Source organism: Lactuca saligna, chromosome 4 (genome assembly GCF_052625555.1).
Source record: "Lactuca saligna cultivar CGN05327 chromosome 4, ASM5262555v1, whole genome shotgun sequence".
In the NCBI taxonomy this organism is placed as follows: domain Eukaryota; kingdom Viridiplantae; phylum Streptophyta; class Magnoliopsida; order Asterales; family Asteraceae; genus Lactuca; species Lactuca saligna.
Window position 1 is genome coordinate 168,642,325 of NC_136420.1, and position 72,089 is coordinate 168,714,413.

At 38.1% G+C, this 72,089-nt stretch overlaps 2 protein-coding genes and 2 long non-coding RNA genes across 5 annotated transcripts; 3 read left to right on the top strand and 1 right to left on the bottom strand.

Annotated features, from left to right (window-relative positions):
* The first annotated feature begins 13,241 nt into the window (after window positions 1-13,241).
* LOC145038915 (uncharacterized) lies at window positions 13,242-14,035 on the top strand. Its single transcript, XR_013679630.1, has 3 exons — window positions 13,242-13,514; window positions 13,621-13,855; window positions 13,947-14,035. It is a non-coding gene; the product is annotated as an uncharacterized LOC145038915 (long non-coding RNA).
* An 8,089-nt stretch (window positions 14,036-22,124) lies between these two features.
* Window positions 22,125-23,276, bottom strand: LOC145038916 (uncharacterized). Its single transcript, XR_013679631.1, has 4 exons — window positions 23,098-23,276; window positions 22,658-22,936; window positions 22,305-22,539; window positions 22,125-22,213 (listed from the first exon to the last, which is right to left on the bottom strand). It is a non-coding gene; the product is annotated as an uncharacterized LOC145038916 (long non-coding RNA).
* Window positions 23,277-56,324: 33,048 nt separating this feature from the next.
* On the top strand, window positions 56,325-58,183 carry LOC145043053 (Pentatricopeptide repeat (PPR) superfamily protein). The gene has a single exon (XM_078991590.1). The coding sequence runs from the start codon at window positions 56,330-56,332 to the stop codon at window positions 58,103-58,105; it is 1,776 nt and encodes a 591-aa protein (XP_078847716.1). The 5' UTR covers window positions 56,325-56,329; the 3' UTR covers window positions 58,106-58,183.
* A 10,582-nt stretch (window positions 58,184-68,765) lies between these two features.
* On the top strand, window positions 68,766-70,748 carry LOC145043054 (malate dehydrogenase, chloroplastic-like). Of its 2 annotated transcripts, none has more exons than XM_078991592.1 (2): window positions 68,766-68,974; window positions 69,326-70,748. In XM_078991592.1, the coding sequence occupies exon 2, from the start codon at window positions 69,347-69,349 to the stop codon at window positions 70,499-70,501; it is 1,155 nt and encodes a 384-aa protein (XP_078847718.1). In that variant the 5' UTR covers window positions 68,766-68,974; window positions 69,326-69,346; the 3' UTR covers window positions 70,502-70,748. The 2 variants fall into 2 exon arrangements, with proteins under 2 accessions (XP_078847718.1, XP_078847717.1); XM_078991591.1 differs by having other exon boundaries at window positions 68,769-68,974; window positions 69,339-70,748.
* Window positions 70,749-72,089: the final 1,341 nt, after the last annotated feature.

The window sequence follows — 72,089 nt, forward strand, 5'->3', positions numbered from 1 at the left end:
TCACTTAGAATCCCACAATGCACAAAGCAAGCAACATTCAGACAAGGGAAAATCTAACCATAACATACTTAATCAATCATATCCACATAGCAAGAATCTGAACTAGCATGCAACACAACTCATAAACTCAGGCATAACCTAATCAGGCTATCCTACTACTGACTATTAAGCACTGTCATGCAGATCAAAGGCACATATAACATGCACATAAGGCATCCTCCCTAGAGCCTTAGTCCTAATCTAGCATGCCGTTCTATTAACTGATAATCAAAACATAGACTTGTATGGGTATTTTGGGGTACCTACTTGAGCTCGGTTGATTGCATGCACCACACCTCTTATCTCTTTTCAAAGTTCTTTTCTTTCTGAATTCATTTTACTTTTCTAAAACCATTTTCTTTCTCGAAACTCTCTTTTTACAAAACTATCTTTTTGTTTTAAAAACTCCCATACCAAATCCTCGGCTTGAGTTCAGACACACCCGAGAGCATGTCCAAATCTCTCAAACCAAGGCTCTGATACCAACTTGTTGTTGGGTTATGAGCATTCTAACACTCCTAAGTGTACATGCAACCCTAAATACCTTGGATCTATGTTTTCTCTATTATACATGCAAATATGAACATCCAAGGTATTATCCTAATCTAGCATACAAAATAATGGATATAACAAGATAGAATACATACCTCTTTGATAGTGCTTGTCTTCATGAAGCTTGAGTGCCTAGTGCCCCAAGTGTGACACCTCAAATGGTTCACACAACACCATAAGCACTTGGAATAACTTAGAGAGAAATTAGAACACTTCATGAAATCGTCTAGCCCTCATACACACACATAGTACCGATTTCTTTAGCCATGGGTTTCTTTTATATGGTGGCTATTAGGGTTACACCATGTAACCCATGACTTTACCCATTCCTTATGGTCCATGGATTTTAACCTCCATGGAGTATCCATGGGTCACCCCATAGACTTAGTCCAACATAAGGAATCTTGGATCACAAGCCCACATATATAAGAATGAATGATTTACACAATCAACCCATATATTTAATTAGTCTTCTTTTGATCACTTAATTAATTCCAAATTAATTCTTGATCAATACTAATTAAATAACCTTATTAATATATTAGAACTTATAATATATTAACAAACCTTAAGTGTTATTTCTCTCATTTTAGTCTATCCAAGTGCATGATGCCATGCAACCCAAATGGACCATGTCGGGTCGGGTCAAGTCTTACCAATTATAGTTATGGACTTAGACATTAATCCAACAGTCTCCCACTTGGATAAGTCTAAAACTATTATTGCAAGTATGACTTCAAAACCCGACTAGCAATCGTAGCTCTCAAAAGCTTCTGTCGAACTCTGATCTTGTAGATGAACTCTGACCTTTGTCAATGACTTGTCCATTAGATAAGGGATCATATATTCCTCCATTCTAGATATCATATAGACTGAGACATGGATTATAATCATTCTCTCTGTCCATTTGTTGTTTCCCGATTTCCGATTTATGACGACTGACCAACTGAACAAATCAAATCAGTCCTAGCCCGGCCGAGCATTTCCATTTGTCATCATCAAATCATCGAGGGGCCCACAGATATCGCTTTTATCCCGAAGGTAAAAGGAATGGATAAACTTCGACTCATATGGCTTGTTCTACTACTTGTTGAATCATACACAAAGACACGTTTTATAACATCGAGTTACCAATGTGTTTCGTGTAATCAATGTACTATCAACTCATAGTAACAACTCATATCTCTAGGTTTGAAGAATATAAGATATTATCGTCTCATGATCACTCGTGATAAAATCCATGAAGTGATTCCAATGAGCGCGGGTTGAATCCAATACTCAGAACTTATGAGCACTCATGAGTGTTGTAGCCCTTTGTCCAACAACTTAGACCTCTACAAGCCAACCCATGACAGTCTTAATTCATATCTACTTCCAACATATGACCGACTGTGGATGGTTTGAATAACGTAGTCATTCCGGAAGAATAACCTAGTTTATTCGGGAAGTCAAAACATGCAAAGTGCAACACAATAATAATTGAATCCAATATGGTCTCAGAACTTATGAATATAAATAAAACACCTTTTATTTATCACCATATGATTACACATTATTCATTGTATACTGTTTCAGCTATCAACATTATTCTTGAATTTAAAACAATAGTTGTCCCATGCTCCAAGCATGCACACTATGTTTTCTAAACACTAGTCATGCCATACACCAAGTATGCATAATATGTTTGTCTATGATCTTTATTTTGTGAACTAGATCAAATGAACATAACTTCAATGATTCTCTTTTCACACTCCCAAATCCTTACTGCAAATGCAAGAATTCCAAATTCATGTCATTTACTGAAATCTGTTAGATTCTAAACTTATATGCATCGATCCTCTTGTAATGATTATGCACAAAGTCAAAAAGACTTAACAACAATCATTACAGAGCATTCCAAAGGAGATCAAGTCCTTGGAACCATCCTTCTTGCATTAAGTTTCCTTAATCTTACACAGATTGAAAAAATTCTAACTTTGAAACATTTCCAGATTCCATTTCGACTATCACTTCTGAACAAGAGTTGCCTCCTTACAGATTATGTCAATATGGTCCTTCCAGAATTATCACTATACTTCCAACTGTACTTGAGCAACCAATCTTTGGTAAACCTTAGATTTTCCTCGACAATTGTTTAATCCTTTTAGTCATATCCAGTTCTAAACCTTTTCCCTTCTTAATGCCCCAGGCATTTGGAAACTTTTAGAACGGATAACTATAGCACATGTAATCGATCCTATATCCGAAGCATATGGGACACGATTCATGATGTCTCACATAAAGACTAAACCAGTCTTTTGCTATAACATTTCCATTTCTATTTGCCAAGTTCTCATAATTCAAACTATGAAAAGGGATGCCGTAATCATAATCGAATTTAAGAACGCAAATAATGGACCCATATACAGAATTTCCTTATGTTGAGCCATTCCAACATGAAATTCATATATATCCTTGACTAAATGATTAAAACCTCACGATCTAAGCTTATAGATTTGAGATGAAGTATAATTTCCTCTCCCTTAATTATAGCAAAACAACTTTTTCCCAATTGAAACCTTTTGTTTTCTATAATTAACATTGCTAACTTGCAATCTTTATCATAATTATCATGCTCCCACTAACATGATGATTATTAGCATAACACTTATGCTCCCACTAGCTTTGACATATACTCAGAAAGCTCGACTTCTAGAAATCAATACTTTATTGACTTTCTTACCAAAGTTCAGATTTCTGATACTAGATTGTTTTGATAAGACTTTATCAAAAACATACACCTTCCCTTAGATAGCTCATGGGTGTGTCAAAACAATTTTAAGAACTATGAAAAGGGATGCCGTAATCATAGTCTTAATCATTTTGACCTTTGCCATTTCTCACAAGTCCAAGTTAGTGTGCCGGTAAACCACACACGCTCCACTAACGACTTTGAGAATGCAAACATCACAATTGCTATCTAGCTAAAATCTACTTAGTGAAAGTGTTTCCTCACCATCATTTTCATGAATCGGAGAGAAACCTTATGACACTTAGATTTATTGGTGTATGAGTTCCTACCCATATGAATTTGTCAAAACCATAATCACAAGACAAGGATAATGACAAATCCAAAACCATATGGATTGAACTCAATCTTAATTTCTTGCCACCTGGCAGCTCAAGGGCCTACCATTGCTTCCAAGTTGTTGTGCAACATATTGAGAACTCTAAGAACTCATATGCAAAGCCAACTTTAACTAGAATGAGCACATAATATGTCAACACGATAGGTTATAAACCTCAAGTCGTGTGCTAGTGAAGAACTTCAGGTTTCATTCTTGATTAGTTCTTGAGAATTTCAAGACCTTTAAGACTCCCACTGTCCTCTTGACCTATAAGAATTCCTTGTCAAACATCCAAGAGATAGTGTGGATTCTAATCAAGACAAACACTTCACACAATTGGCCTTAGTTGGTCTTTGTTTTATCCAAAACATCACAACTTACCAATTTCAAATGTACAAGAGTAGAAAACTTTTACTCTTACATTTGTCAAGTGTTTTAAACCTTCTTTAAGACATGTCACTCAAATTACAATCTTGGAGTATGACTCTAAGACTTGTGTTGAAACGAAGTATGACTCATCTTCTTGATTTAACCATTTCAACAATTCAAGATCCCTTCTTCTTAGTCATAAGAATGCACTAAGACTTCCTTAGAGAACTAATTTTGATATGGTTTCTTAATCATTAAGATGATCACAAAACTAATACTAAAGTACTCTCCCATCTTTTCAGATTTGAGAAACTTGTATCCTTCTGCCTAATTTGATTCTTCTTATCCGCTCTGCTATGCATTGGAACCTTTTCCAATGTCTCAGAGTTACACTTAAGCTTGTAAGTATAATCATATTTACTGAACTCTAGTAAAATATGACGAATAGCCTTATATCTTTTGTGGTGGACTTAATCAGTGCACATGACTATGTACTCGATCCCTTAGTCCATTACTTGACTCACACATCCATGTGAACAAGTAATTAATCTTAATTTTTCCAATACTTGAAAGTTCTCATTCATCATGCTATACAACTTGCACGATTCTAAGTTTCGGTCCAATTGAGACTTGGTGATGAGAATCTTTCCTTATTTGGTAAATTTAGACATTACCACAAATGAAGGAATCAATTTCGTATTTCCACTCTTGCTATTAATGGAATCATACAAGCAACAATTTTTTTTCCTCAAATACCATTGTAAGGATATTTTTAAAATAAATAAAATCAAAATTTTTCTTTTATTTTTAAAACTATGCGGAAAAACTTATCCTTACAATCCATATGAAAACTTCTTGTTATCTATTCCTTAGCAATATCTCATAACTCCTAAGAAGTAGCTCAAGAATCCGATTTTTCAAACTACGCGATAGAAATCCATCTATGTGATCAGATTCAGCATATTCTTTCTTTAAGCTCCTTTACTTTTCTTTGATTCTTAAAACATTACCATGTGACCCAGTCACATCATGCATCAAGAATCTCAGAATAGAAACTTAACAGAGTTAGAGTAGTGGATTTTACCTGAAGTAGAGTCAACCTTATTGACTTTAACATCCTTAGGTAAATTTGGCAGCTTCGCAAATAATGACCCTTTCTTTGGCAATATAAACATATGGACCCTTTGATAATGGTACACGGGACTATTACAGACTTAGTTTTTCTCTTTACCATTTGTTCAACCGAGTTGACTATGGCCGATCCCTTTCCATTGGGAAGAGAATGCTTTTTCTGGATTTCCTGTGTCACTATTGTCAATGTCCATAAAGTTTCAGGAAGTTGATCTTAGCAAATAGATAAGATCATTAAGGGTCTTGTCATAGTCTATTTCATAGGTGTTCCAAAAGAACTCACTATGTGACTTAGAAAGTAGTTGAGCCACTAACTTTCTCAAGACTTTGACACCCAACTCTCCCGGCTTGTCAATATGTGACTACATCTCCAAGATGTGATCACACCTAGACCTTGCCTTGCCACTAGGGCTTGAGTGATCTTAAACTTTTCAAGAACTTGTGGGTTAGGGAGAATAATTGGAGGAGGAGAAAGAAGTATGATATCCATGGGACATCATCTTCATTAGGAATGCTTGTTTCAAGAGATTTGGGAAGATCATAGATGTCTAAACCAGACATCTTTTGGGAGATATTCAAGATAGTTGATCTTTGAGTCCTTAATATGACACCCAATATGAAAATATTAAGGCTAGGACCCAACAAACTATTTTATAACTTAGAAGAGGTATGCCGTAATCCAAGCTATAAAACAATTTGAAGGTAGGTGAATGACGATTCACCAATTTCCACCAAGATAAACGAAATGTATTATTAGGTTTTAATTGGTTTTTGAAACTCCTAGATCTTTTGAGATTCATTGAACTGTTCAATGGCATGTTTCAATCTCGAGTGTGCCCTTCAGGTTTTGTGACTGGGATGCCGAGGATCACAAAGCAAGGTGTGAAGTAACCATGCAAATTACTTGGTACCCTTAATAAATTACCCCTCAATCGATGTGTCGGTTAACCACACACGCTCCATCGATACTATGATAAATATTAAGTTACCCTTTGCCTACCTTGTTAAATACGAGTTAGTGTGCTGGTTAACCACACACGCTCCACTAACCGACTTAAACAAAGTGCAAAGTGTAATTTCATGGGTTAGCACCTTATTCACATTTTCCTAAGTAACTAAGATTGGGAATTATTAAGAGTTTAGTTACTTAGTATTTATCATTAATACTTTTAATGAAGGGAGAATTATAGTCATGTCAAACCCGTTCGGCTAACGACCCTCCACCAGTCAAGCAAGCGGTGGGTGAGAGTGGACACCCATTAAGTTGCCATTTTATAGGCAACAACCTTATACCCACCTTATAGACCGACTTCGTGAATGAGGCGTACTAGCGGTAAGACCGACTTTACTCTTATACATATAAATATTATTAACTTATAATATTATAAAGTATAAGGGTTGAATTTTAACTTTTAAAATTCTAAGGGCTAACTTGGAATTAAAGTATTCATAAGAGAAAACTTTACAAATTCCAAAACTTGAGGGCAAGTTTTGAAACTATTCAAAACTAATTAATTCCATAAATTATATGTTTAAAGTAGTTTTAATCCAAAAACTCTTCAAGTTCCATTACTTGAGGACAAATTATGGAAGACTTTAAACTAATAAAGAATTAACTTTTTCTTTATTTTATAACTTATGGAATTAATTAAGGTTACATATTTTATTTATTTATTTATTAATGAAATGACTCTTGAACCTCCATAACTTAAGGACAAGACTCTTCATCTTTTGTAACCATTGCCAACTTTTATGAGTTTTTATGAAACTTAAATGTGACTTTTCATATAACTTGAGGACAAGTTACAAAAACACATTTTAGAATCAACTCTTAAACTAATTTGGATTGAAAACAACTATTTCATTCAACTTTTCTATTAATCTAAGCAACTCATAAGAACAAGATAATTCAAATCAAACTTTTTCATGTAATTAGTCTAACCTTTAAACTAATACAAAACATGAATCTATTGACAATTATCTTTGAAAATGGATTAGCATGAACATTACCACATTAAAAAACAAGTTTATAAGTTCAAAACAACTTAGGGTAATGTTCCTAGTCCATTTCTAGCCAAAAACCTCGAAGATATGCTGTCTGGGGTCCAACTCGTCGAGTGCATGAACACAACTCGGCGAGTTGGATGCATTTTGCCTTGGACTCGTCGAGTCCCTTCATGGACTCGGCGAGTCAGCTGGGCTGACAGCATCAAAACTCGATTTTTCAGCTTCTATTGCAGGTATAACAAGAAAACAAGCCTAGGCTCTGATACCACTGTTGGGTTATGAGCATTCTAACACTCCTAAGTGTACATGCAACCCTAAATACCTTGGATCTATGTTTTCTCTATTATACATGCAAATATGAACATCCAAGGTATTATCCTAATCTAGCATACAAAATAATGGATATAACAAGATAGAATACATACCTCTTTGATAGTGCTTGTCTTCATGAAGCTTGAGTGCCTAGTGCCCCAAGTGTGACACCTCAAATGGTTCACACAACACCATAAGCACTTGGAATAACTTAGAGAGAAATTAGAACACTTCATGAAATCGTCTAGCCCTCATACACACACATAGTACCGATTTCTTTAGCCATGGGTTTCTTTTATATGGTGGCTATTAGGGTTACACCATGTAACCCATGACTTTACCCATTCCTTATGGTCCATGGATTTTAACCTCCATGGAGTATCCATGGGTCACCCCATAGACTTAGTCCAACATAAGGAATCTTGGATCACAAGCCCACATATATAAGAATGAATGATTTACACAATCAACCCATATATTTAATTAGTCTTCTTTTGATCACTTAATTAATTCCAAATTAATTCTTGATCAATACTAATTAAATAACCTTATTAATATATTAGAACTTATAATATCTTAACAAACCTTAAGTGTTATTTCTCTCATTTTAGTCTGTCCAAGTGCATGATGCCATGCAACCCAAATGGACCATGCCGGGTCGGGTCAAGTCTTACCAATTATAGTTATGGACTTAGACATTAATCCAACACTTGTAACGACCCAAAATTTAAGACCAAAAATTTCTTTTAATAAATCATTACTTAAAGTAAAGTCATCATTCCAAAACATAATATGAGTATAAGTTTTCAAAACACATATTCATTGTCAGAGTAAACATTCCCAGGCTGTCTAATCTATGGTGTGTGCCATGCGATCACCCCGAGCTCTTCCCTCCGCTACCAGAAGTACCTGAAACCAAAACTAAAAACCATAAGCACGAAGCTTAGTGAGTTCCCCACCCTACCACATACCATGCATAACCACATATTGCACATACTAGGCCACGCCCGCTATCTTGGGCCTTGCCCGCTACAACGACCCCGCCGCTCCAGGCCCCGCCTGGCTTCGAGCCCCACTCAGATACATATCTGTTCTACTTTGGCCTCGCCTGTCACAGGGCCTCGCCCACCCAAAAATAATAACACATAAACATTTCACAACACATAACTAAACACATGCAACTGGTTCTGTCCTAAGGCCTCGCCTATCCTAGACCTTGCCCCTGTCCTGCTATTGATGAGTCATGGAACCCCATCCATGCTCCTAATGGTAGTGAGGTACGGGCCTAGCCCACTCTCACTCCTGTTCTAGTTTGGGCCTCGCCCATATTCTGCTACTAATGAGATATGGAACCCCATCCACACTCTACTATTGGTGAGATACGGGACCTCGCCCACACTCACCTCCCTACCAGGCACATACATGTATCACACAGACAACAAGTATAATCTAGCATACAAACGAATCCTTGGGTACCCGCCCGCTATTACTGGACCTCGTCCTGAATATCATACTAGCATACTGTGCCTACGGCTTACCCCCGGGTCTTCTACTTATAACTACATGGGCCGGCATTGTGGCCTTAAACCCATTCACACAAAGGGAAACTCACCTACACTGGCTGAACTTGCTCATGATCTCATTAGCTGCTGCCCGACAACTCACGGAACTCCTGCTCCCCTTGCTCCCCGAACTACCAATATCAATGCAACACTAAGTCTAACTGACCCCCGAAAGACAACCAAGTCAACCCTGGTCCAAGGTCAAAGTCCTGGTCAAATTCAACCTTCCAGGTCAACCCTACTCACCGAGTCACCCTACTGACTCGCCGAGTTCAAAATGATCAGATTCCTTCCATTCGCGACTCGACTCGCCGAGTCTACCGATTTCTGAGTCCTGACCTGTCCAACTCACTGAGTCTCCACCCGACTCACTGATTCGAGTCTTAACTCGAAGGGTTTGGGGTTTCGCGACCTGACTCGCCGAGTCCAAGAACAGACTCGCCGAGTACAAGGCAATCTTCATACGACTCGACGAGTTGTTCATCCCACTCGTCGAGTTTCTCCACAACTTCATGCTACTCGCCGAGTCCCTTCAGTTCTCCTTACATGTAGAGGACTTTTGAGTCATGCATGGACTCCAAACTGTAGATCTACCCTTCCCAAGCCAATTCCTCACGTAAAGTTGCAAACTTTATGTGTAGAGAAGGAGATCTAGGCAAAATATGCCATAAACTAGGGTTTAAGGCCAAGGGGCTTCAAAATCAATTCAAGGGCAGATACTTTACGGGGTTTTAGATCAAAATAAGCATGAATCTGAGGTAACAACCTCAGATCTAAACCCCTAGCTCGAAAGGTTACTCTAATGCCATGAATGCCCAAATACACACATAGATCTAGGTGCAAACAAGGGGAAATAGCAGCTTGTTACCTCCAAGATGAACACCACTGAAGTAGATATCGGATCTACACCTCCTCCTTTGAAGCAACCTACTTGATCTTCAAGTTCCTTTCCCAAAGTTCCTTCCTCCAAGCTTTATCTCTCAAATGATGGAAGCTCTCACGAAATCAAGGGTGTACTGGTTCTCTAGGGTGATATGGGGGCTGAGGGAGGGACATAACACCCTTTAAATAGGGTACAACTCCCGGGATTAGGGTTTTCCTCGTTCAGACCAAAATCGTTGAGTCACCTTGGCCGACTCGCCGAGTCGATCGCTTACTCCTCGACCCGGATCCCGCTCGGACTCGCCGAGTCCCTCCTTGGACTCGCCGAGTCTACCCTTAAAATTAGGGCTTTTCATTCCTTTCTTGGCCTTCAAAACTTTGGGTGTTACACCTATCTTCTAGCAGGCAGCTCTAATATCTCATAAATATCTCATAATTCAAACAAATAATGGTATTTTGGGAAATCACCGCTCAGGCTCCGGCTGGTTGTACACACTACTCCATCTCGTTTTCTCTTTGAAACTCTTACTAAATTTAGAAAATCATTTCTTTTTAGAAAACTTATCTAAATCCTCAGTTTGAGTCCGAACATACCCGAGAGTACATTCGAATCCCTCAAAGCAAGGCTCTGATACCAACTTGTAATACCGTAAATTTTCAAACAAAATTTTCATTTTCAAAACACGTAAAAGCTCATATCTTATTTCTCAAAAACCATAATTGTGTCAAATATCAAACACAAATCCACAAAATAAATAATAGTATCCTAGAATCCTCAAAACATAGTCCGAACATATAAGTACAATCAAGTCGGTGCCTTACCGCGATCCTGAGAAGTACCTGAAATACCTAACACACAACATGGTAAGCACGAATCTTAGCGAGTTCCCCAAAATACCACATACACAAATAATAAGCCTCGTATGGCTATAGCTCGACATGGACCCTCCAGTCATGCATCTCGGGGAGGACCCTTCGGTCTCACGGCTCGGTGTAGACCCTCTGGTCCTGTGTCTTAGTGAGGACCCTCTGGTCTCACAGATCGAGTTGGACCCTCCGGTATGATCTCAAAATACACAGAATAGTATAGCATATATCACAAAAACAAAATTCATAATATCACATAACTCAAATAAGATGCTCCGGTCACTCAGTAGTACCACTCGGGTGTGTATTGTGAGAAGACTCGCCTTACAGAGTAAGCAATGTCTCCCACACTCGAGTTGCTGGTCTAATCCCCGCCCCTCCATGGTCTCCAAAATCTCCAGTTGACGAAAACCCTAAAGTCAACGGAAGTCAACAGTCAAAACTGACACAACTAAGCCAGCAGAGGTCAACACTCAGTCCATGTTGACTCAACTCGCCAAGTAAATCTCATGAACTCGTCAAGTTGCTATCCCACTCGTCGAGTCCATGCAGCGTCCAGAAGGCCAGGAGACCCCACCTAGTCGTTGAGTTATCTCATCAACTCGTCGAGTCTACTCTGAATCCAAGTACGGGTAAAACCCTCTTAACTCGTCAAGTTATCTCACCAACTCGTCAAGTCTGTCACGCATCAAAACCATCGGGTAAACCTTAACCGGCTCGTCGATTCATTTCACCAACTCCTTGAGTCTCTTCATTCTGTTTCCTCATCAGAAGATTTTGGACAGAAATAAGGTCCCATACTCTAGATCTTGCCTCCTAAGGATGAATCATCACATAAAGCTGCAAGCTTTACGTTCATTCATGGCATATAGGGCTCAAAATGTCAAAACAAGCTCCACAAAGATCTTTATGCTTGAAGACTTACCCAAAGCTTTATAAAGCTCGAATCTTTGGGCTCATAGGGACTCATATAGCTCAAATATGTAGTCTCAACTTCCATGACTAGTTCAACAACTCCAAACCAAAAGATGGATGGACTAAAGCCCTAAAAATCTCTAGAAAAAGATATAACAAAAGGAATGATTAAGGAGATAGATTTTCACCTCCAACTGACAGCTAGCATAGAAAGAACGTTGGATCTAGAGCTTTTTCGCGTTCCAGACCTTCTTGCTCTTCAATCCTCTTCTAGAAATGCACTTCAACACAATATCTTTAGCCTTTCTCTCTCTCTCTCTCTCTCTCTCTCTCTCTCTCTCACACACACACACAACAATTACAAACTCGTCTAGGGTTTCTCTCAGTGGGTCTAAATGGTCAGGGATGCGGAAATCAGGGCTTGAGGGCCTTTAAATAGGGTGCAAACCCTAAAATTCGGGTTTTCTCAATACATACTTAACTCGTCGAGTCCAGCCCTTCGACTTGACGAGTAGGCTTAATAACTCGCATGGCCAACTCAGCCCCTACACAACGATTCGGGACCAACCAACTCGTCGAGTAGGTCCTCCAAGTGCATTATAACTCTTAAATTTCTCATCCAAGATTCGGGGCATTACAATAAAAATCCAAGAGATAAAAAAAACCACATGATATTTATTGTTTGAATTTTTAAAATCGTATGCATATTCGTCTTCTTTATAATTGAACCAAGTTGCTGACGAAACTGTTTTATATCTTTTATTTATCAATTTATGGATGAATTAATGCATTGTTTTAAACCAAGTTATTTACCATATATATATATATATATATATATATATATATATATATATATATATATATATACTACCTTATAATAGAAATCCAACTATTTCTATAAATAGATTCAATATAATAATATTATTTTTTTAAGACGTCCAAATCATTAAACTGATAGTACAAGTAATCATTAATAAAATAATATTAAATTTTAAACTTAACCCTTTTATATAAAATCATACAAAAAATAATACAATAAGTACAAGTTCCCGATGCAAGTTATTTTCAATTTGACCCGGCTTCTCGGCATTATCTGTTCATTTAAACTGGAGACTTATTCAACTTGGAAAGTAACCAAAAAAATCGCTTTGGTAAATCCTCCCGCTCTACAAACCGGCCACTGCTGTTTCTTTTCCCTTTCTCGGTGACTCATCCCAACCTCTTCGCTATGTGTGTGCTGGAAACCAAGAATTGTTTGAATATCAAGAAGGATGGTGCTAAGAAGAGCGAAATAAGCTTCTAAAGGGTGAAATCAGCCATAGAACCTTAATGTACTGACTTCAAAATCAAATTCAGATGCATGTATTTGCTATTGTTCATGATTTTTAGATAATTTTCTTTCAAACTTCGCACCACCACCATCACGCCCTAAATTCACTCTTTGTCTAGATCCCAAATCCCTAAAACTCACCTCGATCTTGATATTTTGCAGGTAGGAGACAGCCTAGGATTTCTCTCTACACCCAACCATCTGTTATTTGCCGCCACTAAGCTCCCTAGAATCTATTTTCTCTATGGCGTCCGCCTTTTCAATCCTCCTGATCTAGAACATCCCAAATAAAGCTAAAATGGTTTTTCTTTTGCTATTAGGTGCGCAGGTTGAGGTCTCACTGGTTATACATCTACGATCTCTTACAGGTGGTAGTTCTCGTGGGGAACTCATTGACTGGGCAAACCAAATGGATTTGACCTATATTCTCTTTGATTCCAGGTAAAGTTTTTTTTTTTTTTTTTTTTTTTTTTTACCTAGCTTCTCTTTTATTTCAAACCCAAAATGGATTTTTTTTTACGTAGCTTCTCTTTTATCTCTGGTTCAGGAACTGAATCGTATGTTTTTTTGCATGCTCCTCATCTTGTCGATGATTACTACTTGAATTTGTTGGATTGGGGAAGTGGCATTCGTTTTTACATCTTGATTCGATTCGATTAACAATCAGAAATAACACCAAAAACTGTACTGGAAATTTGATTTTTCGCATTGTAAGAAATGGAACGAATTCAGGGCGTGCTGGGTGGAAGCTACAATTACCCAAGCCAAATGATAGTCTTTACGTGAGTAACATCAAATCAATTTCTGTAATTTTGATATGATTCTTTGAGTAGATTCGTTTAATCAAGGGCAATTAAAATGAGCTTTTTGTAGAAAATGCACATGGCCTTAGTTATGAGAATCGTCGGCACCGCCTCTTCTTAACTCAAATTTTGTCTGCTATTCAGCTTCAGCTGTCAGGTAAACTTCCGTTTTCTCTCGATTTCTGTTTATTAAGAAGTAATTCGTGTAATCTTCTTTCTTCTGTCTAATTTTTGTCTGATAAGAACTTGATGGTTTCCAGTCTTGATGGTTTCCAGTCTGTAAGCTGTAAGTTTGCATGTTAATTTGATTTCATTGTGGATTTTAGTTCCGATTACATGTTACTTTCATTTCAATTTTGTGTATGTATTGGATTTCAGTACTCATGGATACCATTGGACCTTACCACGACCATTCCTCATTCCTATTATCTTTCCAGCTATATTTTTTCTCTGATCCTCAGATTTGTCCGGTTGTAGCGATTGATGCTTCTTATTTCTCTTATTCCCCATCCTTAAGGTAAAAACCGTAACTTTTTAGGTTCATTTCCAACTTTTGTTTGAAGTTTTAAAGGCATCTGCTAAAGGGTGAAATGGTCAATAGCCTTATTTCCCTTTTTAGTCCAAAAGAAGCAGCAAAGGGATGAAACATGAATAATATTGAATATTTGTATAGAATCCTATGTAGGGACTTTTTTATTTTTGTCATAAACCTGACCACTAAGTTGTGTACATGGAAGTGCAGGGATGGAATCCTACATATTGTTAAATTTGTGCATGTATGGAAGCATGATATCACTTGGTGTTTTGCAAAAATGTTGTTGAATTTGTGCTTTATCTATTTTATTAACTGTCACATGTAAAAGAAACATAGCTTTTAACTTATTGAATGAGACACCGGTTATGCCCCTGTGTTTTATTATTTTGTTTTCGTTATTGTCTGATATCGAATTAAAAATCAATCAAACATTTGGGGAATCTAATGATTTTTTCTCTTGAAGCATTTGTCTATTTGTGACTAATGTTATTACGTAATAACTACCAATCATGAGGGTGAATTGTATTAATTGATAAAACCTTTGACCATAGTTGTTGTCATGCATTATATTCATTTTTTAGTTTGTAAAATAATTTTTAGTTTATTATGATTTTGCAGATAGACATCACATTTGTAGATGAAACTATTTGTAAGATGAAGTTTTTTTTGGATCTAAGAAGATTCGGTTGAAGTTAAGAGTTGGAGTGATAAAAATTGCAATGCTACTGATATTTAAGTTTTATTGCTACTTAGATTTAGGTAGTATCAAGGACTACAAAGAGTTTTAAAACGTGCATAATTTACTGGTTGTGAAATTACTGTGGTGGACATCAAATTGAGCATTAAGATTTTTTAGAGCCTGTGATTCTGATAATCTATGTGTATGTTTTGTTTTTAAAATTATGTGTATTAAGCTTCTATTAATTCCTTTATCTTCTGAACCAAAAGTTCAATATTAGTCACACGGGTTTTATTTTTCAGAGTGAAAATAGGTAAACATTTAATCGTTCTAGACCAGATGTATAAACTCGCATACAAAGTGTCATTTAGTTTTTAAGAGCAAACTGCCAAAAAGCAAGAGTATTATTTAAATAATTTATCTTTCTTTATTTTTTATTATCAATTCTTTTTTCAGGTAGTTATAATGAGAAAGTTTGCATGGTACAAACTCTAGAGTAGGTTAACGATAGTTTAGCTTAACTTTAACATTATTATTAGGTTGTTGTTTAAGGAATAGGTGTTGAAAAGGTTGCATAGGGTCTTAAATCAAGTAGGATAAATTTTGAAACTTGATTTGTTAGAATAAACATTAAGTAAATAAAACTGGTAGTAAGTGCAAGTATGTTGGTTTCTGACTTCTTAGTATCATTTGAATTGAGAAAAATTGTTTAGTTTGGGTGGGGGAATTCATTTTAGTAATTGTGATAAACAACAACCAACAATTACCATGAGATATTTGGTTTTATGTTGTATGTTGTTAGTTAATATATACATGCTTTATCACACTCTAAAAGATATTTGAAAATGCATTCCATTTCTTAAAGAAATGAAAAATAAACGAATTACAATTTTTTCATATAACTTACACTCTCTTATATTTTTATAAAGCACGTCTTACAACAATTTGTGGTTAAAATATACTCAATTAAAAAATTTACATTGAAAATCTTTGAAAAAAAAAACTATAAAGAAATTAAATTTTGGTGAGAAAAAGTATTAGTTGTCCACCGAATTAAAATTAATTATTAAAGAGAAACTAATTGCCGTCCAAAATTATTCTCCGGTGCGCATTCGACGTCCATCCCGAAATTATTCACCGTCTCTTACATTAATCGACCGTTGCATCGCGCGGGTATGCTACTAGTATATATATATATATATATATATATATATATATATATATATATATATATATATATATATATATATATATATATATATATATATATATCAAATTTTGATTTAGTTCAATCATCAAAATGTGATACATACATTTAATACGAATATATTTTTTTCATTTTAATTGGTTTTTATATTTTATTAAATAGAAGTATAATTTATTTATTATCAATTTGTCATATGTTAAAAATCAAAAAATTTTAATGGTTGTTTCAATGTAAATATATTTTAATTTAGAGGGCATTTCGATAATAAATAAATAAATAAGATTTCAATAAGTTAGAATTTCTTACTTTTCAAAACTCCTTATAAATTTTTTGGTTGTAAAAATCAACAAATCCCTTAAAACATGTATAAGTTAAACTAGATACTTTTTAAAACAACTTATTGATTTATTTTCTCATCACAAAAGTTAATCCAAATATTTTTTTTTTAAATTCGTTTTCTCAACACCATAAGTCAGTAAGTCTTTTACATAAAAATGTTTTTTATATTCAAAATGAAATCTCAAACACCCTCTTAATCTTAAAATATGTAAAATTTGAGGTTAAAAATTATTATGTATTGAAAAAAAATGAAGTACATTTTAGCTTATTGACAAAATCACCACTTATAATAATATTATTTTTTTAAGACGTACAAACGAGTAAGCTAATATTACAAACAACCATTAATAAAATAATATTAAATTTTAAATTTGTTTTGATTCCTTATATTTCTCAGCAAAATCCTAATTTCATGGTCATTCAAAATTTAAAACCTTTTCATCCTAATACGCTTCAACAAATATCCTTTAAATGTTGCATTTGCAGCTGATTAAAATATCTCATAGCAGACATGTGTTTGTTCTCTCCACCTTATAAACCCTGCTATAAATCCCACTGCCATGAAGTATTTCCCTTATAAACCCTAATCGTTTTTCTCCCTCTCTTAGACGAAGACAATGTGTTTTCTTTAAGAAAAAAAGTTTGAAAATATTCCAATTTCTCAAAAAAATTTACCCAAAATGCGAAACTGGGTAAAATTTTCCATTTTGCGAAGACTACAGGGATGCGAAATGAAAATTCTGCACTTGTCTTTTTATGACCCCATTTTGCGAAGTTGGACCACTTATATTATTTCTTGAAAAGATCAGGTGCCAAATGCGAAACTCTAAGCTTTCTTCCCCAATTCGCATTTATACATTAAAAACTTCGCATTTTCATTCAAATTCTTCGCATCTTGCATCCATCCGTCTTTGAGTTCATTCGCATTTCATCGCATTAACTGAGAAATTAATCAGTTGTCTCATATTCGCATTTCAGTTGTTTGAGAAACCCAGATACGAACCCAAATGCGAAACCCACTGATTTCAAATGCGAACCAACCAAAAATCATCAACCACGTACTTGTGTCACCAAATGCGAACTGAATATCACCATTAAATTCTCCTCGCATTCCATAGATGCGAACACAATCCAGATCTCCGACTCCAAGCTTGCGAAATCAAAATCAATTAACCTCAAACAAATCGTGAACTTCTTATGCGAACTGTTTTGACCCACAAAACCAAATGCGAACTCAATTGATGTCATATGCGAACTGATTTCATAGATGCGAACACAATTGATTTCATATGCGAATCCACATCCATCGATATGAAACCAATACCAGTTACAAGCAATTAGTAGCAACCATCGATCCTCTAATTTTCAATTACTCAGCCTTCGCTTTTCATACAACCCGTCGACCCTGAAAAATCGATAAACACCAAATGTCTCATTTTTAGATCGATTTTCTGATTAAATGTCATATTTGAAGAATGATCGATTTTCTGATTAAATGACCCCATTTTGCGAAGTTTGACCACTTATATTATTTCTTGAAAAGATCAGGTGCCAAATGCGAAACTCTAAGCTTTCTTCCCCAATTCGCATTTATACATTAAAAACTTCGCATTTTCATTCAAATTCTTCGCATCTTGCATCCATCCGTCTTTGAGTTCATTCGCATTTCATCGCATTAACTGAGAAATTAATCAGTTGTCTCATATTCGCATTTCAGTTGTTTGAGAAACCCAGATACGAAGCCAAATGCGAAACCCACTAATTTCAAATGCGAGCCAACCAAAAATCATCAACCACGTACTTGTGTCACCAAATGCGAACTGAATATCACCATTAAATTCTCCTCGCATTCTATAGATGCGAACACAATCCAGATCTCCGACTCCAAGCTTGCGAAATCAAAATCAATTAACCTCAAACAAATCGTGAACTTCTTATGCGAACTGTTTTGACCCACAAAACCAAATGCGAACTCAATTGTTGTCATATGCGAACTGATTTCATAGATGCGAACACAATTGATTTCATATGCGAATCCACATCCATCGATATGAAACCAATACCAGTTACAAGCAATTAGTAGCAACCATCGATCCTCTAATGAGGAAACAGTTTCCTATTCGATTGTGCTTTGCAATGACAATCAATAAAGCTCAGGGACAAACAATTCCATATGTAGGTATCTATCTTCCAGAACCAGTATTCTCGCATGGACAACTTTATGTTGCATTGTCCAGAGGGGTTTCACGTTGCAATACAAAAGTATTAGTAAAGCCTAACGAAAATTCAAAAGGTTATGGGGTTTATACATCAAATGTGGTATATAAAGAAGTATTGCACGATTAATATTTTGTGTCGTCTTGACTGGTTGCTTTTTATTGGTTATTTGATGCATGATGTAACAAATAACACCATAGTTTGATTATATTGTCTTCAACATGTACTTTTTTTTAACATAACAATTTTGTAATGGAAACATATCACCGAAAGAACTCACGTGCCCCGCCGCTTTGCGCGGGTAGACGGCTAGTATATATATATATATATATATATATATATATATATATATATATATATATATATATATATATATATATATATATATATATAGGGTTAGGTTCATGTGAGACGACCTAATTTTGTGAAACCGTGAGACGCATTTTCTAATTTTTTTTTATTTTGTTTAGTTAATTTAAGTTTCGAAAATAATATTTAAAAAAAAAAAAGAATTTTTGGATTTTTCAACTTATTTTGCATTTTAAAATTATTTTTACAATATTTACAGCGTAATATTCTATTAGAATATTTCACATATTTTTCAAAAAAATGGGATTTTTTTATTTTTTTGTTTATTTTTATTTATTATTTATTTTTTTAGTTAATTCAAGTTCCGAAAATAATATTTAAAAAAAGAATTTTTAGATTTTTCCGTTTATTTTGAATTTTAAAACTATTTTTTAGAATATATCAATGTAATATTGTATTAGAATATTTCACGTATTTAAAAAAAAAAAAACGGGATCTTTATTTATTATTTATTATTTTTTTATTTATTTTTAGTTAACTCAAGTTCCGAAAATAATATTTAAAAAAAGAATTTTTGGATTTTTCCATTTATTTTGCATTTTAAAATTAATTTAGATTTGGTCTCACAAAATTAGAATGGTCTCAAATGATCCTGAACCTATATATGTATATATATATATATATATATATATATATATATATATATATATATATATATATATACTAGTAGCATACCCGCGCGATGCAACGGTCGATTAATGTAAGAGACGGTGAATAATTTCGGGATGGACGTCGAATGCGCACCGGAGAATAATTTTGGACGGCAATTAGTTTCTCTTTAATAATTAATTTTAATTCGGTGGACAACTAATACTTTTTCTCACCAAAATTTAATTTCTTTATAGTTTTTTTTTTCAAAGATTTTCAATGTAAATTTTTTAATTGAGTATATTTTAACCACAAATTGTTGTAAGACGTGCTTTATAAAAATATAAGAGAGTGTAAGTTATATGAAAAAATTGTAATTCGTTTATTTTTCATTTCTTTAAGAAATGGAATGCATTTTCAAATATCTTTTAGAGTGTGATAAAGCATGTATATATTAACTAACAACATACAACATAAAACCAAATATCTCATGGTAATTGTTGGTTGTTGTTTATCACAATTACTAAAATGAATTCCCCCACCCAAACTAAACAATTTTTCTCAATTCAAATGATACTAAGAAGTCAGAAACCAACATACTTGCACTTACTACCAGTTTTATTTACTTAATGTTTATTCTAACAAATCAAGTTTCAAAATTTATCCTACTTGATTTAAGACCCTATGCAACCTTTTCAACACCTATTCCTTAAACAACAACCTAATAATAATGTTAAAGTTAAGCTAAACTATCGTTAACCTACTCTAGAGTATGTACCATGCAAACTTTCTCTTTATAACTACCTGAAAAAAGAATTGATAATAAAAATAAAGAAAGATAAATTATTTAAATAATACTCTTGCTTTTTGGCAGTTTGCTCTTAAAAACTAAATGACACTTTGTATGCGAGTTTATACATCTGGTCTAGAACGATTAAATGTTTACCTATTTTCACTCTGAAAAATAAAACCCGTGTGACTAATATTGAACTTTTGGTTCAGAAGATAAAGGAATTAACAGAAGCTTAATACACATAATTTTAAAAACAAAACATACACATAGATTATCAGAATCACAGGCTCTAAAAAATCTTAATGCTCAATTTGATGTCCACCACAGTAATTTCACAACCAGTAAATTATGCACGTTTTAAAACTCTTTGTAGTCCTTGATACTACCTAAATCTAAGTAGCAATAAAACTTAAATATCAGTAGCATTGCAATTTTTATCACTCCAACTCTTAACTTCAACCGAATCTTCTTAGATCCAAAAAAAACTTCATCTTACAAATAGTTTCATCTACAAATGTGATGTCTATCTGCAAAATCATAATAAACTAAAAATTATTTTACAAACTAAAAAATGAATATAATGCATGACAACAACTATGGTCAAAGGTTTTATCAATTAATACAATTCACCCTCATGATTGGTAGTTATTACGTAATAACATTAGTCACAAATAGACAAATGCTTCAAGAGAAAAAATCATTAGATTCCCCAAATGTTTGATTGATTTTTAATTCGATATCAGACAATAACGAAAACAAAATAATAAAACACAGGGGCATAACCAGTGTCTCATTCAATAAGTTAAAAGCTATGTTTCTTTTACATGTGACAGTTAATAAAATAGATAAAGCACAAATTCAACAACATTTTTGCAAAACACCAAGTGATATCATGCTTCCATACATGCACAAATTTAACAATATGTAGGATTCCATCCCTGCACTTCCATGTACACAACTTAGTGGTCAGGTTTATGACAAAAATAAAAAAGTCCCTACATAGGATTCTATACAAATATTCAATATTATTCATGTTTCATCCCTTTGCTGCTTCTTTTGGACTAAAAAGGGAAATAAGGCTATTGACCATTTCACCCTTTAGCAGATGCCTTTAAAACTTCAAACAAAAGTTGGAAATGAACCTAAAAAGTTACGGTTTTTACCTTAAGGATGGGGAATAAGAGAAATAAGAAGCATTAATCGCTACAACCGGACAAATCTGAGGATCAGAGAAAAAATATAGCTGGAAAGATAATAGGAATGAGGAATGGTCGTGGTAAGGTCCAATGGTATCCATGAGTACTGAAATCCAATACATACACAAAATTGAAATGAAAGTAACATGTAATCGGAACTAAAATCCACAATGAAATCAAATTAACATGCAAACTTACAGCTTACAGACTGGAAACCATCAAGACTGGAAACCATCAAGTTCTTATCAGACAAAAATTAGACAGAAGAAAGAAGATTACACGAATTACTTCTTAATAAACAGAAATCGAGAGAAAACGGAAGTTTACCTGACAGCTGAAGCTGAATAGCAGACAAAATTTGAGTTAAGAAGAGGCGGTGCCGACGATTCTCATAACTAAGGCCATGTGCATTTTCTACAAAAAGCTCATTTTAATTGCCCTTGATTAAACGAATCTACTCAAAGAATCATATCAAAATTACAGAAATTGATTTGATGTTACTCACGTAAAGACTATCATTTGGCTTGGGTAATTGTAGCTTCCACCCAGCACGCCCTGAATTCGTTCCATTTCTTACAATGCGAAAAATCAAATTTCCAGTACAGTTTTTGGTGTTATTTCTGATTGTTAATCGAATCGAATCAAGATGTAAAAACGAATGCCACTTCCCCAATCCAACAAATTCAAGTAGTAATCATCGACAAGATGAGGAGCATGCAAAAAAACATACGATTCAGTTCCTGAACCAGAGATAAAAGAGAAGCTACGTAAAAAAAAATCCATTTTGGGTTTGAAATAAAAGAGAAGCTAGGTAAAAAAAAAAAAAAAAAAAAAAAAAAAAAAAAAAAAAAACTTTACCTGGAATCAAAGAGAATATAGGTCAAATCCATTTGGTTTGCCCAGTCAATGAGTTCCCCACGAGAACTACCACCTGTAAGAGATCGTAGATGTATAACCAGTGAGACCTCAACCTGCGCACCTAATAGCAAAAGAAAAACCATTTTAGCTTTATTTGGGATGTTCTAGATCAGGAGGATTGAAAAGGCGGACGCCATAGAGAAAATAGATTCTAAGGAGCTTAGTGGCGGCCAATAACAGATGGTTGGGTGTAGAGAGAAATCCTAGGCTGTCTCCTACCTGCAAAATATCAAGATCGAGGTGAGTTTTAGGGATTTGGGATCTAGACAAAGAGTGAATTTAGGGCGTGATGGTGGTGGTGCGAAGTTTGAAAGAAAATTATCTAAAAATCATGAACAATAGCAAATACATGCATCTGAATTTGATTTTGAAGTCAGTACATTAAGGTTCTATGGCTGATTTCACCCTTTAGAAGCTTATTTCGCTCTTCTTAGCACCATCCTTCTTGATATTCAAACAATTCTTGGTTTCCAGCACACACATAGCGAAGAGGTTGGGATGAGTCACCGAGAAAGGGAAAAGAAACAGCAGTGGCCGGTTTGTAGAGCGGGAGGATTTACCAAAGCGATTTTTTTGGTTACTTTCCAAGTTGAATAAGTCTCCAGTTTAAATGAACAGATAATGCCGAGAAGCCGGGTCAAATTGAAAATAACTTGCATCGGGAACTTGTACTTATTGTATTATTTTTTGTATGATTTTATATAAAAGGGTTAAGTTTAAAATTTAATATTATTTTATTAATGATTACTTGTACTATCAGCTTAATGATTTGGACGTCTTAAAAAAATAATATTATTATATTGAATCTATTTATAGAAATAGTTGGATTTCTATTATAAGGTAGTATAGATATATATCTTTACTACTTATAAAAGAAATCTAATTATTTCTATAAATAGATTGAATATAATAATATTATTTTTTTAAGACGTACAAACGAGTAAGCTAATATTACAAACAACCATTAATAAAATAATATTAAATTTTAAATTTGTTTTGATTCCTTATATTTCTCAGCAAAATCCTAATTTCATGGTCATTCAAAATTTAAAACCTTTTCATCCTAATACGCTTCAACAAATATCCTTTAAATGTTGCATTTGCAGCTGATTAAAATATCTCATAGCAGACGTGTGTTTGTTCTCTCCACCTTATAAACCCTGCTATAAATCCCACTGCCATGAAGTATTTCCCTTATAAACCCTAATCGTTTTTCTCCCTCTCTTAGACGAAGACAATGTGTTTTCTTTAAGAAAAAAAGTTTGAAAATATTCCAATTTCTCAAAAAAATTTACCCCAAATGCGAAACTGGGTAAAATTTTCCATTTTGCGAAGACTACAGGGATGCGAAATGAAAATTCTGCACTTGTCTTTTTATGACCCCATTTTGCGAAGTTGGACCACTTATATTATTTCTTGAAAAGATCAGGTGCCAAATGCGAAACTCTAAGCTTTCTTCCCCAATTCGCATTTATACATTAAAAACTTCGCATTTTCATTCAAATTCTTCGCATCTTGCATCCATCCGTCTTTGAGTTCATTCGCATTTCATCGCATTAACTGAGAAATTAATCAGTTGTCTCATATTCGCATTTCAGTTGTTTGAGAAACCCAGATACGAACCCCACTGATTTCAAATGCGAACCAACCAAAAATCATCAACCACGTACTTGTGTCACCAAATGCGAACTGAATATCACCATTAAATTCTCCTCGCATTCCATAGATGCGAACACAATCCAGATCTCCGACTCCAAGCTTGCGAAATCAAAATCAATTAACCTCAAACAAATCGTGAACTTCTTATGCGAACTGTTTTGACCCACAAAACCAAATGCGAACTCAATTGATGTCATATGCGAACTGATTTCATAGATGCGAACACAATTGATTTCATATGCGAATCCACATCCATCGATATGAAACCAATACCAGTTACAAGCAATTAGTAGCAACCATCGATCCTCTAATTTTCAATTACTCAGCCTTCGCTTTTCATACAACCCGTCGACCCTGAAAAATCGATAAACACCAAATGTCTCATTTTTAGATCGATTTTCTGATTAAATGTCATATTTGAAGAATGATCGATTTTCTGATTAAATGACCCCATTTTGCGAAGTTGGACCACTTATATTATTTCTTGAAAAGATCAGGTGCCAAATGCGAAACTCTAAGCTTTCTTCCCCAATTCGCATTTATACATTAAAAACTTCGCATTTTCATTCAAATTCTTCGCATCTTGCATCCATCCGTCTTTGAGTTCATTCGCATTTCATCGCATTAACTGAGAAATTAATCAGTTGTCTCATATTCGCATTTCAGTTGTTTGAGAAACCCAGATACGAAGCCAAATGCGAAACCCACTAATTTCAAATGCGAACCAACCAAAAATCATCAACCACGTACTTGTGTCACCAAATGCGAACTGAATATCACCATTAAATTCTCCTCGCATTCTATAGATGCAAACACAATCCAGATCTCCGACTCCAAGCTTGCGAAATCAAAATCAATTAACCTCAAACAAATCGTGAACTTCTTATGCGAACTGTTTTGACCCACAAAACCAAATGCGAACTCAATTGTTGTCATATGCAAACTGATTTCATAGATGCGAACACAATTGATTTCATATGCGAATCCACATCCATCGATATGAAACCAATACCAGTTACAAGCAATTAGTAGCAACCATCGATCCTCTAATGAGGAAACAGTTTCCTATTCGATTGTGCTTTGCAATGACAATCAATAAAGCTCAGGGACAAACAATTCCATATGTAGGTATCTATCTTCCAGAACCAGTATTCTTGCATGGACAACTTTATGTTGCATTGTCCAGAGGGGTTTCACGTTGCAATACAAAAGTATTAGTAAAGCCTAACGAAAATTCAAAAGGTGATGGGGTTTATACAGCAAATGTGGTATATAAAGAAGTATTGCACGATTAATATTTTGTGTCGTCTTGACTGGTTGCTTTTTATTGGTTATTTGATGCATGATGTAACAAATAACACCATAGTTTGATTATATTGTCTTCAACATGTACTTTTTTTTAACATAACAATTTTGTAATGGAAACATATCACCGAAAGAACTCACGTGCCCCGCCGCTTTGCGCGGGTAGACGGCTAGTATATATATATATATATATATATATATATAGAGAGAGAGAGAGAGAGAGAGAGAGAGAAAGAAAGACAATTAGGTTCTTTGAAAGTTAATGAAAAAACTCTCTGTTGTAGATACACGAGAGTTACGATGATATATATATATATATATATATATATATATATATATATATAGAGAGAGAGAGAGAGGGGGGTAAATAAGTTACAAGAACACCGCTGCAACTAATAAATAACTTACATGAACACCCATCTAACTAATGAATAAATACATAATGGTACAAGAACTGTATTTGTCTAATATCCCCCTTCAAGCGAATCGGTGGCGGTCCAAGGCGAAGCATGTGACGAAACTGTTCAAACTGTTGTCGTGGAAGGCTTTTAGTAAAAATGCCTGCTACCTGAAGCTTGGTAGGAACAAACATGGTAACGAGTGTCCCAGATACAACGAGCTCACTAACAAAATGGTTGTCAAGATCGATATGTTTGGCACGCTAATGAGACACTGGGTTTTGTGTGAGAAATAGGGTACTCTGATTATCACACAAGATGGTCGGACGGCCAGTGGGAAGAAAGTGAAGCTCACACAACAAGTAAGTAATCCATATGAGTTCAACAGTATTGTTAGCCATGGCTCGATATTAAGATTCACAGCTGGAGCGAGAGATCGTACGCTGCTTTTTGGCGCTCTCGGATACAATATTAACCCCCAGGAAGATCGAGTACCCATAGGTGGACTGATGCGTATCAAAACAACGAGCCCAATTCGCATCAGAATAACCAAGAAGGTTCGTAGATGTAGGTCTTGAAAAAGTAAGATGATAGGAGAGGGTGCCCTTAACATATCAAATAAGCCGCTTGACCGCCTGATAGTGATCAATACTAGGAGCCTTAAGAAACTAGCTAACCTGATTAACTACATAAGAAATATCAGGACGGGTGATGGTCAAATATTACAAAGCCCCCAACAAGAGAATGATAATGGGTCAGATCCTCATAAGGTGTACCATATGCTACAAAAGAGACACTCAGGATAGAGGGGTCGCCACGGGCTTCGACTCAAGTAGGCCAGCACGGGAAACAATAGTATGAGCATATTTGGACCGACTAAGAAACAAAATGAACGAAACACGCTTGGATTCCAAACTGAGAAAGTAGCTGAGGTGATCGAGATCCTTGATCTGGAATTCAGTGTGAATCTTGGAGATAAATGCCACACCCCCGAACCAGACGGCAGAAATGTCCGAGGGCTCACCTAACTAAATTTGAATATCATCACAATGAAGATACATGAATCGTAACATAAGCATCACCATGCATCAATATATTACAACTGAATTTGTTCACATCAAATACATTGTTTTAACATTTCGAATCCATAACATAAATTGTTTGATAGTTTTCAAAAGCACAACCCTCTAACATAACTTGGTACTACTGCTTAGCTTACCTGTTACCTGAGAATACAAGTTATTTTGAAAATGGTCAACATATGGAATGTTGGTGAGTTCATAAGCCAGTTTGATATGAAAATGTTTGTGTAGTTTGTAAGAAAACAACCCAGAAAATCCGATATTTTCTGAAAAGATCATTGTTTGTATAAAAGTGTGAAGATCCGTAAATATATGCATGATGATTTCAAAATGTGTATAGTTGAAAAACTTCGTATTAAAAGTACCTGTGAAAAATTGTTGAACTTCCCCGGAAAACCCGATGTTTTCCAAAAATAAACAAAATATTGTACAACTGTTCGTATTGTTATCCCATCCTTGAATGATTTTGATTTATCTTGATAACTTGATTAGTATTGGATTTATTTATGTGAGTCGTTATAACCATGCATGATAATGACTAATTCGTATGTCTTGGCACTCTAGTGAACGTCGGAATTTATCTTAAGATTTTGTCACCCTAGACTAACCGAGTCTAACTGTAGCGAACAGCTGAGGTGTGGGGGGTCACCCTTGTATAGATCTATACACAAACTCTCGCTCTCCCTCCAGGAGACTTTGATTATAACTACAGACTACGACCGATACACATTGGTGCCACCCATTATTACTCACTAAATCCCAATTGACTTTGATTACTATTGATTATCGACCTTACAAGCAATGCTAATGGGCGACTAAGGCCCAATCGCACTTAAAAGCCATTGAGGGTCCCTTAAATATGAAATTGGGTCATAGAAAGTCTAATAACATTTATAATTATCCCCTTGGGCCCAAAAATCATGTTAATAGGTCACAAAGACCCAATAAGCATGTTTGGAACTTTCAAGCCCAAAGGATTTAATGTTTACTTGTTTTAGGTATAGTATAGATGTCGGAAATGTTTAATTGAACAATTGTTAAATTGGTGTCGATACGAGACCGGACGGTCGTTTATAACGATATTTGGAAATTTATGTATAATCATCTTGTCATTTTTCATAAGTCGTGGTTTGGAAATTTTGACCCAAATATCTTAATAATAAAATAATTGACTCAAAATATTGGGTTGGCCTTTTCAGCCCTTCTTTAATAAAAATGACAATTTAGTCCCTTATATATATATATATATATATATATATATATATATATATATATATATATATATATATATAAAGACATTTTAGACCCTAAAAACCATTTTCTTGTCGTTTTTGACCCATAGACTTTGTTTAAGTGGTGGTTTTAGTTCAAATTTACTTTTATCAGTTTCAGCCCTTCCAGAAAAGTGTTTTTCGATTTAAGCCCAAACTTTTTTTGTAACTTTTACAATTTTGGTCCAAAATCCAAAAAGTTTATATTTTGTATCCTTGTTTGGAAAATACATCATTTTGACCCTTGAATTAGTTTCAGTTACCCTTTTTACCCCTTGTTTGAGAAGTTTATCATTTCACCCCCTTAAAAATTGGGATTCTCGCAAATTAGGGCTTAATGGGCCGAAAAGCCCAAAATTTGACCCATTAAACTACAATTTACACTTGTAGCCCTTAAAAGAGTATGATATCCATAAAAACATTTATTTTTACTGACTTGAATCTTTTAGCCCTTAAGAAAACCGTGAATGGTAATTTTTCAACCCAACTTTTGTTTGTTTGACAATTTTAGCCCAAAAATGGGTTTTATGTTGCAATATGTATATTTTAATCTTAGAGGGTAATTTTTAGTGACTTTCTCTAAGAGCCATAGATCTCGAATTTCTATTCTTTTTGTAAGCCATTTATCACATAAACACATGAAATTACACATAACATACACATGAAAACCGAAAGTAGAGGGGTATGTGTAACGTCATAATATTTCAAACCAAAAATTTTTCATTTTTACAATCATCAAAACATGAGTAATAAGTTTAGGTTCCAATGTAATAATTTAGTCACAACCGATTACATAACAAAAGATCACAAAATGGTTTCCCCGAGTGTGTGTACGATCACGCTGGCGCCTTCCCACGGTCCTCGCTAGTACCTGAAACACATAACACGACAACCGTAAACATAAAGCTTAGTGAGTTTCCCAAAATACAACCTACGCACGTACGCCTTTCCAGGCCTTGACCTTCTGGTCCATGTGTCTCAGGGGACTTCCGTCCCGACTGGGTAAACCTTCCGGTCCTACCCACGTCAACCTTACAGTCCATATGACCACGCCTTCCGGCCCATAACATGTTGCCTTCCGGCCCAAATCAAGCATATCATACATGATACATATAACGAATAACTTAACACACATAAGGCATATATCTCATATCATATTCGACCTTCCAGTCACACAGACAAGACCCTTCCGGGTATAGTATAGTGAGAAGACTCACCTCGTATGCCTCGCTAAATCTATAATTATTACATGTACCACTAAGGTGGACCATCCATATCAAGTCGACACAGGTTGACTTGGTCAACAGTCTTTAGTCAATTTGGACCAGACTCGGCGAGTGCACAATAGTGACTCGGCGAGTCTACGCGTTTTTACCAACTCTCAAGAATTTTCCCTTTGACTCGTCGAGTACTCCCCGACTCGACGAGTTCCCCCTGGGCCTGAATCACAGGGCCACCGCGACTCAACTCGCCGAGTCGCAAGGTCAACTCGACGAGTCCCAACCTGACTCGGTCCACCTGTCAAAACCTTTCCAACTCTCTGCGACTCACTGAGTCGCCCATAACTCGGTCAGGACTACACACAGGGTGGTCTCAAGGACAATCTTCAAGCGACTCGTCGAGTCTGTTCTTCAGACTCGGCGAGTCCATGCCATGCACCAGCTAAAACTGGCTTTTGCGATCAGATCCGTTCCATACACACATAGATCTGGCCTTCCCAAGCTTATTTGTCACGTAAAGTCTCAGTCTTGGTTGCCATGCAATGCATACAAGGCTTATTTTGGAGAAACAACCTCTAATATGGCAAGCTTAGCTTCTAACTCAAAAGAATGGACATAAAGCTTATCATATAGGGTCTCCTGGACCTGCTAAGGTCCAGATCTAGGTTCCATATCTCCATGGGACCTCTCATACTTCCAATTCAAGCCAAGAAATGCAAGAAGAAACCCTAGATTTGACACATCAACACAAAACACGAAGTTTGGCTCTGAAAGTTACCTCAAGAAGACTCCCTTGATGAAATAGCAACATATCCAAGCTCCCCAACTCTTCAATCTTGATCCTCTCCCTCCTTTCTTGCAATATCACACAAAATGATGAACAAATGGCCTCCAAACACACTCCCTCTAGGCAAATAGCTCTGGATGCTGCTCCCGCATCTCTGATCCCTTCCGATGCTGCCACTGAACCAATACCAAGGGTACCTCCTTGTTTCTCAAAACCTTGATCTTCCGATCTCTGATGGCTACAGGTCTTTCAGCATAATTCAGGCTTGCATCCACCTGAATATCCCCCAATGGAACCACCGCCGATTTGTCGGCTATACACTTCCTCAGTTGCGACACATGGAAAGTGTCGTGGATCTGTCCCAACTCTGCTGGCAAGTCTAAATGGTAGGCTACCCGGCCCACCCTCGCGATCACACGGAAAGGACCAATATATCGGGGCCCCAACTTGCCCCTCTTCCTGAACCGAATCACTCCTTTCCACGGAGAGACCTTCAGGAGTACGAGATCACCAACTTGGAACTCAAGCTCGGACAGTCGCCTGTCTGCATAACTCTTCTGTCGGCTCTGAGTGGTCAACAACCTCTGCCTGACCATCTGAATTTGCTCGGTCGTCTGAAGCACAATCTCCGTGCTACCCATAACCTGCTGTCCTGATGGGTTTTGAGCATTCTAACACTTCCTAAGTGTACATGCAACCCTAATAACCTTGGATCTATGTTTGTCTAATTATCATGCAAAGTTGAATTCCAAGGTTATATTCCTATCTAGCATACATGGGAAACAATTTTAACATAAAGTATAGATAGAATAACTTACCTTGTTGTTGTTTGTGTTCCTTGAAACCTTGTGAGCCTAGCACCCCAAGTGTGATGCCTCAAATGCTTCACACAACACCAAATGCTCTTGGAAGAACTTATGAGAGAACACACACTTCTCAAAATCGGCCAAGCCCTCTTGTTTCTTAGTGTGTAACCGATTTTAGGTGGAGAATATGTTACTTATATAGTGTTGACACATCTAGGGTTAAACCCTAATGTGTCACGACTCTTCATTTCCATGACCCATGGGTTTGTAACTCCCATGGAGCATCCATGGAGCATCCTATGGGTGGAACCCAACTTGATAGTCCATGGAGCCTTTTAGCCCACTATACAAGATATGGTTGATTTACATAATCAACCCATATATTTAATTAGTTATCTTTTGATCACATAATTAATTCTAAATTAATTCTTGATCAAACTAATCAAATAATATTATTAATATATTAGAACTTATAATATATTAATAATCTCCAAGTGTTATTTCTCTCATTTAGTCTATCCAATTGCAAGATGCCATGCAACCCAAATGGACCATGCCGGGTCGGGTCAAGTACATACTAGAAATAGTTATGGACTTAGACACCTTATCCAACAGTCTCCCACTTGGATAAGTCTAATAACTATTACTGCAAGTATGACTTCAGGAACCGATCGGCAATCGTAGCTCTTTACAAGGTTTCTCGAAACTGAGAAGATGATGGTACGCCATTTAAGATAAGTGATCATATAATCCTCTGTTCTAGATATCAGTTGGACAAATACATGGAACAATGTCTTACTTATTGTCCAACAGTTTGTTTCCCGATTTCCGATTTGTTTGACAAAGAACTTCATTGAACACATCAATTTAGTTCTGACCGGGCCCGGTACATAGGTCAAAACAAAATCATCGAGGGGCCCAGAAATCAACTTCTAATCCAAGAAGGAACAGATAAACTTCGACTCATATGTTTGTTCTACTACTCATTGAATTACACACAAGAGCACGATTTATAACATCGACTTACCAATGCATTTTTCGTACAATCAATGCATAACCAACTTGTAAGTAACAAATCATATCTCTAGGTTTAAAGACTTATATGATATTACCGTCTCACGATCACTCGAGATAGAATTCCATGAAGTGATTCCAGTGAGCGTGGGTTGTGTCCAATGCTCAGAACTTATGAGCACTCATGATTGCTGTAGCCTTGTCCAAGACCTCTACAACCAAACATGACAGTCTTGATTCATACCTACTTCCAACATATGACCGACTGTGGAGGTTTGAATAATATGTTATACCAAACAAAATTATTCTGGAAGTCAAAACATGCAAAAGAAATATAGTAAACGATCGACAAGAGATAGCAACACTTTACTCATAAATAAAACACTTTTATTCATCATCAAATGTCAATTACACTTTACAAATTTTGAGGTTATCTAACTACTAAATCTAATATCATCCTTCAGCCCTATGCTCCGAGCATGCTGGAGATGCTTAACCCGAGTCAGTCCCTTCGTGAGGGGATCTGCCGGATTCTCATCTGATGATACCCTCTTTGCCACGAGGAGTCCTTCTTCGATCCGATGTCTGATGAAATGGTATTTTCTGTCGATGTGTCTGGATCTCCCGTGATCCCTTGGTTCCTTGGCTAAGTCAACTGCACTTTCACTATCACAGAAAATTTCCATTGGCTCCTTAATAGCTGGTACAACTCCAAGGTCTCCAATGAAGTTCTTCAGCCATATCGCCTCCTTTGCTGCCCCACTAGCTGCTATATACTCTGATTCGCAAGTAGAATCTGCCACTGTCTCTTGCTTGGAACTCTTCCAAGAAATTGCTCCTCCATTTAGGGTAAAGACCCAGCCCGACTGAGAGCGGAAGTTATCCCTATCAGTCTGGAAGCTAGCATCACTATACCCTACAACTCTCAAGTCATCACTCCCACCGAGGGTAAGGACCCAGTCCTTAGTCCTTCGTAGGTACTTGAGAATATTCTTTACCACAGTCCAGTGTGCCTTGCTAGGGTTCCCCTGAAACCTGCTAACCATGCTCAGGGCAAAAGCTATATCAGGTCGAGTACACGTCATAGCATACATGATCGATCCTACAGCCGAAGCATAAGGTACTCGACTCATTTGTGCTATCTCAGCCTCAGTGCTAGGGCTTTGTGTCTTACTCAGTTTGGCGTTACTCTGGATGGGCAACTCTCCTTTCTTGGAGTCTTGCATTCTGAATCTCTTCAGAACCTTCTCCAAGTAGGTACTTTGACTAAGTCCAATTAATCTTTTACTCCTATCTCTCAAGATCCTTATCCCCAAAATATAGGCAGCTTCACCAAGGTCCTTCATAGCGAAACACTTTCCAAGCCAGGACTTTACTTCCTGCAGGGTTGGAATGTCGTTTCCTATGAGTAGTATGTCATCCACATACAATACCAAAAAGCTAACTATCCTCCCACTAGCCTTGACATATACACAAGATTCATCTTCACTCCTAGAAAAGCCAAATTCCTTGACCTTTTCATCAAAGCAAAGATTCCATCTGCGAGGTGCCTGCTTTAATCCATAAATGGATTTCTCAAGCTTACACACTCTATTAGGGTACTTGTTGCTGACAAAACCCTCTGGCTGACTCATGTAAACATCTTCAGCCAACTTCCCATTAAGGAAAGCGGTTTTGACATCCATTTGCCAAATTTCATAGTCATGAAATGCGGCTATGGCTAACAGAACCCGAATAGACTTAATCTTGGCTACCGGAGAAAAGGTCTCATCATAATCCACTCCAGGAATTTGAGAGAAGCCCTTTGCAACCAGTCTAGCCTTATAAGTGTGTACTTTACCATCCATGTCGGTCTTCTTCTTGAAGACCCATTTGCACCCTACAGTCTTTCGACCTGGTACATTCTCAACCAAGTTCCAAACTTGATTGTCATACATGGATTGTATCTCGCTATCCATAGCCTCTTTCCATTTAGCAGACTCGGGGCCTGCCATGGCTTCCTCGTAGCTGTTAGGGTCATCTTGACTTACTAGTGTCCCATCACTAATAAGTGTCTCACCTTCTACAGTAATATGGAATCCATAGTAATGCTCAGGTGCACTCCTAACTCTCGTGGAACGCCTCAGAGGTACAGATTCGTCAATTGGCTCAACAGGAGTTTCCTCCTCAAGTTGAGGGCTAGAGTTTGAAGTTCCTTCACCACTTGACTCTTGAATTTCTTCAAGATCAACTTGCCTCCCACTGTCTCCTTGGCTTATAAACTCTCTTTCTTGAAAGACTCCTCTTCTTGCTACAAAAACCACATTGTCACTAGGTCTGTAGAAGAGGTAACCAAAGGATTGCTGTGGGTAGCCGATGAAAATACACCTCTCGCTTCGGGGTTCGAGCTTATCATGAGTCTCACGTCTCACGAAAACCTCGCAAACCCAAATCTTGATGTGGTCTAGTTTAGGTACTTTACCAGTCCACATCTTGTGAGGAGTTTTGGCAACTTTCTTTGTAGGGACTAGATTAAGGATATGGGCGGCAGTCTCTAAGGCATACCCCCAGAATGAGATTGGTAGTGAAGCTCGACTCATCATGGAACGAACCATGTCCAACAAGGTTCGATTACGCCTCTCAGCCACACCATTCAACTGCGGTGTCCTGGGAGGTGTCAATTGTGAGACAATCCCACATTCCCTTAGATAGTCGAGGAACTCTGAACTAAGATACTCACCACCCCGATTGGATCGAAGCATCTTAATGTTCCTGCCCAATTGATTCTCGACTTCCTGTTTAAATTCCTTAAACTTCTCGAAAGTCTCTGACTTATGCTTGATTAAGTAGACATATCCATATCTGCTGTAATCATCAGTGAAAGTCAAATAATAACGATTAGCATCCCTTGTGGAATGTTTGAATGGCCCACACACATCCGTGTGTATAAGGTCCAACAAACCTTCACCCCTTTCACACGAGCCTGTGAAGGGTGACTTTGTCATTTTTCCAAGTAAGCATGATTCGCAACTATCATTTGACTTTAGGTCAAACGACTCCAAGACTCTATCCTTTTGGAGTTGGCCTATGCGTTTCTTGCTTATATGTCCAAGACGACAATGCCATAATGATGCTTTATCCAAGTTATTATTATTAGTAGAATCAATACACAAAACATTATTTCCTAAGTTATCTACAACAGATACAGCTTCATACACACCATCACAAGGTAATGCTTTAAAATAAAGTACATTATTAAAGAAAGCATTAATCGAACCAACTTCATTATCAAACGAAAAGGTGAAACCTTGTTTGTACAATGCATGAAAGGAAATAATATTTCTTGCCATTTCTGGCGAATAACAACATTTATTCAAATCTAAATTTAACCCACTACTTAGCGATAAAGTATAAACTCCAATCTTGGTGACAGGTGTAACTTTCCTATTCCCCATGATTAAGTTTATTCTTCCTTGCTCCACATTCTCACTTCTTCCTAGTCCCTGCAAGTCACAACAAATATGAATACCGCAACCGGTATCAAGGACCCAAGATTTTGAATGGGGTGAGTTATTAGAAATGATAGTGTAAATACCTGCATGGTTGGGTTTGACTTTCCCATCCTTCACATCCTGCTGGTACTTTGGGCAGTTCCGCTTCCAATGAGCTTTTTCATGGCAATAGAAGTATTCAGCCTCTTTTGGGTCAGAAGAAGGAGTAATGAAACCTTTCTTGGTTCCACTTGAAGAAGAGCCATCAAGGGTCCGAGCCTTGGTACCCTTCGAAGATCTCTTTCTCTTCCTCCCTCGACTTTGCCCGATTGCCAAGACCGGAGTTGAGTCTGGAGTAGGAGTGATAGCAACCGACTTCCCCTTAAGACCTGTTTCTGCGGTCTTGAGAAGTCCCTGAAGTTTGCTGAGGGTGACCTCTTCCTTGTTCATGTGATATGTCATGCGGAATTGATCATAGCACGATGGTAAGGAGTGCAAAATGATATCTATTGCAAGCTCCTCAGGGAAGTTCACATTAAGCTTCAGCAAACGATCCACATACCTTTGCATTTTCTGCATGTGGCTCGTGACGGAATCCCCGTCCTTCATCATGGTTGTTATCATGGAGCAGATGACTTCGTACCTCTCTTGTCGTGCACTTTGATGGTATCTTTCCATCAAATCTTGGTGCATTTCATAAGGGTAGAAATCTTCATAAGACTTTTGGAGTTCAGCTGTCATTGTGGCCAACATGATGCAAGCCACCTTGGTTGCATCTCTTTCATGAGTATGAAAGTCAGCGATCTCCTGGGGAGTTGCAGTGGACTCATCAATTTCCTTAAGCTCCTTGTCAAGGACATATTCTTTGTCCTCGTAGCGGGTAATCATCCTGATGTTTCTGATCCATTTATTGAAGTTGGATCCATCAAAGGTGACTTTCCCACACAGACTCATAAGAGTAAAGGAGCCATTAGGATTCGAGCCAGAAGCATTATTTGAAGACATCTGAAAGAGAAGAACAAGTTTAGTATAGATTTAAGAGAGTCCTTAATAAAACACCCAAATGTAATATTAAGGCTAGGATCCAATCACAATATAATATAACTTAGAAGAGGTATGCCGTAATCTAAGCTATACCATATTTGAAAGGTAGGTGAATGACGATTCACCAATTTCCACCACGAAAACCGAAATATTAGATATTTAGTTTTTATTGGTTTTAGAAATTCCTAGATTCTTTGAGATCCAATGAACTTTTCAAAGGCATGTTTCAATCTCGAGAGTGCCCTCCAAGTTTTGTGACTGGAATACCGAGGATCACAAAACGAGGTGTGAAGTAACCATGCAAATCACTTGGTACCCTTAAAGTTTATCACTCAATCGATGTGCCGGTAAACCACACACGCTCCACCGATACTATAATAAACCTTAAGTCACCCTTTACCTACCTTGTTAAGTCCAAGTTAGTGTGCCGGTTAACCACACACGCTCCACCAACGACTTAGACAAAGTGTAAAGTGTAATTTCATGGATTAGCACCTTATTCACATTTTCCTAAAGTAACTAAGATTGGGAATTTAATAAAACATTTAGTTACTTTATTATATTCATCATACTTTGAATGAGAATTTATAAGTCCTTGTCTTACCCGTTCGGCTAACGACCCTCCACCAGTCAAGCAAGCGGTGGGTGAGAATAGACACCCATTAAGTCACCATTTTATAGGCAACAACCTTATACCCACCTTATAGATCGGCTTCGTGAATGAGGCGTACTAGCGGTAAGACGACTTTATTCTTATACATATATATATAATTATTAAATCATCATAATATAAGTATAAGGGTTGAATTTTAACTTTTAAAATTCTAGGGGTTGGAACTTAAAGTTTTAACTTAACTTTACTTGTTCCAAAACTTGAGGGCAAGTTTTGTAACTTTCAAAACTTTTCATTTCTTGTAACTTATGAGTTTAATAGAGTAATAAAATGAAGACTCTTCATTTTTCTAACTCTTGTGTTTTTTAATGGTTTTAATTCAAGTGTGACTCTTGGTTTTCCATAACTTAAGGATAAGTTATGGACTCCATTAAAACACATTATGATCAAGAATTAATCTACCACATAGGTTACAAATAATTCCTATGATCATCTAAAACATCATAAGAACAAGAACATGAATATGAACACAATCAAAAATTACATTTAAAACTTTGTAATTTTGATAACTAGTTGTTGTAAATGAATTAGCAAAGACATTACACCACCAAAAACAAGTTTTCAATTACCAAAACAGTTTAGGGTAATGTTTCTAATTCATTTCCAGCAACTAAATCGGAATTCTGCACTCAGTCGACCCTACTCGCCGAGTGCATGAACTCACTCGCCGAGTTGGTTGAAATACTCATGAACTCGACGAGTCCCCCCTATAGACTCGACGAGTCCATTCGCAGACAGCAAGATTTCCGATTCTTTTTTCAACTTTTAAGCACAAATAAGAGCAAACAAGCCTAGGCTCTGATACCACTGATGGGTTTTGAGCATTCTAACACTTCCTAAGTGTACATGCAACCCTAATAACCTTGGATCTATGTTTGTCTAATTATCATGCAAAGTTGAATTCCAAGGTTATATTCCTATCTAGCATACATGGGAAACAATTTTAACATAAAGTATAGATAGAATAACTTACCTTGTTGTTGTTTGTGTTCCTTGAAACCTTGTGAGCCTAGCACCCCAAGTGTGATGCCTCAAATGCTTCACACAACACCAAATGCTCTTGGAAGAACTTATGAGAGAACACACACTTCTCAAAATCGGCCAAGCCCTCTTGTTTCTTAGTGTGTAACCGATTTTAGGTGGAGAACATGTTACTTATATAGTGTTGACACATCTAGGGTTAAACCCTAATGTGTCACGACTCTTCATTTCCATGACCCATGGGTTTGTAACTCCCATGGAGCATCCATGGAGCATCCTATGGGTGGAACCCAACTTGATAGTCCATGGAGCCTTTTAGCCCACTATACAAGATATGGTTGATTTACATAATCAACCCATATATTTAATTAGTTATCTTTTGATCACATAATTAATTCTAAATTAATTCTTGATCAAACTAATCAAATAATATTATTAATATATTAGAACTTATAATATATTAATAATCTCCAAGTGTTATTTCTCTCATTTAGTCTATCCAATTGCATGATGCCATGCAACCCAAATGGACCATGCCGGGTCGGGTCAAGTACATACCAGAAATAGTTATGGACTTAGACACCTTATCCAACATGTCCCACCTCACCCCAACAGATGGGGGTGCGACACCTCCACCCATACAACAGCTCAAAGGGCGGCATACCAATGCTCGAATGATGGTTGTTGTTATACGAGAACTCTGCTAAAGGTAGATAGGTGTCCCAGCTCCCTCCGAAGTCCAACACACATGCCCGAAGCATGTCCTCGAGTGTCTGAATTGTCCGCTCACTCTGACCGTCTGTCTGAGGATGATATGCCGTCCTGAAATGTAACCTACTACCCAACTCCTCATGGAACTTCTTCCAGAACCTGGAAGTGAAACGCACGTCACGGTCCGAAATAATCGAGATCGGCACCCCGTGCCGAGATACTACTTCCCTCACATATAACTCGGCCAACTTTTCCGTAGAAGAGCTCTCGCTAATGGCTAGAAAATGAGCGTTCTTTGTCAGCCGATCCACGATCACCCAAATCGCATCGACTCCTCTCGCCGTTCGCGGTAACTTGGTGATGAAATCCATAGAGATTTGTTCTCACTTCCATTCGGGAATCTCTAGCGGTTGCAGCTTACCGTGCGGTCGCTGGTGCTCGGCCATGACCTGCCGACAAGTCAAGCACCTCTCGACAAACCAAGCGACATCCCTTTTCATACATGGCCCCAAGTACTCCTTCTTGAGATCCAAATACATTTTCGTAGCACCAAGATGAATCGAGAATTTCGATCGATGTGCTTCCTCCATCAAAATAGTGTGCGCACCGCCCACAAACGGCACCCAAATCCGTCCCTGAAAAGTCATAAACCCTCGACTATCCCTAACAAATCCTGATACCTGACCTACAACCCGTTCCTTCTTCTGGTGTTCCGGCTTTGCAACCTCCACCTGAGCCCCTCAAATAATATCCAGAATCGGAGTCAAAACCGTCAATCTCATACAACTATCTCGGATCGGGGCGCTATCCGCCCTACGGCTCAATGCGTCGGCTACCACATTAGCCTTGCCCGGGTGGTACAGGATCATGGAGAAATCCTTGATAAATATGTGATAATATCCAGCCAAACCCAGAAAACTCCTGATCTCGGTGGGCGATCTCGGCACCTCCCATCTCAACACTGCCTCAATCTTGGCTGGGTCGACCAATATCCCTTTCTGGTTCACAAGATGCCCGAGGAACTGGACCTCTCGTAACCAGAAATCACACTTGGAGAACTTGGCATACAGTCTCTCCGATCTCAAAACCCCATGAATCTCCCGCAAATGTTCCTCATGCTGGTCCCTAGTCCCCGAATACACCAAAATATCATCAATGAATATGATCACCGACTGATCCAGCATCGGTCGACACACCCGGTTCATGAGATCCATGAATGCGGCCGGGGCATTGGTGAGCCCAAAAGGCATCACCACAAACTCATAATGTCCATAACGAGTCCTGAAAGCAGTCTTTTGGATATCCTCCTCGCGAACCCTCATCTGATGATATCCCGACCTCAAGTCAATCTTGGAAAACCAAGATGCCCCCTGCAACTGATCCAACAGATCGTCGATCCTAGGTAACGGATATCGGTTCTTAACCGTCAACTTGTTCAACTCCCGATAATCGATACACATCCGATGTGAACCATCCTTTTTCTTGAAGAACAAAATCGACGCTCCCCAAGGCGAGCTACTTGGTCGAATGAATGCCTTTCCCAACAGCTCCTGAAGCTGCAAGGATAATTCCTGCATTTCCGGCGGAGCGAGACGATAAGGCGCCTTGGCGATGGGTGCCACTCCCGGAACCAAATCGATACGAAACTCCACTTGCCTCTCCGGAGGCACACCTGGTAACTCTTCGGGGAACACATCCGAAAACTCGCATACAACCGGAACATCATCAATCGAATTGGGCCTCTCCGCAGTCACACGAGTATCCATCACATAGGCTATGAATCCATCACAACCCTGCTGCAAACTCTGCCTTGCCCTGGCAGCCGAACAAAACGCCGACCCACATCGGGTCCCCTCGCCATAAATCGTGAGCACTCCCCCACTAGGGTCTCGAATCATCACCAGCTGTCTCTCGCAGTCAATGACTGCTCCAAACTTGCTCAACCAATCCATGCCCACGATAACGAAAACATCCCCCATAGCTATAGGGAGAAAGTCTATAGGAAACTCGACCCCAAAAATCTCGAGCACGCATCCTCGAATCACCTCGGTGGCGTATACCGCTTTCTCATTTGCTATAGCAACTCGCAGGGGACGACTCATCGCCTCCCGATCGATATCGATGTGCTGGCTAAAAGCCAACGAAACAAAGGACCGACTCGCACCCAAGTCGAATAATACCAAAGCAGGCACATGATTCACAAGAAAAGTACCTATGCATATAATAATATAAGCACAATATCTCAGTATAAATGTAACTACATGAAAGAATACATACCGGCCACGACATCAGGCGCCGCGCGGACCTCCGCCGCAGTTAACTGGAAAGCTCTCCCATGAGCCTTCGGAGCCTCGGTCTTCACTGGCCGAACCTCGGGAACCCTGGCAGCAGGCGAAGATCCCTGGCGAATCTGGGGGCACTCGGCCTTCCGATGGCCAGTCTGGTTGCAATGGAAGCAAACCATGAATCCCTTGGGGCAATCCCTAGCAATGTGCCCCTCCTTGCCACACTTGTAGCAAGCACTCGATCGACATACCCCCTCGTGACCCTTGCCGCACTTCCCACAAGTGCGGCTCTTCTGACCTCCGGATCTCAAATCAGCGGGCTTGGTCCGCTTGGCTGCCGGCTGAGACTGAGCCGGCCCCTGATCTACCCGTTGAGACTCGGCCTCCTCCCTGGCCTGGGTCTCCAACTCGATCTCACACTTCCTGGCATTCGCCTGAAGCTCAGCAAAAGTCTGATATGACGAGTTCGATACGAACTCCCAGATATCCCTCCTCAGCACTCCCAAATACCGGCTCATCCGAGCCTGCTCCGTGGACACCTGCTCGGGGCAGAACATCACCCTCTCATGAAACTTCCGCGTGATCACCGTAACCGAATCATTACCTTGCTTGAGGGTCAAGAACTCTTGAACCAACCGTTCCCTCTCCACCAGGGGAACATACTCGTCTCTGAACATATCAGTAAACCTCTCCCAAGTCACAGCTGAGACCTCTGCCAGAGTGAAGTTCGCCGTCACAAACTTCCACCAATCCTTTGCTCCCAGGCGGAGCTGGTTCAGGGCGAACCGAACCCTCAGATGCTCCGGACATGAACAAGTATAGAAGCATCCCTCGATATCAGCAATCCATCTCATCGTAGCAATTGGATCCTGCGTCCCGTCAAACTCTGGTGGCTTCGTGTTGCTGAACTCCCGGAACAACAACGAGTCACCCCCTGTGGTCTGGCAGCGGCCACAGCTGTGGTAGCTGCAGCGGCGGCAGCCTCAGTCAACGCGGCGTACCGCTCATCAAATGTCTCCATCAACGTGGTCTTAATAGACCCAAACATTTCCGGAATCTCGGCCCGGATCGCTGCAGCTACCTCCTCATGAATCATCTGACGAAGCTCCTCGTCAGTCACTTCACTCGTACCAGGTCTATGTCGTGGTCCAACCATGATGTCTCTGAAATACAACATAAAAATATCAGAGACTCTATCGACATAATCGCACTCGATAACGCAGTCCTACTCAGTCTCCGATACCCAGGGATTCTTACTTGGGCTGCCCATTGACCCGGTGTCCTTGGTAGTACGGGCCCAATACTACCAATTACACCGCGTCGGTATTCACCCCAAGTCCTCCTCCCCAAACCCCGAATCCTGAGTACTCTATTCTTATCATACACTAGTTACCCACTCGCTCTCAAGCACCTCATAGAAGCAGGTTTCCCTAGACTAAGACATCACAAAATCAGGCCACTCTAGTCCTAATATGTATACCTAGTCTACTAGCATGCGTATCATATCATATCATATCTCATAACACATATTGTAAGAGTATTTTGGGGATTTTTACCGTTCGGGCGCTGGCTGACCGTACACACTCTTTCTTCTTTGGTTGTCTCAAAATCACTTATCAAAATTTTTTTTTGATTTATTAATTAAAATTTTCTCAAATCCCCGGTTTGAGTTCGGTTACGCCCGAAGGTGTACCCGAATCCCTCAAACCAAGGCTCTGATACCAACTTGTAACGTCATAATATTTCAAACCAAAAATTTTTCATTTTTACAATCATCAAAACATGAGTAATAAGTTTACGTTCCAATGTAATAATTTAGTCACAACTGATTACATAACAAAAGATTACAAAATGGTTTCCCCGAGTGTGTGTACGATCACGCTGGCGCCTTCCCACGGTCCTCGCTAGTACCTGAAACACATAACACAACAACCGTAAGCATAAAGCTTAGTGAGTTTCCCAAAATACAACCTACGCACGTACGCCTTTCCAGGCCTTGACCTTCCGGTCCATGTGTCTCAGGGGACTTCCGTCCCGACTGGGTAAACCTTCCGGTCCTACCCACGTCAACCTTACAGTCCATATGACCACGCCTTCCGGCCCATAACATGTTGCCTTCCAGCCCAAATCAAGCATATCATACATGATACATATAACGAATAACTTAACACACATAAGGCATATATCTCATATCATATTCGACCTTCCGGTCACACAGACAAGACCCTTCTGGGTACAGTATAGTGAGAAGACTCACCTCGTATGCCTCGCTAAGTCGCTAATCGTGAATCCTGGAATCACTCGGGCTCGAACCCTCGAGCTGCAATCCTCCTATGATATTATAAATCTATAATTATTACTTGTACCACTAAGGTGGACCATCCATATCAAGTCAACACAGGTTGACTTGGTCAACAGTCTTTAGTCAATTTGGACCGGACTCGGCGAGTCTACGTGTTTTTACCAACTCTCAAGAATTTTCCCTTTGACTCGTCGAGTACTCCCCCGACTCGACGAGTTCCACCTGGGCCTGAATCACAGGGCCATCGCGACTCAACTCGCCGAGTCGCAAGGTCAACTCGGCGAGTCCCAACCTGACTCGGTCCACTTGTCAAAACCTTTCCAACTCTCTGCGACTCACTGAGTCGCCCATAACTCGGTCAAGACTACACACAGGGTGGTCTCAAGGACAATCTTCAAGCGACTCGTCGAGTCTGTTCTTCAGACTCGACGAGTCCATGCCATGCACCAGCTAAAACTGGCTTTTGCGGTCAGATCCGTTCCATACACACATAGATCTGGCCTTCCCAAGCTTATTTGTCACGTAAAGTCTCAGTCTTGGTTGCCATGCAATGCATACAAGGCTTATTTTGGAGAAACAACCTCTAATATGGCAAGCTTAGCTTCTAACTCAAAAGAATGGACATAAAGCTTGTCATATGGGGTCTCCTGGACCTGCTAAGGTCCAGATCTACGTTCCATATCTCCATGGGACCTCTCATACTTCCAATTCAAGCCAAGAAATGCAAGAAGAAACCCTAGATTTGACACATCAACACAAAACACGAAGTTTGGCTCTGAAAGTTACCTCAAGAAGACTCCCTTGATGAAATAGAAACAGATCCAAGCTCCCCAACTCTTCAAGCTTGATCCTCTCCCTCCTTTCTTGCAATATCACACAAAATGATGAACAAATGGCCTCCAAACACACTCACAAGGGCTCACAGTCGTATGGGGGATCTTAGGGTTCAAGGTGGCTGCAAATGAGGGCCATAAGGTCCTTTAAATAGGGCCTAGGACCAGGAAATTAGGGTTTCATTAAACAACGCGGACTCGCCGAGTCCAGACGCGAACCTCCGCCCAAAATCGCGACCTGACTCGGCGAATTCGACCTCCAACTCGCCGAGTCCCCTCACAGAATATCAAAAATATGAAAATGAAGGTACCTGGGGATCTGGGTTGTCACAGTATGAACTCACCTTGAGTTTGTGAGTTCGGTTTTGAAGAAGAATGGCAGAAGTTTGATGCTATTCTCGACCTAGCAAGCTTCTTGGGGAATCTTTGGCTTAGATTTGTTCTAAGATGGAAGATCACGAATTTTTTTTGAGTTAAGGAGACATTTTTGATAAAAAAAAAAAACGAGTCTAGACTATGGATCGAAGTATCAACTTACCTAAGATGATGACTCTTAAGGAAAATCCTTCTTGAAAGCTCTAAATCTAGAAATTTTTGATGAAGAAGTAAGAGTGTTCTTTGAGAGAGTTTTGAGTGAATTATGTGTGTGTCCTTCCCTTTGTGTTCTCAGCCGAAGAAGAAAAAGAAAGGAGAAGAGAAAGAGTGAAGTGATGGGTTGCTTGGAAGTATGAGAAGAGTGCATGGATACCCCATGTACAATTGTGAGGTGGCATGTAGGAAACTCAACTCTTCCTCCCCATGTTTCGTGGTTTGGGCCGAGAGAGGGAGAAGAAAGAAAAAAAAAGATTGGGTCTTTTTGTGCTTAAGCCCATATTATGATCCAATTAGATGATTTTTGGCCCAATTGGCCTTTGGAGAGTGTTCACGGCCCAAAATAAATCAAGAAATGATTTTTATGGCTCATTAGGGCTATTTAGGTTAGTTATGGCCCAATAATGTCCATTCAGGTATTTTATTTCATTCTAGGCCCAATATGGCCCAAATTATTGAAATAAATGGAAGTGGGTCCAATTAGATCCCGTTTAAGGTTCTAAGCCCAAAATAATCAAATTGGAAGCTTATTGGCCCATTAGGTCCAATCAGGAAATCCTAGTCCATAATGGACTTAAACCGGGATTTCTAGTGTTTCCAGTTCTTTGTTGACTATTTGAAGTGCTTGCATAGAGTGTTTGATGGAAAATTTGTTGTTATTGAATAATCATCATACATGCTTTCACATTTTTGGTTCACAAATGTTATCATTGTTGTTTTTACATGGTATAGAATTCCTAGTTGTGACATCATCCCCCCGTTAGAGGGAATTTCATCTTGAAATTCATTCTAAAGCTTGGTTCAAGAATGTGAGAATAGGTGATGGTACTTCTTCTTCATCTGTTCTTCGTGTTCCCATGTGAATTCTGGCCCACGCTTCACGTTCCACCGTACCTTCACAATCGGAATGCGACTTTGCTTAGTACGCTTCACCTCCCTGTTCATGATTTTCGACTGGTTCTTTGACGAACAGGAGATTCTCGTTGACTTCTATTTATTCAAGTGGAATAACAAGGGTTTCATCGGATAAACACTTTTTCAAATTGGAAACATGGAACACGGGGTGTACACTGCTGAGCTCGACAGGTAGCTGTAGTCTGTAAGCCACTGGACTGATTCGGGCAAGGATCTCGAAGTTTCCAATGTATCGTGGGTTCAACTTTCCCCGTTTTCCGGAACATATAACCCTTTTCTAGGGAGAGACCTTTAACAACACTCGATCCCCGACTTGAAACTCCAAGGGCTCCTGTTGTTTATCAATGTAGCTCTTCTATCGGTCTCGTGATGCTTGTAGTCGAGCTCTGATTTGAATTATCTTCTTCGTTGTTTTGCGTATGATTTATGGTCATGTTAATGCATTGTTTGATGTTTTTCCTCTTGCTAGCTGGGTGTCACCTACCTCAGCCCAACACAACGGTGATCTGCATTTACGTCCATACAACGCCTCGAAAGGAGAAACTTTGATGCTCGAGTGATAATTGTTGTTGTACGAGAATTCGATTAAGGGAAATTGGGTATCCCACGACTTTCCAAAGTCTATCACACACGCACGAAGCATATCTTCAAGTGTCTGAATGGTTCGTTCGCTTTGACCATTAGTTTGCGGGTGATAAGTGGTGCTCATGTCGAGATGTGTTCCTAGTGCTTTCTGAAGTGATTGCCAAAAACATGAAGTGAATCTACTATCTCTATCTGAGATGATAGATATTGGCACTCCGTGGAGTATCACAATTTCCTTGATGTATATTCTTGTTAATCGTTCCATTTTGTATGACTCTTTGATCGATAGGAAATGAGCGGATTTCGTCAATCTGTCGACTATTACCCATATGGTATCCTATCCATCTGTTGACTTGGGTAATTTGGTCACAAAGTCCATAGTAATCCTTTCCCATTTCCACTCGGGAATTACTGGTTGCTGTAATAATCCTGAGGGCTTCTGATATTCCACCTTCACTTTAGCGCAAGTAAGGCGTTTACTAACATAGGTGGCAATCTCTGCCTTCATGTTGGGCCACCAATAATGTTGCTTGATATCCAAGTACATTTTATCTGCACCCGGATGGATGGAGTATCGAGTTTTGTGGACTTCATCCACGACCACTTTGAAATTGTTTTCCATCCCTCGTAACGCTTCGCTTGCTTTGTTTTCCGTCTTCATGGCATCGAAATGGGCTGCCCTGATTTGGGAGGTCAAGTGAGATTGAATAGTTATGGATAGAGTCTTTACACGATAATTTGAGTATTCTTTCCGACTCAAGGCATCAGCTACCACGTTATCCTTTCCTGGGTGGTACTTGATTTCACACTCATAATCGTTTAGTAGCTCAACCCACCTTCGTTGTCTCATGTTAAATTCTTTTTGGTTTAGGATATGTTGGAGAATCTTGTGGTCCGTAAAAATGGTGCAATTTGTACCATAAAGGTAGTGTCTCCAAATTTTTAAGGCGAAGACCATAACTCCCAATTCTAAATCGTGGGTCATATAGTTCACCTCATGTGTCTTTAGTTGTCGGGATGCATAAGCTATCACCTTACCACGTTGCATGATTATGGAACCTAAACACTGATTTGATGCATCGCATTAAACTACGAAGTCTTCCATTCCTTCTGGTAGTGATAGTACCGGTGTGCTGCAGAGTGCTCGCTTAAGAGTTCAAAATGCAACCTCTTGCTTATCTATCCATTTGAAGGGTACAACCTTTTGTGTAAGCATGGTAAGTGGCTTGGCGGTCTTAGAGAAGTTCTGGATAAACCTCCTGTAATAGCCTACAAGACCCAAAAATTGACGAATCTATCTGGGTTTCGTTGGGGTCGCCCATCCTTCAATGACTTTGACCTTAGAAGGATCCACATGTATCCCTTATTGACTAACAACATGACCCAAAAAGTTCACACTGCGGAGCCAGAACTCATTCTTAGAGAGTTTTGCGTATAGCTTCTCGGTTCGTAGGGTTTCCAGGATTTATCGGAGATGTTGGCCGTGCTCCTCTTCGTTTTGAGAGTAAACTAGAATGTCATCAATGAAAACAATGAGAAAGTTGTCGAGGAATGGTCGGCAGATTCGATTCATTAGGTCCATGAATGCGGCAGGGGCATTCGTTAGACCGAAGGGCATTACGACGAATTCATAATGTCCATAACGAGTTTGGATAGCAGTTTTGGGGATATCCTCTTCCCGAACCTTGAGTTGATGGTATCCAGATTGTAGATCTATCTTGGAGAAATAGCTTGCGCCTTGAAGTGGGTCAAATAGATCGTCGATTCGCGGAAGTGGATAGTGGGTTTTGATAGTGAGCTTATTTAGTTCCCTGTAGTCAATGCACATCCTAAAGGATCCATCTATCTTCTTAACAAAAAGAACTGGAGCTCCCCAGGTTGAGAAACTGGGTCGGATGAATCCTTTGTCCAAAAGCTCACTGAGTTGGCTGGACAATTCTTGCATCTCTACAGTAGCCAATCTGTAGGGTAATTTGGCGATGAGGGTAGGTCCTGGTACAAGATCAATTCGGAACTCGACTTGTCTTTCTGGGGGTATTCCCGAAAGATCATCAGGAAAGACATCCGGGAACTCGCAAGCTCTCGGAATGTCTCGAATATTGACCTCTTCCTTGGATTTATCCACTATATGAGCCAGGATCAACAAGTCTTTCTTTCGTAGATACTTTTGTGCCTTAATGCACGAGATAACACGAAGGTTCGTGTTGGGTTTGTCTCCGTATATAATTAGGGTTTCATGATTTAGAAGGTGAAGGCGAACGACCTTCTCATGACACATAACTTCAGCATAGTGGGGGCTTAACCAATCCATTCCAACAATCACATCGAAACTCCTAATGGAAACATGCATTAAGTTTATTTGAAAGGCATGTTGGTCCAAGGTTAGGGTACATCTGATATAGATTTCCCTAGTGGATTCCGTTTCCCATTGGTCATTTCCACCGTAAAGGTTTCATTAAGCTTATGGGGTTGTTGTTTTAACAAGTGTTTAAATCTATTACTCACAAAGCTTCATTCTGCTCCGGTGCCAAATAGGATGCATGCATAAGTGTGGTTTAGGAGAAACGTACCGGTGACAACAGTGGGGTCCTGAACCACTTCTCCCTGACCCATGGTCAACACTCATCATGTTCCTCCATTCCCAGGGTTGTTGTTGTTGGGGCAGTTGCGACGGAAATGCCTAGTTTTTCCACATCAATAGCTGGTGTGGCTTGGTTCTGCATTGTTGCCACTGTTGTTGGTGTTGTTGTTGATATTGTTCCCTTGCTGCTAGTTCTGGAGAGGATAGGTCTTGCAATATTTTTCCGTGTGACCCTTTCGATTGCAACTGGTGCAATGCATCTCCATGCGCTCGCCATTATGATGAAGACTGCACTTGTTGCACTTTGGGAGATTTCTAGAATACTACTTAGGAGCACTTGGAGCAGCTGAGACTGGAGCATGTGGTTCGGAGGGAACTTGGGTGATTGCAGCATTAACTGTCACTATTTGTTGCTTCTTGGATGACTCAGAGCCTTGTCGTCCCTTCCTCTGGTTATTATTTTCCTTCTTGTGGTCACTCCCCTTCTTGCCTTCAGTTTCCAATGGCTTGTCGCCCTTCTTGTTGTTGAGGTCATATAGTTTCTTGGCCAATCTCTTGGCACTGTCAAAGGTTTCAGGATTTGCAGCTATCACATTTCCTTGGATTGGGGAGGTTAGTCCCCAGATGAATCGTTCAATTTTCTTTCCCTCCGAAGTAATAATGCCAGGGCCCAACAGAGACAGGTTGCTAAACCTTGATATGTATGCATCAGTGTCAGAATTTCGGATGGTGAGATTCCACAATTCCTGTTCCATCTTCTGAATTTCGCCTCGCGAGCAATACTCGACCATCAACATTTCTTTCAACTTCGCCCAGGGCATGGTGTTGGCTACGGGGAGAGTCATGGCTTCTACATGTCTGTTCCACCAGGTGAGAGCTTGATCAACGAACGTGCATGTGGAAAACTTCACCTTCATCTCCTCAGGGCACTCACATATCTCAAACACCGATTCCACCTTCTCAATCCATCTTTTTAGGGTTGTGATTCCCCCCGGTGCCATTAAAGGTTCGTGGCTTGGCATTGGTGAAATCTTTGTAGGAGCATGCCTTGGTAGGTCATTGATTTATTTCGTTGTTTGAACTTCAAGCCCCTTGTCCATTGCCTCCTCCATTATTCCCTTAGTGAATTTGTGCCATGGTTGCGGTGACTGCAGTAGATACAGCTGCTCGGAATGCAGTTGAGTTGACCTTGGGTGGGGTTGGCCCACGGTTTTTGCGGACTGGTCGTCGAGGCATCTTTTTGTCACGAAATGGAAAGATGTTGAGTGCCTAATTTTTATGGGTTTGTGGCCTTATGACTAGGTTTATATCATGTATTTAAGTAGTTTCGCATATCAACATATAATCATAGAAGCATAGCACATAATAGATAATAACATCACAACAAAACGCATATATTTCCCATTAATAATATTCGTACTTTGATACATGAAAATTTGTTCGAGATAGCATACATATAGGATATAAGTTCGGCAACATAACGACTCTACGATTAGTGTAATTACTTAAACATAGAGTCGGTGGTACATAGCATAGATCATAGTACTAGCATAATACTAAAGATGGATATGGCTAGTCCTAGTCATGGTGGAATGTGCCAGGGGGTGGTGCTGAGGAAGTGGATGCTCCATGAAGGCGAGCCACCTGTCGTTCCACATCTTGGAGTCGAGCCTCCCACCTTACCTGCCTCATGTGGAACTCTTGGATAACCTCTCGTGTCTCCTGCTCTGCACGCTCGATCCTGATCCGCATCTGGTGTATCTGATCAGCGGTGCTATGAGCTAGATCGCCAGTGTTCCGCAATCATCTCACCTTGGCCGGAAGTGCGCGATCATCCGTACCTCCCTCCCTCAAGTCATAGAACTCGCGTGACATGCCGAACGGGGGTCGTTGTCCCTACTGTCTGCTCTACCTCCAAAGGTCGATACCCCAGGGGGTGTAGGACTAGTGGGGCCCATCTGATGAGCGGGCACCGTAATCGGATAAGGGGGATTGATGACTTCGGACTCCACTTCCAAATCACTGTCTTCGTCTTTGTTGGGTTCCTCCTCGAGGTCTTATTCGACTTCCTCTTCTTCCAGGTCCACCACTGGCTCAGCAGGTCCACCCTCGACTTCTTCCTCGGGTTCCCCTTCCGATTCCTCCTTGGGGTCTTCTTCAGGTTCCTCTTTGGACTCCTCCAACCACCCGTTATTCCCCTGATTAGGGAATTACGGATCTCCGGGATGATAGACACCAGCCATGCTGTCTGCGAGAGTGTATAAATATGCTAATATTATTCCTAAGATGTTTTAACTATTGTATATATTGAATTGATGTTCTCTTCTTGGTAATAATTGGGTATGTTTTTAGGTTTACCGACCTTCACGATTTCCTCGAGGCATGTGATAGTTGTACCTCGGAGGAAATGTAGTTGATCATGCTACATTCACCCCTTAATACTACTATGAACAGTCCCGACTTAACCGAGATGCCAGCATCATCTTATTTGATTTGGTATTATGTTATTTTTCCTATATCATACAAGTAGGGGTATTTTATTGTTGTGTTTTGTTTGTTTTGTTTCGTTCAGAGTTGTTTTGTGCCTCTTTGATTTATAGTTGCATATCAATGTGTGGTTAAATATGCTAGTTCACTATAAACAATGCTCTGATACCAACCTGTCACACCCCCGAACCAGACGACGGAAACATCTGAGGGCTCACGTGACTAAATTTGAATATCATCACAATGAATATACATGAATCATAACGTAAGAATCACCATGCATCAATATATTACAACTGACTTTGTTCACATCAAATACATTGTTTTAACATTTCTAATCCATAACATAAATTGTTTGATAGTTTTCAAAAGCACAACACTCTAACATAACTTGATACTACTCCTTAGCTTACCTGTTACCTAAGAATACAAGTTATTTTGAAAATGGTCAACATATGGAATGTTGGTGAGTTCATAAACAAGTTTGATATGAAAATGTTTTGTACAGTTTGTAAGAAAACAACCATAAAATTCGATATTTTCTGAAAAGACAATTGTTTGTATAAAAGTGTGAAGATCCGTAAATATATGCATGATGATTTCAAAACGTGTATAGTTGAAAAACTTCGTATTAAAAGTACCAGTGAAAAATTGTTGAACTTCCCAGAAAAACCTGATGTTTTCCGAAAATAAACAAAATATCATACAACTGTTCGTATTGTTATCCCATCCTTGAATGATTTTGATTTATATTGATTACTTGATTAGTATTGGATTTATTTATGTGAGTCTTTATAACCATGCATGATAATGACTAGTTCATCTGTCTTGGCACTCTAGTGAACGTCAGAATTGATCTTAAGATTTTGTCACCCTAGACTGGCCGAGTCTAACTGTAGCGAACAACTGAGGTGTGGGGGAGTCACCCCCGTATAGATGTATACACAAACTCTCGCTCTCCCTCCAGGAGACTTTGATTATAACTACAGACTACGACCGACACACATTGGTGCCACCCATTATTACTCACTAAATCCCAATTGACTTTGATTACTATTGATTATCGACCCGTATTTGTTTACTTGGATTGACGATAGGCCTAATAAACGAGGAGAAGGGGATTACAAGATCCTACTATTCCCGCGTAATATTTATGGCTATTGATTATATGAAGGACACGCTGGCCCATTTCGCATTTGATTTACTTGGACCTTACTAGCAATGCTAATGGGCCACTAAGCCCCAATAGCACTTAAAAGCCATTGAGGGTCACTTAAATATGAAATTGGGTCATAGAAGGCCCAATAATATTTATAATTATCCCCTTAGACCCAAAAATCATGTTAATGGGTCACAAAAGCCCAATAAGCATGTTTGGAACTTTCAAGCCCAAAGGATTTAATGTTTAATTATTTTAGGTATAGTATAGATGTCGGAAATGTTTAATTGAACAATTCTTAAATTGGTGTCGATACGAGACCGGACGGTCGTTTATAACGATATTTGGAAATTTATGTATAATCATCTTGTCATTTTTCATAAGTTGTGGTTTCGAAATTTTGACCCAAATATCTTAATAATAAAATAATTGACTCAAAATATTGGGTTGGCCTTTTCAGCCCTTCTTTAATAAAAATGACAATTTAGTCCCTTATATATATAAAAAGACATTTTAGGCCGTAAAAACCATTTTCTTGTCATTTTTGACCCATAGACTTCGTTTAAGTGGTGGTTTTAGCTCAAATTTACTTTTATTAGTTTTAGCCCTTCCAGAAAAGTGTTTTCGATTTAAGCCCAAACTTTTTTGTAACTTTTACAATTTTGGTCCAAAATTCAAAAAGTTTACATTTTTTATCCTTGTTTGGAAAATACATCATTTTGACCCCTGAATTAGTTTCAATTACCCTTTTTACCCCTTGATTGAGAAGTTTATCATTTCACCCCCTTAAAAATTGGGATTCTCGCAAATTAGGGCTTAATGGGCCAAAAAGCCCAAAATTTGGCCAATTAAACTACCATTTACATTTCTAGCCCTTAAAAGAGTATGATATCTATAAAAAACATTTATTTTTACTGATTTGACTCTTTTATCCCTTAAGAAAACTGTGAATGGCAATTTTTCAACCCAACTTATGTTTGTTTGACAATTTTAGCCCAAAAATGGGTTTTATGTTGCAATATTTATATTTTAATATTAGAGGGTAATTTTTCTTGACTTGTTTTAGTGAAATACTTCTTAGATCATGTTTATCTCCTCTTAGAGCCATAGATCTCGAATTTCTATTCTTTTTGTTACACATTTATCACATAAACACATGAAATCACACATAACATACACATACACATACACATAGATCTACACATTTTACTTGTATTCTCCCCCATGAAAACCGAAAGTAGAGGGGTATGAACTCACCTTGAGTTTGTGGGTTCGGTTTTGAAGAAGAATGGAAGTAGTTTGATGCTATTCTCGGCCTAGCAAGCTTCTTGGGGAATCTTTGGCTTAGATGTGTTCTACGATGCAAGATCATGAATTTTGTATGAGTTAAGGAGAGATTTTTGATAAAACAAAAAGTCTAGACTATGGATCCAAGCAGCAACTTACCTAAGATGATGACTCTTATGGAAAATCCTTCTTGAAAGCTCTAAATCTTAAAATTTTTAATGAAGAAGTAAGAGTGTTCTTTGAGAGAGTTTTGAGTGAATTGTGTGTGTGTGTGTGTGTCCTTCCCTTTGTGTTCTTGGCCGATGAAGAAAAAGAGAGGAGAAGAGAAAGAGTGAAGTGATGGGTTGCTTGGAAGTATGAGAAGAGTACATGGATACCCCATGTACAATTGTGAGGTGGCATGTAGGAAAGTCAACTCTTCCACCCCATGGTTTGTGGTTTGGGCCGAGAGAGGGAGAAGAAAGAAAAAAAGATTGGGCCTTTTTGTGCTTAAGCCCATATTATGATCCAATTAGATGATTTTTTGCCCAATTGGTCTTTGGAGAGTGTTCACGGCCCAAAATAAATCAAGAAATGATTTTTATGGCTCATTAGGGCTAATTAGGTTAGTTATGGCCCAATAAGGTCCATTAAGGTATTTTATTTCATTTTAGGCCCAATATGGCCCAAATTAATAAAATAAATGGAAGTAGGTCCAATTAGAGCCCATTTAAGAGTTCTAATCCCAAAATAATCAAATTGGAAGCTTACTGGCCCATTAGGTCCAATTAGGAAATCCTAGTCCATAATGGACTTAAACCAGGATTTTTAGGGTTTCCAATTCTTTGTTGACTATTTGAAGTGCTTTCATAGAGTGTTTGATGGAAAATTTGTTGTTATTGAATACGCATCATACATGCTTTCACATTTTTTGGTTCAAAAATGTTATCATTATTGTTGTTACATGGTATAGAATTCCTAGTTGTGACAATAAAAGAGTGAATAACAGCCGAGTCGGAGCCTGTTAGGATAAGGTCATCTACATATACGAGTAAGTATAAGAGACAAGCACCACATTGAAACACAAACAAAGAGGGATCCACACGACTGCAAGTGAACCCATTTGCCACAAGAAAGGAGCTCAAGCGATGAAACCATGCCCTAGGAGCTTGTTTGAGGCCATAAATGGACTTGTTAAACTTGCAAACATGATTAGGGTAACGAGGATCCTCGAACCTGGGTGGTTGCTGCATATACACCGTATCGGATAAGTGGCCATGAAGAAATGCATTGTTGACATCAAGCTAGTGGAGCGGCCAGTTATGAATAACAACAATAGTCAAGATAACCCGGACGGTTGCATTAACTGGTATACTAAATGTCTTTTTGACTTACAAGGTGTTTGGAACGAATTTCAGTTCTTAGTTTTGAGTTTTCCATTTGCCTTAATGTGTCAAGAAGGCTACCAATAAGTATTACTTTTAATCCATAATCCATTACTTTTAGTTTATTGATTGTTTGTAGTTGTCTTGATGATTGTTATTATTACTAAAATAATCAAGTACAGATAAAGGAGGGGGTTTATAATATTCGGCCAAAGGGTCCTAATTTTTTGTTCACTTAAAGCCCCCAAACTGTTGCGCCGCCACTGATGACAACCTTTAAATATATTGTAAAAACTAATAATTACATAAACTTAAATATGTTTAAAATAATAGTACAACGTGTTAATGGACCCCTCGAATATGAACAAGTCGGGTAGAACCTCACTCCGAAAAAATCCATTCCGGACAAGATGATCATTTTTCAAAATCATTGTTGCTTAAAAATAAATTACTGAATTGTTAGATTACTCAATTTTATAAGGAAAATCTTCAATAAAGTTTCAATATTTTGATTTATGGTTTAATCTCAACATTTATTTTGTTGAATATAAAATTCTTAAATCTTGATTATCTAATTTTATATGATGATTTGCCACTCTTGTTAAATAAAAATAACATTTTTATTAGTTGGATTTGCCACTTTTGTTAAATAAAAATAACATTTTTATTAGTTGAGAGCAAAATATAAAATAATCATGATTTATTTATTCAAAAAATTAAAAATAATTTTTATATTATAACCCGATCCAAAATATTAAATTTTGCTTGAAGATTTATTAGAACCTCGCCATCGAACTGGATTATGCACCCTCAAAATATGAAGCCAATTTCTTCACATGCTCCCTCTCTTTCTCGTTTCGCCTCACAATCAAACCAAACCCACCTCGAACCATTGATTTCAGTCATCAAATCCACTACCCAAAGAACCCAATTGCTTCAAATCCATGCCTACCTCCTTCGCACATCGCTCCTTCAAGAATCCACCTTTTCTGTCCCTTTTCTAAACCGTATATCTCTGCCTCCTAATCAAAATTTAAACTATTCCCTCCAAATATTCTCTCAGATTCTAAATCCAAATGTCATGCACTATAACACCATGATCAGAGCTTATTCAATGAGCATTCATCCGGAGAGAGGGTTTTATGTCTACCGTGATATGATCCGGCAAGGTATACGCCCCAATCCTCAATCTTCTTCTTTCGTTACCAAGTCTTGTATACGAAGTTCGTCTTTATTCAGAGGGTTGCAGATTCACGCCAGGATTTTCAGAGATGGGCATCATTCCGATACCCTTCTGCTCACTACATTGATGGACTTTTATTCAAGTAGTGCCAACTCCAACAACGCACGCAAGGTGTTCGATGAAATGCCTCAACGAGATACAATCGCATGGAACGTATTGATTTCATGTTATACCCGTAACAACAGGACCCGTGATGCATTACACCTGTTTGACACAATGCAAAGCCAAGAACACAAGTGCAAACCAGATGATGTCACCTGTTTGCTAACACTTCAAGCTTGCTCTAACCTATGTATGCTTGAATTCGGTGAACGAGTCCATGAATATATCAAACACCATGGCTACAATCAATCTCTCAATCTTTGTAATTCTCTTGTATCAATGTATTCCAAATGTGGTGACTTGAAAAAAGCATATGAAGTATTCAAAGATATCCCAAATAAAGATGTAGTTTCTTGGACTTCAATGATCTCTGGTTTTGCAAGTAGTGGTTATGGACAAGAAGCAATCAATGTTTTTAAAGAAATGGTGAAAACGGGTATTCCACCAGATGAACAAACATTCACTGCTTTACTTTCTGGTTGTAGTCATTCAGGGCTAATTAATGAAGCAAGGTTCATTTTTGATCAAATGGAAAAACAATTTAATGTAACACCTAATGTTCATCACTATGGATGTATAGTTGATCTCATGGGTCGTGTTGGATTACTTGAAGATGCATATAATCTCATAATTTCAATGAAATGTACACCCGATGCTACAATATGGAGGACTTTACTTGGATCTTGTAAATTACATTCCCATTTTGACCTTGGAGAACGTGTGATTAACCATTTGATTGAACTCAAGGGTCAAGAAGCGGGTGATTATATTTTACTTTTGAATATTTACCATTCAATTGGGAATTTTGAGAAAGTGATGGAAATAAGGAAATTAATGAAAGAAAAAGGGATTCAAACAACTCCTAGTGCTAGTACAATTGAAATTAAAGGGGAAATACATGAGTTTAGAGTTGATGATACTTTGCATTTGAGAATTGGTGAAGTTTATGAGAAGTTGGATGAGATTGAGAAGCAATTGAAAATTGGGGGGTATGTTGAGGAAATAGGTGGAAAAGGAAGGTACCATAGTGAAAAATTGGCTATGGCTTTTGGGGTTTTGGTGACTCCACCTAGAACGAAATTGAGAGTGGCGAAGGATTTGAGGATTTGTGTTGATTGTCATAATTTTGCGAAGGTGTTTTCGGGGGTTTATGATCGAGAGGTTGTTATTAGAGATCGTATGAGGTTTCATCATTTTAGGGAAGGTAGATGTTCATGTAATGATTTTTGGTGAGTTTTTTCGTATTGGATTGTCGGTGGAAACATCATGAATTTGCATGGGAAGATAAGATACATAGTCAAAATTTATGTTTGTGACATTCATGAACTAGAAAATCTTTCGATTCTTTTAATAATAAAATGAATGAGTTAAAAAGGAATAAAGATTAAACTATATATGTTAAAGAGAAGTATGGAGAATAATTACAGCGTTTGGTTGTTTTTTGAAAAATAAGATAGATTTTATAATAGAAATCAAATAATTTCTACAATTTCATTTATATTTAAATATTGTTTTGTCTATTGTAATATATACGATGAATTCTTTTTTATACTAATTTATTTATGGGGAAGTTTTGAACAACTGCAATGAACTATGGTCATTGTCCCATTTTCATCACCAAACTTTGTTTTGTCTATGAGAAACAAAACTTTGTTTTGTCTATGAGAAGTGGATATTAGTATTCTTTATGGGCCGTTTTGTAACATCCTAAAATTTCAAGGTAAAAATTTCAGTTTTTTTAATACAATTGTAGCACCCATTTATCATTTACTTAAAGACTTAGAAGTACTTTATAAATAAACTGTTATAAAAATACAATCTCAAAATCACTAGTTACGGAAAAACATGGGTGTATGTGTTGCGATCAAGCCGGACACCATTCTTTTCGAACCGAAAGTACCTATAACATTAAACAACAACTGTAAGCACAAAGCTTAGTGAGTTCCCCAAAATACCACATATCATACATATCAAACATGCAATAGGAGGTGTTATGTGCCAATCATAGTCTTGTCATTATGCCACGAGTTGTATCATGGTCTTTCCTTGCCAGGCTGGGGGCCGAAACCTAGAGTCTTGCAGACAAGTGCTAGGAGACACCTCCTAGTCTTCCATGCAAGCATCACAAAGACAACTAGCACACAATTCTACAACTAACTATCTACTTAACTGCCAGGGTCCGAACCCAATTATGCATACAAATTTGCAAAGAGCCACCTCTAGGTCCTTCATACAAACGTCAAGGGCCACCCCTTAGTCTTCGAGTAATACATAAGCCAATGGGTCGACATTGGTGCCTTCGACCCATAGTACAGTGAGGAGACTCACCTCAAATAGCTGAACCCATGAATAAATCTCTGATTGCAGATCTGCTAAAATCCTCGTGCTATCAGTCATAAATAACATCCAATTAACAACTGGGTCATGACTCACACTAAGAGTCCAAATCAGGGCAAATGACCTTTTTACCCTTCCTCTAACTTGGCCCATGGCCAAGGCCCAATCTAGTTGACCCAAAAGCCTAAATCTAAAAATAAGCACCCAAGGCCTAAATATGGCCCAATTTTCCAAAATGGGCCTAATCCCTTTAATGGTCCTTCACCCAAGAGAGTCCAATAAACTCTCAATAGCCCAACCATAAAATATGATGGCCCAAAACAACCAAGCCCATCCTAGCCCAACAACCGAATCCCAAAACAAAAGAAATCCAACCTGCTGAGTACGTGGGGCGTACTTGGCCTCTACGCTTAGCGTACTGCATAAAAGGCTTGTGCGCGCAACGTACATGCTTATACACCCCGCGTTTTCACCAACTTGGCCAACTTTCCCAATTCAACTCTTAATCCAATAAGACTTTGATCTAAACTCAAATTTGACCTCCCTAAGGTGGCTAATCACATAAAGTTGCCAATTTTATATGCATGCATGGCTTAATGGGGCTCTAGAGCTCAAAAGAGCTTAATAATTGACTTAATACTTGCATAATACCAAAACCACCATAAAGTTTGCACATTTATGCCCATTGAACCCTTATTATGTCCAGATCTATAAAGCTAAGCTCCAAAAACGAAATTAACACCCAATCACCAACCAAAAGGACCAAAATGAACAAAACATGCCATGGACTAGATCCAAGAAATCAGATGGCAAGGTTTGAACTTTATACCTCACAAGCCACCAAAAGAGGATGCAAATGTTGGATCTCAAAGCCCTCTTCCAAAGAATGAGTCTTCAAGCTTCTTTTTTCTCCTCTAGATGCACAAAACCCTCTACAAAAGCTTCACAAGAGCTCAAAACCACCAAACATAGGCTAAGGAACAAATTAGGGTTTTCAAGGGTGAGGAGGCTGGTAAAATAAGGCAAAAAGAGGCTACTTATGGCTTAAATCGGGCACATCCTGAAAAAATAGGGTTTTCTTATGGAAAGGAGTATGCCCCGTGTACCCCTTAGTATGCTCGGTGTACTAAAAAGGACCCACGGTCATTATCCCACTACTCCCTGCGTACTTGGTGATTACGTCCCGTGTACTCGACCAAGTTCCAAAATACTTGATCTTCAATTGGCCCTAACTCCTTCGCCCGAAGTTCGTTTCTAACGAACTTTATATCCACAGAAAGGTGATGAGAAACCCTACACTTCTAACAGATCACACTCGCCTTAAAACCTCCCGATCAAAGATCCAAAATTCATAAAGGCCCGAACTGCCAAAATTACGATTATACCCTTGAGCTCCAAAACACAATCAAACACTCGAATAGCTTAATTATAACTTCCCCATCCAAAAAGGGTCAAAACCCTCCTTCCCCAAGGCCCTAAGCCTTATGATAACCGATAATTGGCCCACAACCCTGAATAATGAAACGATTCGAAACTGAGTGTTACACGTTTGTTATAAATGAACTATATTCTTGGGTTAAAAAGAGAAAGAAGGAAATTTGTATCTTTAAAGTTGATTTTGATAAAGCTTTTAATTCTCTAAATTACAATTACTTGGATTCTATTTTAGAGCAAATGAAATTTGGAAGTACATAGAAGAATTGGATTAGGGGATGTTTAGCTTTCGGGAAAGCTTTTATTTTGGTGAATGGCTCGTCCACAAAGGAATTTGAGATCAAAAAGGATGTTAGACAATGTCACCGTCTCTCTTCTTTTCTTGTTATCATTGTTATGTAGGCCTTAGTATCTCTTTAAAGGAAACATGTGATTGTCATATTTTTCATGGCTTTTCATTACCTAATAACGGTCCTCTTTTGTCACATCTTATGTATACAAATGATGTTATGTTTGTGGGAGAGTGGTCTGAGATTAATTTTATAAATTTGAATAGAATACTTAGATGCTTTAATCTTCCATCTGATCTTAAAGTAAATCCTAATAAAAGCAAAGTGTTTGGTGTTGGGGTTGATAACATTGATTCTCGGCTTGCTAGCATTTTGCATTATGAGCCTGCTTCCTTTCCCTTTAAATATTTTGGCCTTCCAATTGGGGCTAACATGAAGCTAGCAAAGAATTGGAACCCGATTATTGAGAAATTCAACACTAAGTTGTCTTTGTGGAATGCTAAAAATCTTTTGTTTGGAGGGAGGCTTACACTTGTAAAATCCATTTTGGGGAGCTTACCTCTTTTCTATTTTGCTCTCTTCAAGGCTCCTAAAAATTCATTTGCATTTTGGAAAGTATTAGAAGGAAGTTTCTTTCGGGTGGTGTTGATAATGTTAGGAAGATTCATTGGGTAGCTTGGGAGATGGTGATTAAACTGAAAAATTTAGGTGGTTTTTGGGGTGGTTGTCTTAGAATGATGAATATTGTGCTTTTTGCTAAATGGTGGTGGAGACTACAAGTTAAGTATAGCTCTCTTTTTTATTGCATTAGAGCTTTGCACAATTATAACGTTTGCGATTTTTAGGCACGTTCCTTTTAACCCCTAATTTGTAAATTCCTTTCATTTTGGTCCCTAGCCGAGTATGTTGGGCATACTGGCTCGAGGGTTAGATGCGGAGGCACCCACATATTGTGGGCATACGTAGGATTCCGCTGAGCGTACGCTAAGCAGGGGTAAACCTTATTTTTTAGGGTTTATGTTCTATTTAATTAACTTACTTTGCCTTAGGAGCATCTTATGGTCAACCTCCACTTCTCCAAACCTTAAGAACTAAATCCTAGCCTCATTTGAATGTTTGTGAGCCATTGTGTGATTTGTAGTGGTTTGAGGTCCCTTGAAGGAAGTGAAGCTTTAGTGGACTTAGATCTTGAAAATCTAGGATCTTCATCAAATTTGCAAAATATTTGAGGTATAAAGCTCCTAACATGATGGTTCCTTATGATATATCTAGTTAGGGCTCTATTTGTGCCTTTTTGGGTCCTTTAAGCCATGCTTGGGAGTACGGACTACTCCAGCAGCTTGGGATGATAGATCTAAGCTTTTTTGAGGTCCCTTGTTCATAAAAATTGATATCTTAGGGATTTAGCTCAACCATGCAAGGTTGATGTTCTTCATAATGGAGTTAAAGATGCTAGATTTGGATATTGGGGTTTCTTTACCGATACAAAGGCTTAAAGTCTTCGAATTTACGGTTTAAGGCCTTAATATAATGTTGATTTGAGGATTGGATGTTAATTTCTTAAGTGGTTAAGACTTTTGGGCAAGGATACAGATTCAGTCCAGTACGTTGGGCGTACTGGGCGCGAGCCTTGTTTCCAAATCAGTCGCGTACGCAGGGTGTATGAGCTAGGTACGCCGAGCGTACACTAACTAGTGGGCCAATAAAGGGTAGGCTTGGATTATTTGGGCTTTGTATTGATTGGGCTTGGACCTTTAACTTATAGGTCATTAGGTCATTTATGGACTTTAGGCTATTGTTTGACATTGGGCCTTCTTGGATTGGGCTTATAATGAGCTTTGGGTGCCATTTATGATTTTGGGCTATATTGTGCTTTTAGAGCTTTTAGGCTGGGCTTTGTTTATTGGGCCAAGTGAGGAAAGGGTAAAATGGTATTTTCACCTGGAAGTTGGAAAATTGAATGAATTTCATAGTTTTTGTTTATAGCCCAACTTATTAATTGGGTTTATTTGATTTGTTAGCATGGAGATTTCTGGATCAACAGTCTGAGCTTTTATTTGAGATATTCAATAGCTTGAGGTGAGTTTTCTAACTATGCTTGGTGGTTCGAAGGAACCAATGTAGTCCCATGATTTATTATGATTAGGATGATAGTTGTATGTATGACTCTTGCATGTATATTATTATGTTATATGTATATCGGGCGGGGTCCGATGCCAGGCTGGGCCTGATGAGTGTATTGTATGCTATTTATCTTATTGCATGTGTTTTATGTGTTTTTATGAATCTCGGGCGAGGCCCAAATCTAGGTGGGGACTGATGAATATAATGAGGCAAGGCGCATCTCATATTGTTGACAGATCTGTTCTGAGTGGGGCTCGATGCTAGGCGGGACCCTATGGTTGTAGGGTATGGCGGATTGCATGTTTGATATGTATGGTAAGAGGTATTTTGGGGAATTCACTAATCTTCATTCTTACGGTTTTCAGTTTATGTTTCAGTCACTTCCGAATCGAAAGGAAAGAGCTCAAGATGATCGCATTGCAGACACCACATTGTTTTGCGTTTTATTTGACTCTGATGTAACCGGATGATTATAGATATACTCTGATTTCTTTATGGTTTTTATGAAACGCTTTGGCAGATTCTTTTATTATTATAAAAATGAAATTTTTTGTCTTAAATTTTGGAATGTTACAACAATTTTCTTAGCATTGATGAAGAGTCTTTTGCAAGACATGGTATACCGAGAGCTTGGTTATATATATATATATATATATATATATATATATATATATATATATATATATATATATATATATATATATATATATATGTCAAATAAAATGGGAGCTTGATATGTGGAACAATTCTGTTGATAATTTGTTTTGTAGGAAATAAGGTGATGAGAAGAATGCTTTCTTTTGGAAGGATAGATGGTGTTGCGATGTTATTCTTAACAATGGTTTTCTAGAATTGTATAAAATTGAGTGTGACAAGAATTGCAAGGTTTTGGATAGGTTGGTTATAGAAAATAAGGAAACATCCATAAATTTTATGTCAAATTTAAACTTTTTCAATCATAAATAAAATCAAACAAAATTTGTTTACAAAATGTTTTCAAATCCAAATCCACCAGAGTGTCCCAAAATCATAACATAAGGATGAGGAGCGGTACAGTCACGCCTTCGCCTTGCCATGATCTCCTGAAGTACCTGAAACAATAAACTGAAAATTGTAAGCCCGAGGGCTTAGTGAGCTACCCCGAAAATACCAAACCAAACTGACAATACCACATCAGTAATAATCAATCAATCAATCATGCATACTGGGCCATCGGCCTGACTGGACCGCCCTACTGGGCCTACAGTCTGTCTGGATCTATCCCGAGCCTTCGGCATGACTGGTCCGCCACGTGGGCCTGTAGTCTCCCCGGACCACTCATAGGGTATGTTGGCCTTCAGCACAAAGCAGGACCGCCTCAACCCAACCAACAAGCAAATAACCATGTGCGTATAACTATCATATACTGGCATATACAACCATCAAACATATCTATCACACTGATCATCAATCATAGTATTCTCTTGTAACTAAAGTACCGACCTAGCCGATCATTAACATACCAATCCTTACGGATCATAAAAGCATAACATACTGTCTACCATGATTTCGATCTAACGAATCATAGCCACATGTATCATACCATAACAATAAAACCTAAAGGGCTGGCCTTGGTGCTGTAGACCCTATCGATATAGTGAGGATAACTCACCTTGCAAATGTCGACTCGAAAGATACACTCCAACCCTCGAATCACCTGACACCAGCTCCACCACCTATGATCATAGTACAATATACTCATAAGTCCTTAACCTTATAAGGTACCCCATAACCCACTAGTCAACCCCTGGTCAAGGTCAAAGTCCTCAGTCAAGGTCAACAGTCCATGTTGACCCCAACTTTTCGAGTACCCTCGGCTACTCTCCGAGTTCCTTGAAGTACGATCCAACTCGCCGAGTCATCGCGGTGACTCGTCGAGTTCCTTCGATTCTCGTTCAAACTTTAAGGCCACCCGTCGAGTTCCCTCCTTGCAGCTCGACGGATACCCACGCATACAAATCCAAGAGAAAACTCATCCAACTCACCAAGTTGTTCTTCAACTCGTCGAGTCTTATAGTAATCTTCATCGGACTCACCAAGTTGTTCATCCAACTCGTCGAGTTCACGGCTATCTTCATGTGACTTGCCGAGTCAACCTTGCGACTTGCCGAGTCCATTCTATCCTCTTTCCATGAAGACTTCTTTTGAGCCATGCAACGGCTCCAAATCACAGATCCAAGCTTCTAGGGCATGCTTATGACGTAAAGTTGCAAACTTTACATGCATGCATGGCCTTAAAGGCTCCAAATGCCAAATCTAAGTTCTTAATGGGGCTTCATGCCTAGGAGGGACCTCAATCACAACCAAAACTGTGACTTTATGCTTTTAAAAATCCAAGGAGGGTCCAGATCTGAAGTTACAACTTCAGATCTAGCCCATACCTCATCATACCAACTTGAAAATACATAAAAGCCCTAGAAACTCAACAAAAGGGAAAAAGGGAAGTAAGGATGACACTTTGATACCTCCAAAGGATGCTAGCTGAGGTAAATCCTGCTTCCCACTCCTTCCCTGCTTCAATTTCCTTTGCACTCTTAGCTTTCTTCCTCCAAGATTCTCTTTTCCAAGCTTCAAACACCATACCAAGGCACATACACACGAATTAGGGTTTTAAGGGGCTCTCAAAGACTGCAAAGAGGCCAAAGGAGGCTAAGGCTCCTTTAAATAGAGGTGCAAACCCCGAGATTTAAGGTTTCCACTGCCAGCTCCTAGTCGCCGAGTCCTAATATGGACTCGTCGAGTAAGTCACTTAAAACACGATCTCATCCAGCTGCTACTCGACAAGTAGGTCAACCAACTTGTCGAGTAGAGCTTAACCCAATAATTCTTATTTAAGCAATACCTGAAAAATCGGGGTGTTACAAAAGGGATATTTTTTTTCAAGGAGTGTGGAAAAGGAATTTGAGGAGAGGTGAGGAGGTTGTTGAATAGGAGGGGCTGTCAAGTTTGGTGGCTAATATTTTCTTTTCCTGTAGAGCCGATTTGTAGGAGTGGAAGGCTGGAAACTCTAAGATTTTTTATATTAGATATTTGAGAGAGTTGATAGAAAATAGTATTGAGGTTAATCAGATGATGTGCGGTTTTATTTGGGCGAATTGGATTCCGATTAAGGTTAACTGTTTTTTGTGGCAGGCTCTTTGTAATAGGATTCCGATGGCGTGTAGTATGGTGGAGAAAGGGTCAGATTGGTCTCGACTTTATGTTTGTTTTCTGGGGAGGTGGAGGAATCAGTTGATCACATCTTTTTTAAATGTTCTTTTGTTGTTCAGATTTAGGATTAGGTGCACAGAAAGAGTTATTTACTTCTTTCGATTCCTAATTCCTTGTGTTCATTGGGTGCTGATAAGATGAAATCAAAGCTCATCTTGTTGTTGATTTACTTAGTTTTGTAGGGTAACATGGAGAGCTTGTAACGATTTGGTTTTCAACAAGAAGAAAAATATCTCCTTATAGAGATGTAACAACCCAAATTTCCAATAAAAATTTTCATTTTTAAGTAACAAAATCATTTCGATAAAATATAAAATTCCAATCACATTTGTTTTCAAAATCCATAACATCAAACAATTTATTCATAATATCAGAGTGTCCCCAATAAAACGCCATAAAGTTCATGACGCGCCATCACGTCGGGTTCTTGTCCTTAGATCCCGAAGTACCTGAAACAACCAATAAACTGTAATCTAACACTTAATGAGTTCCTATAACGTACCCCACACAATCCGCATAATCATATAACCATATCAACCATACAAGCCATGCATATAAACATATACAGATGTCGTGGGCTCCTCCAGGGTCTTACACCTATGTGTCATGGGCACCCCCATGGTCTTACTTGGAATGTCATGGGCACCCCCATGGTCTTTACCTGGAAAGCCATGAGCACCCCCACAAGGTCTGTCAACCAAGTGTCATGGGCACCCCCATCATCTTTACTTGGAATGTCATGGGCACCCCTATATGGTTTGGCATCTAAGTGCCACGGGCTCCCCCGAGGTCTTCCATGTAAGTATCACAAGACAACTAACATATCACATACCACATAATCAACTAGTATACCATATAGCACGTAATAGGCCGGCCTTGGTGCCTTCGAACCATTAGTATAGTGAGGAGACTCACCTCAAATGTGAACTGTAGCTAAGTAGGTCCAAACTCCAAGTATCAGCTCTACCACCTCCCTAATCATAAACAACTCCTTAGATACAACTCAACCCTTCAAACCCTTAAAAGTCAATCCTGGTCATGGTTAAAGTCAAAGTCAAAATCAAAGTCAACGCTCCGAGTTGACCTAACTCGTCGAGTCACCCTTTAACTTGTCGAGTCCACCCCAAAATTAATATTATAATATTATAATATTTATTTATATATGAATATTATATATTAAAAATAAAATTAATCAATATATAATAATCAATTAAAAAATAGTCCAATAAAAATGAAATTAGAAAAGAATTAATGTATTATAATTTAATAAAATTAAAAAGAAGAATAATTAATGTATAATATTTCAATAAAATAAAAAAGAAAATTGAAAAAATGGTCCTTGTAGTTTGATAAAATAGACAACTGTAGAAATGGTCGCTAAGGGTAAAAATATCATTTAAAAAAAATTAACAACTAAATGTTAAAGTTAATGAAATAGAGACAAAAACCATAGCTAAACAACGAAATAAGAACATTTTTTTGCTAATAAACTTCTTTTTTGGACTTTATCCAAAAAAATCGGCAAACCACAGGGATCATTTTTGCAATTCTGTCAAAAGGAAATTAAATAGTAATTTTGCGGGATAAATTTTCATGTAAGAATTCAAATGTATATATTCGCCCTTATCTAAGTTAAAAAGATTAACATGATTCGTATAGGGTCGGTCTAGACGATAGGCAATCTGGACGATCGTTCAGGGCCCACGACTCTAGGGGCCCAAATTTATGGGCTATGTAGTTTATATATTTTAAAAAAAATTATTATTTAAATGATTTTTAGGGCTTAAAGTTGATTGAAATTCAAATTAACTCAAAATATAAACAACTTAGTTTGCTTGTTAGTGCTAATTAAACATGTATTTATTGAAGTATATATATATATATATATATATATATATATATATATATATATATGTCTTTGAGGGACCCCTTTTTTTGCTTTTTGTCCCGAGCTCCATATATATTTGGACCGGCCTTGGACTCGTACACGAAACCACGATAAAAAGTGAAATCCGTTCCAAATTTGATAATTTGTTTTATGAACATCTAATTTATAAAATATGTTTGTCAAGGAATACAATTTATAAATTTAGTCAACAAAAAAAATTGTATGATTATGAGACCTGAAATAATTATTCCTAAAAAAATTCCAAATGTTACTTGTGTGTGTATATTAGTTGATGAACATGGTGTATACAAAATAAATTACTCAAAACACCCTTTGAACACCTAAAGGAATTAGTAAATTGCTTCACCTTTGAGTACCACAAAGAGACGTTTGAATTCTATTTAACATATGCAAAACATATGTAGAAGATTATTGCACTTGTTATTTGTTAAAATTTTCCTTTTACAGATAAAAATCATAAAATCCACTACGGGAATATACCAATGAAAATTAAAGTATCAGGCGATCATGACCGTTCATAAAAAGTCATCATATACTGCGTCTACGATCTGGTAGGATATACGATGGTTCCACCTTAGCAATTAGTCCTCACCACAACTCCGTGAACACTCGCTCCACGGAATCTTTACCCAGCCTTCTCCAACATCCCCCACCTACGATTCTAACTACTTAAACCCTTTCTTCCTGCCCTCCAAACACAGCTCTCTTATTTCTCTTTGTTCTTCTTCTCTAGAAGATCGGGAGCTACTTTAAATAAAGGTACGTATATACGTATACCCTTTCTGTATCTATTGCCACAATTTCTGTATCATTACTTTATGAATCACAGATCTAGATGTTATAGCATCAACTTTTCGATTTAATGCCTAGTAATTTTACGAATTTTGATTTTCCCCTGTCTGTGTAGCTTCAAGAACGTGTTTTTTTCTTTTTAAGCCTTAATTTAAGGCGATAATCCATCGTAATTACAACAAGTATGGTGATTTGACAATTTAATCAGACATCTAATAATCGAGTGATAACATTAATTCGATGTATCAAATAATCAGATTGTAAATCTTCAACAGCTTAATTAAAGTGTTATATGACTATTACATATTCGATTCACAGTTTTTGGTTTCAGGGTATCAAATGGCAGCTACATCAGCAAATTCCCTTTCAATCAGATCAAAAACTCGTTCACTTCCACAATCAAACCCTTATGGAATCAACTTCAATTCACAAAACCATCTACACTACAACTTCAAATCATCCTTCGTAGGCAACAAAATCACCACAACCCATCAACAATCTCTCACCCAAACACAATCAAAAACCCTTAAAGTCAACGCATCATTCAAAGTCGCCATTCTTGGAGCTGCAGGTGGCATAGGTCAACCATTATCACTTCTAATAAAAATGTCCCCTTTAGTTTCAGACCTCCATTTGTACGACATAGCAAACGTCAAAGGAGTAGCAGCCGATCTCAGCCATTGCAACACTCCCTCTAAAGTTCAAGATTTCACTGGAAATAACGAATTATCAAACTGTTTAAAAGATATAGACATTGTCGTCATTCCAGCTGGCATCCCAAGAAAACCAGGTATGACACGTGATGATCTTTTCAACATCAACGCGAACATAGTAAAAAGTTTAGTCGAAGCTGTAGCGGATAATTCCCCAAATGCTTTCATCCACATCATAAGCAACCCTGTCAACTCAACAGTTCCAATCGCAGCTGAGATTTTGAAACAGAAAGGCGTGTATAATCCCAAGAAGCTTTTCGGTGTTACTACACTCGATGTTGTAAGAGCCAATACTTTTGTAGCTCAAAAAAAGAACCTAAAGCTAATTGACGTTGATGTCCCTGTGATCGGAGGTCATGCTGGAATTACGATTTTACCCTTGTTGTCGAAAATGAAACCGAATGTTTCGTTTACTGATGATGAAATTGAGGAGTTGAGTGTTAGGATACAGAATGGTGGGACAGAGGTGGTGGAGGCTAAGGCTGGGGCAGGGTCAGCGACACTGTCTATGGCTTATGCAGCTGCCCGATTTGTGGAGTCGTGTCTTCGGGCACTTGATGGAGATAGTGATGTTTATGAGTGTGCGTTTGTGGAGTCGGAAATTACGGAATTGCCCTTTTTTGCATCGAGGGTTAAGATTGGGAGAGAAGGGGTTGAGGGTGTGGTTTCGAGTGATCTTGAAGGGTTGAGTGAATATGAGAAGAAAGGTTTGGAAGCTCTTAAGGGTGAATTGAAAGGAAGCATAGAGAAGGGGGTTGCTTTTGCTAATAAGGAAAAGTGAGGGGTTGAAAATTGAAATGGAATTTAGGATAGAAGAGGTGCTATAATAATAACTATTAAAGTAAATAATAAAGTTGCTGTGAAAAAAGAAAGCATCTTCGGTTTTGTCGACTTTTTTTTTTGAGGAGTGGGAGATATTCAATTATTCATATTCCATTGATATTGTTGTTGTACAATTTTGTTGAGAGAGCAATGGGGAATAGAACTATATAATAACTTTGCTATGTTAAAATGTTGGTTTTGTGTTACTTGGAATGTTTGGGATTTTGGTGGATTTCAGTATTCTATCCTTAAACTCAAGTGAGTTAATTCCTAACTTCTATCGGTGAAATGTTTGGTTCACCGATTTTGATGGAGTTGGATTGAATAAGAATTCAATGGTTGAGATTTAATCTTAAAAATGTAATAAAATAAAATAAATAAATAATAAAAAAACAGTCACATTTTTGTTAAAGTAACCTTTTGTTCATTTTCCACCATGGACAAAACTATTTAGGGGTATGATAGTCAAATCAGGTTATGAATATTGTATTCATTTTCTGTTTTAAGTTCTCATCTCTATCTTGTTATTTTTGTCATTCGGTGTATATATTTGATCATTTAAGTTTTTTGTTTATGTTGTTCAAAATATAACATTATGAGCTCCATACCCGAAACAGAAAAAATAATATTATAAACGAAATATGTACAAGAGCTTTGGAACAAATGGGAAAATCTTGAATCATGCACATTTCCTCGGTCATGTTTATGTGGGCTTTCACTTGAGAGTGATGTCTTGGGTAGATGGTAACTTACAAAATAGAACGAGTTACTCTTATTGTTATGTAATCAGAATTAGATGGTTTTAGTTGGTTCTAATTAACAATTATCCAACAATCATCCTTTTAATGATGCAATCGCAAGGTAATTTTAATGCCATAAGTGATGAGTTTTATACAATCAATCCTATATGTGCAAGCAACCTTAGATTTCGATCTATGTTTTTTCTTTATTAGATACACAATTTTATGAACACCAGAAGAACCTTAGCATGCACCTAGTAGAAGGGATTACATACCTTTTGTTGTTATATTGTAATAACAACACAAATCTTCAATCTCTTTGTCTAGGAAAGCAAGTACCACAAATGTAGTACCTCTAATGGCTCACAAACACCACAAGCAAATAGAGAGAGAGAGAGAGAGAGAGAGAGAGAGAGAGAGAGAGAGAATGAGGGGGGGGGGGGAGAGGCAAAAATCGGCTCTAGGTCTTCTAGGGATCAAGTAGCCGATTTTCTAAGTCCTAAGGGGTCTTTATATAGGGTAGATATTAGAGTTTCAGTCCTTATCATTATCTGGTTACCTGCCCACCAAGCAGCCCATAAGATAAGCCTTGAATCCTTATCATGGACGAATTCTAAGGCCTTATCACCTTGAATTCGTCCACCCCTTCCTTGGGGCAACCAATGCCCTAATTTGCAACTATCACATAATTATAATTTAGCCCCTCTAGTTTAATTAATTACATTTGATCACAGAATTAATTCTTAATTAATTATTGACCAGTATTAATTAAACAAATATGATTTCTCCTTTAATATATTATTCTTA

Excerpts from the sequence above, each read along its gene's own strand:
- LOC145043053 (XM_078991590.1), top strand. The coding sequence starts at position 56,330 with ATGCACCCTCAAAATATGAAGCCAATTTCTTCACATGCTCCCTCTCTT.
- LOC145043054 (XM_078991592.1), top strand. The coding sequence starts at position 69,347 with ATGGCAGCTACATCAGCAAATTCCCTTTCAATCAGATCAAAAACTCGT.